Raw genomic sequence first — 72,089 nt, 5'->3', positions numbered from 1 at the left:
AGTGTTAACAGAATGGAGACGCTGATCTATAGAAAATCTCTGAAATAGCGAGGGAAGAGACATCTTACAGGGGGAACTGGAGCCTCGCTGGAAAAAGTGAGACTGGAGAGGGAGAGTAATGAGGCTCCACAACAATAACTACAACAACAGCAAAAGTAGCAGTGGAGGAGAGGTGAGGTGAAGGCTGGAAAGACGTCATTTAGGACCCTTCACGCTTAACATACCTGCAGATGGGACATGAGAAGGAAGAACAGGTCAGTGCCACAAAACATGCAGCAATGTTAATCTTTAAAGCTTTCTGATTGGACAAGGTTATCTTTATTTTGGTGAGATGTATTCAAATCCACATAAGAAAAAGTAAACCCAATTAGAAAAAAAATGTAATAAAAAAAACCTGCATCTTAAGATGTGACTGCAAACATACATTTTCTTCAAAGCAGTTTCTCAGCAACATTTGAATTCTTCAGGTTAGGTTTTATACTATTATTAATGGCAACAACTCTGTGCAGGACACGGTATTCTGATTTTTAATTTCAAGGGTCAAGTCACCAGTTTGCTAATTTGTGCCCTCTGTAACAATTTCATCCCTCCTTTCTTTGATTTGGTACTCGTGAACAAACTACTTTGTACGTTTTTTTTTTTTTTTAAACAACACCATTTCACTGGGCCATCTAACTCAGATGGAATATGACCCCCGATTATAAACAAAAATGAAGTGTACTATTTGAAACATGATCGGGTGGCAGTTTTCATACAAGTAAAAGTCAGATGCTACATAAACCAAAACTGCAAAGGAACAAAATGGCAACAAGACAAAATGAGCAGAAACCCACAATAATAAAAGCCTTGCTTTTAGCCAAATAACACCTGAAAGAATTCTGCAGCATTGTTAGATCATTACTGAAGCATTAACCTGTAAACGGTGAGTGGAACAAAGCTGCACCAGGTCAGGAAGGAGCAGAATTTTAAACAATCTTTGGTCTTGTAAACCTGTTTCATCTGAACCTGTGTGATAGTGGTTGGGGAGATTACTTCTTTGACTGAAAACTGAATATTTTTTGATGAATGCAGAGCTGTAAATGTCTAATTAATTTTCCCCAATCCTTCCTTGTTGTATTTTCAACAGTCTTGCAAAAGTTGTTTTTTTTATTCCTGGCAAATGTAAAAACTTCCTGACGACTAACTTTTTTTCCTGGCATTAACTTCTTGCATTTGTTCCTTTTCTCTTGCTGCATGGCTCTGGAAAATCATCTCAACAAAACTTTTATTTACCTTCTGGTCTGTCAGTACTGAGCTGCTCTGAAGTGGGGCCAGGTGGCTGTTGTGCAAAGCAGCGCCGGGCCTGTCATGTTCGCAGAAGATTGTACCATTGATGTAATGGAAGCGATCCCCGGGAATTAGTCTGTTTCTACAGGTGGCACAACTGAAACACTGCAGGGGAGTATGGTTAAAAAAAAGAATTCGTTATAGTAAAGCATGGCTTCATTGTAAATGAAATAAAAAATATTTAATCTAGAAAGTCACCTGAGGTGAACCATAATAAACTAGATGGCTAAAGGTCACGTATGAGATCACATAAATCAGACATTTGTAAATGATGCTATAAACTATTCATAAAGACTGTCTTAGATTGTGGCTCTCTGGGAAAAAGAAAGACAGCTCCTATGTAGCAGGAAGCACAGATTGGGGATTTACCTTGATGTGGTAAACATTCCCCTGTGCCCTCATCACCATCTCGTTTGCTGGGATGGACTGGCCACAGGCGCTGCATGCCCCGAACAGCCTGAAAACACACAAAAACAAACACTGCTTTGGCGCCTAAACTGCTCTTTAGCCTAAAAGAGGCAGCACCTGTCCTTTGCCTCTTAACTCCACTGCCTTATACTCCTTCTTACTTGATGTAGTCGCTGCGACACAGAATCAAGCCCCCTTTGCTGTAGCAGGTGGTGCCGATGTCCCCCAGCTGGGCCTGGCAGCAGGAACATTTGAGGCAGTGTGTGTGCCAGTAGCGCTCCATGGAGAAGAGCAGGAAACGGTCTGCGATCTTCCCTCCACATCCTGCACAGGACCTGGGAGCTGGTGGTACACCTGAAGCTTGGCTGTTCACCATCCTGACAGGGGCCCTCGGGCTCCTGGAAGGGAAGGGAAGGAAGAGTTTAGATAGGTGTGATGACTCTGTCATGTTTACTTTAAACAGATTTATTTACCATTTTATTACAAGTTATCATAACTTGCATGGATTACTGTAAGGAATTTCTTGAAATGAGTAATAATTTCACCTATAACATGTAATAATAACATTATTCCCAATGTCTATCTCCCCTGTGATAGGTTGATATAAAGTTCACACACCAATATAGCTTTTAATATTCAGCTTGATGTCAATAAGTACATGCAACACCTGGAAAAGCTATAAAACAAAACGTATCCTTATTATTATTATCATTATTTATAAGAAACCAAACCGGGCAGGAGGGTTTTGCTTGCATTTTATAGCAGTTGATTGAGAATTTTCCTTGAATGCTAACTGTAGCTTTGACATTTGCTGAAATATTAAAACTATATAGAGCGCGAGGTCGTAGGAAAAGCTGCACGTTGGACTGCGCGCGAGGACCGAAAACAAGAAAGAGTCGCGTTACCTTATTAGGACAATGCGTTTCCTCCTTCCGGGACAACTTTACAGAAACTAGAAAAGTGTTGAGAGGACCCTCGAGACAGTCACGAGAGAGTCGCTTTAAGATGCCTCGTCCATAGCTGTATCCTTCAGCCTCCCATTAAAAATAAAAGAAAAAGATATACTGGAAAAGCGCGACAGCGTTGAGAACAGGACGGCACGGTGGCGGCTGTACTTCAGCTAATTCTCCTTGGCATCCGGCTCTGCGGGAGGAGAACTAGATGGAACTGCGGCTGCTACGCTCTGTTGTAGCTGTCTGTCTTCAACAAGCGGCTCTTGTTCAGCTGTTCTGACAGCGACGCTATTCTTCAAGTTGCGCAAGTGGCTGTTTAAATGAACCAAAAACAAGGGACAGCCCACAGGACGACAGCCAATCAGAAAGCAGAAGGCGTGTCCCGAGTCAAAATGATTTATAGGTTTATAGTAACCCATTAACACGTACGTTCACATTTCTCCAGCTGGGCTCCCACATGACTCCACTGAGACAGAGTAAATATCTATTAAATCTAATCTGAACGACAGGAAGAGATTCAAAAACATGATGAATCAAAAAAGCTTTAAAGTCACTGAAACATTTTATTCTGATTTTGTTGCAATTGTTTTAACAGTTTTGTGGAATTTAAAAGACCTAGAAATATACATAACTGCTTTATGATTGTGGGGATACAATTTTTACTTTAACACGTTTTGTAAATGCAAGTGATAAAGTATTCAAATCTCCAGGCAGCCAACCAGCCAATCAGCATCCAGAAGAAGAAAAAACCCACACATCTCTGTTCTCAGTTACACTCTCCAGCTTATTCTGGGAGATGTGTTCCCAAGCTGTAAGGGACATAAGCTTTCTCCAGATCCACAAACCACACATGGGCAGGACAACCAAACTCCCATGACCTCCCTAGCAATTAGAGAAGTGTAAAGCTCTGGTCACTGTTCCACGGCCAGCATGAAAGCCCTACTGTCCCAGTCAGTTGGACAGACTGATGCCTTAAGCATCTCAGGGCAAATTTAATCAATTCCTGGCACTCTGATGCCTGGAATCTAACTCCCTTGGTGACCTCTGCCATTGTAAAAATAATTCTTATCTGCATGTTATCCATTCATCCGTCATACTTTTATATGTTATGCTTGTTTAGCTACCTTGTTTAATAATGTCTGTAAAACCAGCCAAAGTCAACAGAAAAATTAGCAAAGAAAACAATATAAAATGTCAGCAGATTGCATAGAGTCAGTGACTCTATGCAAGCCACAGCAGCATTCATTCCTCCTGGATGAGCATGTAGAGACAGTGGACAGTCGCTGGCATTGTGTCATTGACTTTGCAGCAATCCCTCACACTGAGCATGCATGGAGGGACTGTGAAAAGGAAAACTCCCCTTTAACAGGAAGAAACCTCCAGCAGAACCAGGTCCAGTGTGAGCGGCCATCTGCCACAACCGACTGGAGGACTGTAAGAACAGAGCAGAGACACAAAAAGAACATAAAAGCACTGATCCAGGAGTACATTCTATGGGAAAGAAAAGTAAAGTGTTAATAGCATCAGTAGCTCCTTTGGTAGCTTCATCTAGGACAAAAAGACAGCTAAGCAGATAAGCTCTGAGCCAGTTTTCAAGTCCAAAGAATGAAAGAGAGCACATACAGTTAGCTAGGAGAAAGACAGGGCCAAGTGGATCATCTAAAGAAGCAGAACATTGTTGAGTTATTGGCAGCCGCAGCTCAGCTGATGTCCCCCTACAGGAAGGTGTCACAGGTAGATACAGTCAAGTCGAGTCGAGTCGAGTCGAGTTGAGTCGGGTCGGGTCGGTTCAGGTCAGGTCAGGTAAGTTTATTTATATAGCGCTTTTCAGCAACGAGACACTCCAAGCGCTGTACATACAATTACAATACAATCACAAAGCAAATAAACACAGATACAGACACAGAAAAACAAATCAAATGATAAAATCAAACAACAGAGGTAATTTGAAAAAGTAAAATAAAATAAAATAAAGAGAATAGAATAGAATGATGGATAAGAAAATGAAAGGAAAATTGGACTGAAAACGCAACTAATCATGCCTAAATGGCACAGTCAAAGGCCACTCTAAACAAATAAGTTTTTAATCTTGATTTAAAGCAATTTAGGGTTTTGGCGCTTTTACAGTTATTTGGCAGTTTATTCCAGATTAGTGGAGCATAAGAACCAAAAGCTGCTTCTCCATGTTTGGTTCTGGTTCTGGGTATGCAGAGTAGATTTGAGCCAGAAGACCTGAGAGGTCTGGGTGGTTGATACACTAAACAAGTCTGTAATGTATTTTGGTGCTAAGCCTTGCAGTGATTTATAGACTAACAGAAGTATTTTAAACTCTATTCTCTGAGCTACAGGGAGCCAGTGTAGGGACTTTAGAACCGGGGTGATGTTCTCCACTGTCTTAGTTCTAGTGAGGACGCGGGCAGCAGCATTCTGGATCAACTGCTGCTGTCTGATCAACCTTTTAGGTAGACCTGTGAAGACACTGTTGCAGTAATTAATTCTACTAAAGATGAACGCATGAATTAGTTTTTCAAGGTCCTGCTGAGACATTAGTCCTTTAATCCTGGAGATGTTCTTTAGGTGACAGAAGGCTGACCTAGATACTACCTTTATGTTCCTCTGAAGGTTCAGGTATGAGTCCATCACTACACCCAGGTTTCGAGCCTGACTGGTGGTTTCTAGCTGTATTAACTGAAGCTGTGTGCTACCTTTTAAACGCTCTTCCTTTGGTCCAAAGATTATTACTTCAGTTTTGTTTTGATTCAGCTGAAGAAAATGTAGGCCCATCCATGCATTGATTTCTTCTAAGCATTTACCCAGCGCTTGAATGGGTTCATAGTCACCTGGTGACATCGTGACGTATAGCTGTGTGTCGTCTGCATAGTTATGATAACTTACGTTGTTGTTTATTAAAATCTGAGTTAGAGGGAGCATGTAGATATTGAATAGGAGGGGCCCTAAGATGGACCCTTGGGGAACACCACATGTGATTTTTGTGCTCTCTGATGTAAAGTTACCTACTGACACAAAAAACTCCCTGTCCTTCAAGCAGGATTTAAACCAATTGAGTGCTGTACCAGAAAGGCCTCCCCAGTTTTCCAGGTGCTCTAATAAAATGGAGTGATCAACAGTGTCGAATGTTGCACTGAGGTCCAATAATACCAGCACTGTGGTTCTTCCACAGTCTGCATTGAACACCTTGATAAGAGCAGTCTCTGTACTGTGGTGAGCAGGAAGACATCGAAGTGGTTGGTCGTTGTTAGGAAGTTGTTTAACTGTTGAAACCCAGCTTTTTCAATAATCTTACTGATGAAGTGGAGGTTTGATATAGGCCTGTAGTTCTGTAGTAGCAGCTTGTTCAAGTTGCTCTTTTTCAATAGAGGTTTGATAATTGCTGTTTTTAGGGCCTGGGGGAAAACACCTGACAAAAGGGACGTGTTTATTATTTGTGTTAAATCAGATGTTATTACAGGCAAAACTTTCTTAAGGAAAGCTGTGGGTAAAACATTGAGACAGCAGGAAGAAGAGCTTAGTTGCTGTACGATTTCTTCTAAGATTTTGCAGTTTATTTGGTGAAATTGGGAAATTTTGTAAAAATCAGTTCTAGTTGGAGACAACATTGGTACTGGAGTTGATGTGGATGTGCTGACTGCCCCTCTGATCTTTTGGGTTTTTTCATTAGCAAATTCATTGCAGGCCCTGGTAGAGTGGAGTTCAGATGCTACAGTTAGAGGACGGTTTATTAACCTGTCGACCGTGGCAAATAATGCACCAGCATTGTTAATGTTTTTGCTGATGAACTCAGAAAAGAAGGATTCCCTTGCATTTTTCAGTTGTAGGTTATATCTGTATAGTCTCTTTTTCTAGATAATATAGTGAACCTGGAGTCCAGTCTTTCTCCACATGCGTTCAACTTTTCGACACTCCTTTTTTTCACTTCTGACTGGTGGAGCACTTCTCCACCCAGACATTTTCTTCCCAGAAACGACTTTCACTTTAATTGGAGCAATTGAATCAATGATGTCCAAGATTTTAGAATGAAAGTTATCTACCAGCTCATCTACAGTGTTACAGGGCAAAGTGGAGCTAGAAGAGTAAATCTGGTTAAAGGTTTCAGCAGCACCGTCCTTAAAGATGCGTTTTCTTATCATGTCTCTTTGGCAAATTGAGTCACTGCAGATGATGCTTTCAAAAATAACAGGAAAGTGGTCAGATAGGGTAACATCAGTTACAGACACCTTGGAAATGTTTAGACCCTTAGTGATGATCAAGTCCAAAATATGTCCCTGTTTGTGCGTTTGCTGTTTAACATGTTGAGTCAAACCAACATTTCTAAGAGTGTCACATAGATCTATTGTACTTCTGTCTTCAGGATTGTCCATGTGAATGTTGAAGTCTCCCACAATAATTAAACAGTCATAATCAACACATATCACAGATAAAAGCTCATCAAAATCACTGAAAAAGTTTGGTTTGGACTTGGAGGCCTGTAAATATTGAAGAACATGGTTCGGACCGGGCTCTTTACCCGGAGAGCCAAATATTCAAAAGAGTCAAATTTGCCCAGAAATACTTTTTTACACTTTAATGAATCTTTAGACAAAGAGGCCACCCCTCCACCTTTTCTTTGCTGTCTCTCACACATAAAATTGTAGTTCAGAGGTGTCGACTATCAGAATGGGAGTTTCATTAAGTTCATATAACCATGTTTCTGTTAAAAACATAACATCAAGATCGTGGTCAGTAATGAAGTCATTGATTAAAAATGATTTTCCTGACAGAGATCTAATGTTCAATAAAGCCAGTTTATATGACTTAGTGGCTGATATTAACTCTATCTGGTTGTACCTGACAGTTTATGGCTTGTTTGATTGTTTATTACTGTCTCTTATCCTTTTGGCTTTGCTCTTTCTGTCACGTATGAGCACAAAGATTTTACAACTATCTCCTATTAGGGGCCCAAGTCTTTCCTGGACATGATCATTTCTGATAGAGTTACCACTGGGGCCCAGACTGTATCACAGAGAAGTGATTTGAAGGTCCTGATTAGGAGGAGATAGATTAGGAGGTGGTGGAGCTCTGCGGCATTTGGTAGTAGCAGGGCCTCGGCCACGGGGGGTGTTGAATGGAGAAGATGTCAGAGCCATTTGGGTCCCGATCTTAAGAGCTCCTTTCATGTTATCAGAATCCAGTAAAACAAAAAGCGGGCTCAGTGCAGAGATGGTAGTGTTCTGTGCGGTCTGGGTCTGGGGGGATGGGGGTATAATGGGAGGGTCCACTTCTCCTGTGGATTTCGACGGGGAGACCTTTTGTGATGACCTCTCTTTCTCAGCCAACTTGCCGGTTGTCTCTGCTGGAGCTGTTGGAGGCAGCGTTATAATTGTTGTTGATACTCCATGTTCTCTGCTGAAGGTCGAAGCTGCTGGCGGATTATTTACTGAATAGAAGAGATTAGATGTGAGACGTCTGGCTCCCGGCTTGTTCAAACAGAAACCATCTTGCTTGAAGAGTTGTCTTTTTTCCCAAAAAATATTAAAGTTGTCGATGAAGTTCACAGGTGTGGTGACACGTTTTTTTCAACCACTTATTAATCATCAGAAGTCTCGAAAAAACCTCATCTCCACAGAAAATCAGTGCAAATGTCCACTGAGAAACCCCTTGATATTGAGACCTCCAACAATATTCAGAAGACGAGTGAAATCCTCCTTCAGTCCTTCTAATTCTTTCTTAGCCACGTCATCCATGGCTCCACAGTGTATAATAAGGTTTTCTAGAGACGGGCGCTTTTCTGTGATTGCAAGAATATTCTCTGAGATATCAGACACCACATTACTGGTACCAATCATAACTTCTGTGTTTTTCTTGTTGCAGAAGTTTTTAATCCCATCCACAGCTGTGTTGCCCACTATTAGGGTTCTTGGTCTGGTGGGGTGCTTTTTCTCTGGCAGCTTAGGAGAAGACTGTTTAGAATGAAGGTTGTTCTCAAACCTTTTATTGATCTCAGAAGATGGATAGTTTTCCTGGTTTTCATTCTGTAGTGGGGCAAATCTGTTTTGGAGGGGAATTCCCTTTTTTCCAGCTGTCTCACTCCTATCAGTTGTTGTGACAGCAGTTCGCTGTCAAAGTCTCCTTTTCCCAGGGGAAACGGGGACATTTCTCTGTAATTCTGGCCATTCTAATTTATGTAATTGCTGAGATCTTCCAGTGAGTCATCCACCTTGATTTTTTGCGCATGCCCCTAAAACATGCCAGGGGGGTCTGCCGGTAGGTTTATTCTCAGTGTTCTGATTGCCGGCAGAGTTGTTGAGCTGGCTGTCACTGTTTGGGATCACAGGAAGAGTTGAATCATCACTGTACCCCATATTCACCTCCACATTCACTTCTAGTCAATGGATTTTAATCTCCAAAACAGCCAATTTCTGTAAAAGTTTGTCGAAGTCCTCTGTGGTGAAGGGAGGCATTTTGTGCTGATTAGCTGGCGTCAACTTGTCCTTCTTTCGAGTTCGATTATAAAAACATCAAAGTCCTTTAAAAAATAAAAGAATAAAATAATAATAATAATCCTTGGGAGTTGCTGGTAAGAAGTTGTTTTAGTTCAAAATTTCAATATTTTGGCTAAGAGATAAAAAGTTAGGAGTAAAAGAATGCAAGTAAGCAGGGAGCTTAGGTAAAAAGCGTCTGAGCAAGCAGAGAGGTGACAGTGTGTTCAATGGGGTGGCAGCATGTCCATGTCCTTGAATGGCTTTAAGAGTTGTACCAGCATGCCATGCTCTTTCAATGATATCTGAGGCCAGGTTTAGCTTCCAGATAGAGAAAAAACAGAGAAATAGCATATAGTTAAAGGTTGAAACAACAGCAAATAATGTAAAATTGGAGAGTAGTGTGAGAAAGTACCAGACAGAGTGAAAGTGGTCATTATGTCCTCCAGCTAACCCTTTAGCAGCATAACTACAGAGATAGCTCAGGATAACCTAAGCTACTCTAACTATAAGCTTTATCAAAAAGGAAAGTTTTAAGCCTAGCTTTAAAAGTAGACAGGGTGTCTGCCTCACGGACTAAAACTGGGAGCTGGTTCCACAGGAGAGGAGCCTGATAACTAAAGGATCTGCCTCCTATTCTATGTTTAGAGACTCTGTTATGGAACAATCAGATCTCTGATTTATGATGGAGCTAGACCATTAAGGGCTTTATATGTGAGAAGGAGAATTTTAAATTCTATTCTGGGTTTAACAGGAAACCAATGAAGGGAAGCTAAAATAGGAAAAATATGATTTCTCTTTTTAATTTTCATCAGAACTCTTGCTGCAGCATTTTGGATCAGCTGAAGGTTTTTAAATGCATTTTGTGAACATCCTGATAGTAAAGAATTACAATAGTCCAGCCTTGAAGTAACAAATGCACGGACTAGTTTTTCAGCGTCACTCCTGGACAGGATATTTCTAATTTTGGCAATGTTCCGTAGATGAAAGAAGGAAATCCTAGAAACTTGTTTAATATGGGATTTAAATGACATGTCCTGATCAAAAATAACATCAAGGTTTTTACTTTATTACTAGAGGTCAATTTAATGCCATCCACATTAAGTGATTGACTAAACAGTTTCTTTTTCAAAAATTCTGCTCCAACGACAAAAACAAAGACAAAACTACTGTCTTGTCTGAATTTAGAACCAGAAAATTTAAAGTCATCCGTTTTTGTGTCTTCAAGTCATGCCTGTAGTCTATCTAACTGGTTGGGCTCATCAGGATTTATAAATAAATAAAGCTGAGTATCATCAGCATAACAGTGAAAATGTATCCCATGCTGCCTAATAATTGGACCTATTGGAAGCATATATATAGTAAAGAGAATTGGCCCAAGTACTGAACCCTGTGGTACTCCACAATTAACCCTGGAGTTTGAAGATGATTTCTCATTTACATGAACAAACTGGAATCTGTCAGACAAATAAGATTTAAACCAGCCTAGCGCTGTTCCCCTGATCCCTACAGCATATTCCATCCTTTCTAAGAGAATATTGTGATCGACTGGATCAAATGCAGCACTGAGATCTAACAGAACCAGTACAGACACAAGTCCATTATCTGAGGCCATAAGAATATCATTAGTGACGTTCAGCAGAGCTGTTTCAGTGCTATGATAAGCTCTGAAACCTGACTGAAACTCTTCAAACAGGTCATTGCTGTATAAATGCTTAGATACTTGACTAGCTACTATTTTCACAAGAATTTTAGACAAGAACAGAAGACTGGATTAAGGTTTGTAATTTAGTAAATCATCTTCATCAAGCAAAGGTTTCTTAAGTAAAGGTTTAATTAAAACTACCTTATAAGTCTGTGGTTCTGATCCATTTACTAAGGATAAATTAATCATATCTAAAATGGGGCTGGTAATCAGAGGGAACACTTCCTAAATAATTTGGTTGGGATTGGATCTAACATACAAGTTGAAGGTTTAGATGAAGCTATTGTTTCTGATAACTCAGGAAGCTCCACTGGATCAGAACAGTCCAAACACAAGTTCTACACTTACCACCAATGCTGTCTCACTTACTGAGGATGAAGTAATCATCTTTGGGATTTTGCCAGTATTTTTAGAATTAAATCTATGTAAAAATATTCCCATAAAGTCATTATTACTGAGAGCTGGGGGAATGGATGGCTCAACAGAGCTATGACTCTGTGTAAGTTTAGCAACTGTACTAAAAAGAAACCTAGGATTATTCTTATTCTCTTCTATTAATAATGAGAAATAAGCTGTTCTAGCTTGGTGAAGTGTCTTTTCATACAGTAGGCTATTTTTCCAGATTAAGTAGGAATCCTCTAGGTGTGTAGAGCACCATTTTCTCTTCAATTTTCTAACATTGTGCTTTAAAGTACGCAGCTCTGAATTAAACCATGGAGCCAACCTCATATGAATAATTACCTTCTTTTTCAAGGGGGCTGCATTGTCTAATGCACCACGCAATGATGAAGTAACACTATGAACAAGAGAATCAATTTGTGAAGGGGAAAAAACTAAATTATTGACCTCCACTGTGTTTTTCTGTGATAATGAAGAAATTAAAAGTGGAACAGATTCTTTAGAGGTTGTTACAGCATTGTCTGATAATGATCTACTATAATTATATTTTCATTCAGGGGTGGAGTACTCGGTTAAATTAAACTCAAAGGTTATTAAAAAATGGTCAGACAGGACAGGGTTATGAGGAAATATTTTTATGTCTTTACACTCAATGCCATATGTCAGCACAAGGTCTAGAGAATGAAGACAAAGGTGGGTAGGTTTGTTAATGTTTTGATCAAAGCCAATTGAGTCTAAGATAGCATTAAACGCTATATTTAGGCTATCACTTTCAGTGTCAACATGAATGTGAAAATCCCCCACTATAATAACCTTATCTGTATTTAACACTAAATCAGTTAAGAAGCCTGAGAATTTATCTAAAAATTGAGAGTAAGGGCCTGGTGGACGATACAAAACAACAACAGAAGTGGTTTTAGTGCTTTGCAATTTGGATGAGGAAAACTAAGGATTAAAAATTCAAGAGTTGTAGCTATTAATTGATCTGGGACTAATCAATATATCGGACTGAAAGATGGTTGGTACCCCTCTTCCTCAGCCAGTATTTCGAGGTATGTAAAACAGTAGACTATTTTTCCAGATTAAGTAGGAGTTCTCCAGGTGTGTAGAGCGCCAGTTTCTCTTCAATTTTCTAACATTGTTCTTTAAAGTACGCACCTTCTTTTTACATTTAATGCACCATGCAATGAGGAAGTAAAACTATGAACAATTGAAGCGTGATGATGCATATGGTTTCTAGTTTTATCAGCTCTGGAGTCAACTCCCTGAAAACCTGGGATACACAAACTCTTGGTTCCTCCACATCGAAACTAAAAACATTGTTTACTGCAGTTGTCCAGTACATGTTAAAGATTATTTTCGCAGTTCATTCCCATTATATCTTCACTCCTAATTTTAAAGCAAAATAAGGCTGCATGGTGGTGCAGTTGGTAGCACTGTTGCCTTGCAGCAAGTAGGTCCTGGGTTCGATTCCTGGCCGGGGTCTTTCTGCATGGAGTTTGCATGTTCTCCCCGTGCATGCGTGGGTTCTCACCGGGTACTCCGGCTTCCTCCCGCAGTCCAAAGACATGCCTGTTAGGTTAATTGGTCACTCTAAATTGCCCTTAGGTGTATGAGTGTGTGCATGGTTGTTTGTGTGTTGCCTTGCGATGGACTGGCGACCTGTCCAGGGTGTACCCCGCCTTTCGCCCATAGACTGCTGGAGATAGGCACCAGCTCCCCTGCGACCCACTATGGAATAAGCGGTAGAAAATGACTGACAGATAAACTGCCTTAAAAAATATAGTCCTATTCATACACATTAATTGTAATACAATACCAAATTTGGCTGACTTATAATACAACCCTATACATGTATCTTTAATGAGTATGTGGCACAGATTTGTAACAAAATGTAATACAATATAAAATTAGGAAATACACTTTTATCTGCTGATTTCTTTTAGTTCTGGAATGCATGGGAATTTCTTTATGGATTGTTTTAAATGGGGATGGTGAAGAACTCCCCTTTTAATAAATGTCCGGTATTGCAGGAAGCTAAAGCCTGTCCACATGGTTTGGGTGTCAGGAGGGAGGGGTACAACCAAGTAGTCAGTCTATGACAGGGCCAACAAAGAAACAGCCACACTTACTCCAAATATAGAGTAGAATCATTAAACAAGCTAACATCCATGTTTCTACCACGAAGAGAAAAATCCACAGATGCATTCCTGGCTTTGTTACAATTGTGCTCCTCCTTTAAGGTGCAAAGATAAACGGTCTTTGACATATAAAAATTACTCCTAAATTACTAAACAGAAAACAGTTTGAAGGAATTTTATTTCTTCCTTTATGATGCTGAAAATTGGAGAAATGTCATTGTGAAGGGCAAGAATTGTCTTCTAAAGACACTGATGTGTGATCCATCAGACGGGACTACATCAGGAACAAACCGCTCATTGTTAACGGATAAAACCACATGGACAGGGATCTATATGTAAACATTTGTCAAAAACTAAGTATATAACAGTGATACATTTAACTTTATTATTATTGTCCAGAAGCATCTTTAAAACAAGTATCACTCGATGTAGAAAAATACCCAGACATGGTGGAGGAACACGTGTTAACTTGCATTTGTATACAGGTCACTTTAAAACAAATTATTACATTAAAATAACATTTTCACTCATCGTCTTATGTCAGAACATCTGACTGTAGGAAGGAATTCCAAAAATTATAATGTCAGGACTTTTTAAAAATTGTGTAGCAGATCCATAATAAAAAATGCAGATTTTTAACACAGTTGGAGTAGCTGAGGAGACACTTAATTTCAGGTCTCTGGTTCCATTCATCCAGTTTGTTTATTTGTAATATTGACATTGTGGTGAGACACCACAGATAAAACAGGGTTACTTCATCCAACTTAAAAGGTAAAATGAGAATTAAAATTGACAAGGGAAGTTTGTTTAAAATAAAAGTATAAGGTTGGCCTCTATATGGCAGTGAACATTCCTAATACAACAGGGCAGAACAATGATGAGTGACCCTTTAGGTTTAACAGTGTTTATGATGAACTCTTCCACTCGCAGTAAACGCAGTGGTGACGCCAGGGAGCGCTAGGGATACTATAGCTTTCCCCCAGAAAAGTCATAGCACCCCCACGAAAATATTCATCTAGGTTAATATTCTTTAACACATGGTTTTTGTAATAATTTTCTCTTTAAACACACCCAATGTCAATAAACAGTCAATTATCATATACTGAGTAAAAAAACATCATGCAACAGGAATTGAACTTTGCGTATGGCTACATTCACTGCCATGCTCACAGGCAGAATCTTGTGTTAGCAGAATGTGTTTATAATGTTGATGCCGCATCAGATTTCTTGGAGACATTGCAAATGCTTCACAAGTTTTCTTCCGGGTCAGTTGTTCATGATCTTTTTCTGAACAAGCAGGAAGAACTTGTGTCAGTGGGACAGCACCTAGAAGAGACACTCAGAAAAGAAGCAGAAAGACACTATACGACAGCAAAAAAGCCAGACCCAAACAGCTAAAGCATTTTATTGTGGACGCCACCGATAGATAAAAAATGTGCAGACAGCATAGATGAACTAAAAACAAGGTCATTCTACTCTGTTATAGACAGGATGCTAATGGAACTGAAACAGCATTTTTCTTCAGAAACAAATGAAGGACTGACAGGTTTACCAGCTCTAAGCACCAACCACCCATTGTTCCTTGACCAAAAATGAACACTGCCTATGGCCTGTCATCATGGAGTTAATGAGAAGAACGCGTCAGCAGAGCTCCACAAAGATCCATTCCTGGAGTAATAATATGAACATCTTTGACTCTTTGTAGAACTAAGAAACAGCAGTGGGGACAGTCGAACAAGTGACCTGGCACTTCCTGCTATCAATCCTTGAAGAACTAGGACCCTGGGCAGCGACGGCAATGCTTTTGCCCTCAACCACAATAACAGCTGGATTGTCCTGTTATGAAGACCTCTGATTGACCTTTTCTGACTTTATAATGCATTTGGTGTGGATGGAAAATGTCCACATATACAGATACATCTCGGGAAACAGAATACAGTGAATTCCTTGTAATAGTTTACATACTACACTATACTCCATACCTTCATATGTCATGTTTGTATATGCTTTAATTGAATAGCAGAATACCAAATGTTCATTGTCAACTTTATCCACTGTTGCAGATGTCAGAATTCTGGGTGCTCCTCTGTTTGTGCTTGTGTCTGTGTGTGCTGAGAAATGTTGGACTAAATATCCTCCACAAAACCCTCAGTAAAATGCTTAGCCCCCCTTAGCACTTGCAGAAAAAATATCTGGAGCTGCAGCTGAGTAAATGCCTTAGCTGTGAGTGTAATGAGGAAATGGCGCCCCCTCTCTGTATGGACGGTGATACGGGGCTGGCTACAGTAATCACTGCGAGTCTGTAAAAGCTGTCTGAGAGATGAGCCTCAAGCTGGGGACTAAATACACGATTTTTACAGTCCTGAAAGCCTTAGTGTTCATACTAACAGACTGAGGATCACACATTGAACAACTGGACCTGCTGATGATTCAATGACTACAGGATTTATTGTGGGATCAAACTCTCGCGAGAGCGACGGTTTGAAGGCACAAACATACCAGTAGGTGGCGGTAATAGCTGTATCTGTTGTACTCACCCATAAAATAAATGAGATGCAATTTTAAATATTTTAAATATGAAAAATAAATGTATTCCATTCGGATAATATTTCAGTCAGAAATGCCCCATTGCTTTTATGTTCAATATGTAAACTGTTTGGATTATTTTAATAAGGTTTTTTAATAAAAATAGTTTTATTTTTTTCTCAGTGTTGGTGTGATTAGATGATAGTTTGTATTATGCCCAGTGCCGTTTTGCGTTTCTAATGTTGAATAAAGTTTCTTTTACCAGAGGTTTTGTCCTAGCTTTTATTTCCATTGGCTGTCGGCAACCCCCGTTTTCTGTTCAAACTACCAACTGCGTCCACACTTTGCTCCAAATATTCTAGCGTTTGTTGGACTGAGATCGGATCCCTCCTCACAGATCGTTGTGCAGGTTCGTCTTGCCGACTGACCACCACTACAGTATGTGTCCCAAGCTTAATAGTCAAGTTTTATTGGGCTGGAGGTACCCGTAAGGAGCCCATAGAGAAAGACCCCATTCTTGTATTCAAACTTTTCTTGCTGCAAGGCAAAAGTGCTTAACATCTACTCCACTGCCCACCCTTATTCCCACTTAAAATGGCTAAAATCACACATAGGTGAGGAAGGGATATCCTACAAACCCAGTGATACAGACCGTAAAAGTAGTCATTTTGTTTACATCAGACATAGCCTGTAGTGTAAAAGTGAATATCTTGTTTTTCTAATGTCCATCGTTTATCTCCTCAGGAAACTGCTCAACGCAAGACATCTTGACCTGCCTGCCTACTATTATGTTCAGAGTATTCCGGAAATGTAATAAGTCACGCTCTCAAAGGACTACTTCTCTCTGACTTTTTCCTTCCATCTGTGGCTATTTTGCTGAAATATAGACATCTACCAGTAGCATCCAGTGGCAGTGTCAGGGGGAAAAGGATATGTAAGTCACAGCTATCTTGCTACCAAAGCAGAGTTCAGTTGATATGAGGCTTTACTTCCGTAAAACTAATATAGCATTGGCTCAGTTTGGTTTTACTACTTCAGAAATCAGGGCTATATATCCTGCAGAATTGTACCAAATCCCTGGAGAACCAGCCTCAACCAAGTTATTGTTTAATACAGATACTTCTTAACTTATTTAGTCAGGCACAGGCAGATTAGGCAACAACAATTAGGCAAAATCAGCAATTGTTCTTAGCCCCAAAATACCAGAAGCCCCGGCAAATAACTAATAAGTTGATTTCTTTTGTCTTTTTTCCCAACAGAACCTAAATGTCTAAAAAATGTTTAAAAAGGTGAATTTCCTACATGCACAAGTTAACTGGATCAAGAAAATGTAAATTTTATGACTGATTTATAATTGCTGTCAAACAAGAAAAGCTGCTTAACAAAGAGAGTCTGTTTAAATCAACATGTCCCAACCACTGCAGATTTACATGCAAACTCTTCCATGTAAATGGTGAACATGAAAAGAAAAATAACAGGTTCAGGCTCTCCTACAGTCAAACAAGGACTGTGGGGTTCAACTGTGGTTTTCTTAAATATCAAGAAAACAGTCAGCTGATTAAAGATGACATGTCTGCTGAATTCTTAAACAAATCAGGGATACACAACTAAAACTGTCAAAGGAACCTCAAACATTCACATCTACTGACAGATAATTAGGCTAGCGAGATTTTGTAAAGAAAGTTTAAATGTCTTACGTGCTTAGAAGTCTCCATAAGCAACAGGAAGCTCCAAATAGTTTCTAGATGAATAAGGTTTAAGAAAATAAATCAATAAAATGAAAGGAGATGACCCCAAAATATTGTTTTTGCCCTGCAACCCAAAATGACCAAGTCTTCCTTTGTGGTCAGCTGCTTATTCCACAGCACCAAATACACGTTACCTCGTCCGCTCGTCCCTCAGTAACCTGTCAGAAGTGTTATTTTTTTGTGGCCGATGGACAGTTGGTTAACACCAGAGAAAACCCTCTTCTAAAACCAACTAGTTCCATAGATTTAAGGAAGGTTATGTTCATATTTTATGCATAAAGACATTTTTAAACAACTGTATCTTGGGTTTAATGTTTCTTTGTTGTTTGAAGTAAGCTAAGGGGGAAAAGCTTGGTTGTACAGCAGGTCCAGCATCAGCTGGTCCTTGATTGCTGCTAGGTCTGGACTCTGCAGGCCAGTCAACCTCTTCCACATCAAACTTGATCATCCATATCTTTAAGCATTTGTGTAGAGTCATGTTAAAAACTGGAAGATGCCACCCTCTTAACTGTGTCTAATATGTTGCGAGCAGGAAATTGTCCAAAATGTCTTGGAAAGCTGAAGAATTGAAAGTTTTTTTCATTAGAACTAAGGGTCCAAGCCCAGCTGGTGAAGAAACCGCACCACTCAATAACCCCTTCTGAACGAAACTGTACCTGGTGTTATTAGGTAGGTACTACTCTCTTGGCCAGTGCCAATCCCAGACCCATATACCAGCTGGCCAGGGGGAGGACTGTGATCATTCAGTCCAGAGAACATGTCTCGACTGCTCCAGAACCTGGTAGCAGGGAGCTTTACACCACTGCATCTGATGCTTTGCATCGCATTTGGTAATGTAAGGCCTGGATGCAGTTGCCCAGCCATGGAAACCCATTCCATGAAGTTCTCTGCACACTGTTGTTGAGCTAATCGGAAGACCACATGAAGTTTAAAGGTCCGTAGCTACTGACTCTGCAGCATGTTTACGACCAATGCGACATAGCATCCCTAGAGCCCACTATGGGATTTTACCTGCTACCACTTCATAGCTGGGTTGACTGAGGAATATTTAGTAGTGAGGACCTTTCAAGATTGGAGTTGTTACACAATCAGTATCATATCATCAGATCCTGAGGCAGTCCATTCTTTCCTAAATGTTTGTGGAGGGAGTCTGCATGCCTCACTGCTGCATTGTATATGTAACCCTAACCCTGGTCATCATTGTGATTGGAACAGCTGAATTTAATGGTTTGGATGTGTGACCCAATATTTTTGGAAACAGTATATATGTACATCCAAGTTTGAGAGGACAATATTTTAGTCTTCATTTGAATCGTTTACCCCTATAACAAACCTCCAGCTTTTGGAAAAAACAGAACAAGTTGTACTGTAGGAATCATTTAATTACATTTAGGACAGATCTGCCAAATAACCAGAAGGCTGACATCCAGTAGTTAAATTCCTGATTTCTTCATTATCAAACTGCTCACAAGGAAATGTTTAAGATTCAAAAACAATCCAAGGTCAGGCTAATTTTTTTCTAACCTAATTCTGATGTTAGTAAAACTGTAAAAGTTCTATACTTCAAAACTGGGTCATATCGTTTAAAACCCTGAAAAGTTAATTGATGGTGATTAAAAAAAACTGATCTGCTAAGTGCTAAGTAAAAAATAAGATACTCAACAGTTTATTTCAAAATTAAATAAAGGGATTTGATTCTTCAGTGAAGTACAGAACTGTTTTATCTACCACAATCAGAGAGTGAGGTGGCTGGGTTTCTGTCCTGGAAGCTGCGGCGGCAGATGAGTCGCTCATCTGCTCTGTTCAGTCCATCAGCAGGAGCATGTCTGGTCACATTCAGAACTCCAACGAGCAAAAACAACAACCAGGTCTGATTTTGGTAAAGGAAATAAGGACTGGACTGTGAAGTCAGTTCATCCAGTCCAGATCATCATCCTCCTCCTCCTCACCGAACAGAGGGGCCGGCGGTGGACGCCCCTTTAAGCTCTGGACACAAAATAAAATCATCAAAAAGGTTAAATCGGAGAATAGTCTTTTTATTCCCATGAATCTTAGAGACACATTAAACACAAAGGGTGGAGTACATCTGTCCACACATCCTTCCTCACCATCTCCTCCTCCTCTTCCTCCTCACTTGCACCAGCAGGGGGTTTGGCAGGAGGCGTGACCTGGAAAATTGATTCTTCTCCCATTCCTCCAGTCAGACTGAGAAAACAGCAGAGAGAGGATGAGAAGGAACGCTTCCATCTGTTTAAAGGGTTTAATTCCATGGGACAGTCGGACCACAGGAGGAGAAACCCATACAGTCCGAGTCAGAGCCTTCACTCATCACGCCCATGAATATCACACCAAATCTGGGCTTTAATGATTTAAAATCATATCCAATAAATCAGGATATGCATGCTGATGAGGCTCGTTCAAATTTAAAGTGCCTTTTGAAAATAAGCTTTAAGGGCTGCTAAATATACTTTTCATTAATTCCACATTTCTGCTGAAGTGTTTATTTTATTGGTCTGAATCTTTAATGTTGTGTTTTCAGTAGCTATAAGTGGAAAATCATAATTAACAGAAATAAAAAATATATATATATCTCATGTGTTTCACTTAGTGATAAATATGACTGTGCTACTCTTCTTCCATAATAACACTTACTAATATTTGTTTAATGTGGCCACTGGCTAATATTTGACCTCTGCTTGTCAGAACTGGTGGACTTCTTTGAAAATGGCATGGACTGTGCTTATCAGCAAAGTACAGTTTTCCTAAGGCTGAGGTCAGGGAAAGCTATTCAGGAAGTCTAATGCTATCCTACTCTACCCATTATACAAAATCAGTTTGATTGTTTCTGGGATCATCGTTGTGTTTCAAAACCCACATATGTCCAAGTTGTGACCATCTAGCTGTAAAATTAGTGCAGGAAGGTCCAGAAAATCCTGTCTGGACAAATAAATGAAAACAAGCCTTTCTGAACTTTCCAATATAGAAGACTTTTACTAAATAACCCCAACGTACCTTTATGTATTTATACTGCCTGGTTTATATGCACCATATTGCCAAAAGTATTTGGTCACCCATCCAAATAATTGAAATCAGGTGTTCCAATCACTTCCATGGCCTCAGATGTATAACATCCAGCACCACAGATTCAGACTGTTTCTACAAACATTAGCGAAAGAACGGGTCGCCCTCAGGAGCTCAGTGAACTCCAACGTGATACTGTGATAGGATGCCACCTGTGCAACAAGCCCAGTCATGAAATTCCCTCCCTCCTAAATGTTCCACTAACTTTCAGCAGTATTATAAAAAACTTAGCTACAAAGTGGTAGGCTATGTAAACTGATGTAATGGGGGCAGCGGATGCTGACGTTCATAGTGCACAGAGGTCACCGACTTTCTGCAGAGTCAATCGCTACAGACCTCCAAGCTTCATGTGGCCATCAGATTGGCTCAAGAAGAGTGCATAGAGCTTCATAGAATTGGTTTCCATGGCCGAGCAGCTGCATCCAAGCCATACATAACCAAGTGCAAAGCGTCAGATGTAGTGCTGTAAAGCACACTGCCTATGGACTCTAGAGAAGTGGAGGTGTGTTCTCTGGAGTGATGAATCACACTTCTCCATCTGGCAATCTAATGGACCAGTCTGGGTTTAGCAGTTGTCAGGCGAACAGCACTTGTCTGACTGTATTGTGCCAAGTGTAAAGTTTGGTGGAGGGGGGATTATGCTGTGGGGTTGTTTTTCAGGAGCAGGGCATGACCCCTTAGTTGCAGTGAAATGAACTCTGAATGCTTCAGAATAAGAGATTTTGGACAATTCCATGCTCCCAACTTTGTGGGAACAGTTTGGAGATGGCCTCCTCCTCTTCCAACATCACCAGTGGACAAAGAAAGGTCCATGAAGACATGGATGAGAGAGTTTGCTGTGGATGAGCTTGACCAGCCTGCACACAGTTCTGACCTTAACCCGATAGAGCAGCAAATAAGAGGCAGGCATTCTCTTTCAACATCAGCTTATGACCTCATAAATGTGCTTCTGGAAGAATGGTCAACGTTTCACATGAACAAGATCCTAAACCTTGTGGATCGCCTTCACAGAGGAGTTGAAGCCGTTATGGCTGCAAAGGGTGGACCACCATCATATTGAACCATATAGATTAAGAATGGGGTGTCACTATAGTTCATATGAGAGTCAAGACAGGTGAGCGAATACTTCTGGCAATATAGTGTGTGTAGACTAACCATTTTTCTTAATTTATGTTCTTGGCAAACCTGGACGGAACATGTCAATACACCTAAACGTTGTGGCAGCATCGTTTAATTGTGGGGATGGTGTTTCTGGGGTGATGGGATGTGTTGGGTTTGCACCAGAAATAGCATTTCCTTTGGTAGCCGAAAAGCTAAATTTTTGTTTTATCTGACCAGAGGACCTTCCTCCATACATTTGGGGAATCCCTCAAAATATGCTTACTTATTTTTAATACTAAGTAATGGCTTTTTTTTGGCCACTCTTCCTTAAAGCCCAGCTCTATGGAGTGTATGGCTTATTGTGGTCCTATGGACAGATAATCCAGTCCCTGCTGTGGAACCCTGCAACTCCTCCAGGGTGACATTTGGTCTCTGTACTGCCTCTGATTAATGCCCTCCTTGCCCAGTCCGTGAGTTTTGGTGGGTGGCCCTCTCTTGGCAGGTTTGTTGTGGTACCATGTGCTTTCCATTTGAAGACAATTGATCTTATGGAACTCCAGGGGAACATCAAGGTCTGGATATTGTTTTATAACGCCACCCTGACTTGCTTTGTCCCTGACTTGTTTGGAGAGCTTCTTGATTTTCGGGGTGTGATGTCTCTTGCTTAGTGGTGTTGCAGCCTCTGGGGCCTTCAGAAAAGATGTATTTAAACTGACGGATTATGTGAAACTTAGACTATATTTACACTGCAGGTCTTGATGCTCATTTCCGATTTTTTGTTAAAATCCGATTTTTTTGCGTGGTTGTTCAAACTACTGATTAAATGTGAGCCCATCAGACTTTAATCTGAACAGTTCACAACCCCATAGCGACCCACATGTTCAAATGGAGAATGTAGGCATCACACAGCAGCAAACTGTTTAAGGAAGTAATAATGGATGCCGGCGTTTCTGTGTTATTGTTAAGTTGTTGAGCACTGAGAGACGACAGCATTATGATCACATCATAACAAGACGAAGGTAAGAACTAGAGCACAATTATTAACAATGGTCTTCTGCGGAGCAGTGAAGCTGCTGCTGTAGAGAAGTCTGCGTGGATGTCGGAACCAGTACAATGACCATTAAGACTGCAGACGCTTTGAAAACTATCGGCTACGTATCCGATATAGTACCACATAAGAAAGTGGCACAATTCAGATACATATATATATATATATTTTTTTTTAAGTGAAAATAACGGAATTGGACCGTTCTGACTGTCATGAAAAAGTCTGATCCGGGTCACATTTGCCTGCAGTGTGAACATAGCTTTAGATTGCACACAAATGGACTCCATTTTACTAATTATGTGACTTTTGAAGGTAACTGGTGGCACCAGATCTTTATAGGGGCTTCATGACAAAGTGGGTTTATACATATGCACATACCAATTTTCTGTTATGAAATACAATATTATTAAAAACATTTAAATTACAGGTTGGAATGGAACAAAATAGGTAGAAAGTCAAGGGGGTGAATACTTTTGTATGTCAACTGCTGTAAGGAGGCTGTCATCACGGACCAACAGGCTAAAATTAATCTGTTTCCAAATGTAGATGGTCTTTCAGTTGCTTTTTATAATGAAAGTTCCGGGGAGAACGAAAGACACAGTCAGTCATTTTCTACCACTTATTCCATAGTGGGTCACGGGGAGCTGGTGCCTATCTCCAGCAGTCTATGGGCGAGAGGCGGGGTACACCCTGGACAGGTCGCTAATCCATCGCAGGGCAACACACAAACAACCATGCACACACTCATTCACACACCTAAGGGAAATTTAGAGTTACCAATCAACCTAACAGGCATGTCTTTGGACTGTGGGAGGAAGCCGGAGTACCCGGTGAGAACCCACGCATGCACGGAGAGAACATGCAAACTCCATGCAGAAAGACCCCAGGGCAGGAATCGAACCCAGGACCTTGCTGCAAGGCAACAGTGCTACCAACTGCACCACCATGCAGACACGTTCCTTCTAATTTGGTGGAGAGAAATAAATGGGGATTTCCTGACTTCAGTGGGTCAGCATAAAAAGTTCAACCTGGACACAATGGGATGCTGGCATTACTGGATGTCTGAGCTGCAGAGCGTGGGGCTGCTGCCTCAATGAGGCCCAGCTTCCTCCAACTAGTCAGCTGTTTTACATGAGTAGCTTAATGTGGGACTAAGGTAACTGAGCATTCATGGGATTTAATTGAAGTTCCTAAAGTTCCCTAAAGAATCCTACCAGGACTCACCTTGTGTCCTCTGCAGAGCTGCTCTGTTCAACAGTTGGGGGTGGAGGTGGGTTGGCTGGGGGTCCAAATGCTTTCAGAGAAGCAGAGGCAGTTATTTCTCTAATATGATCTGCATGATCTGTATCTTCCACACTTTGTGTCTCTGTCTTTAAATCTACCCCACTGTTCTCTCCAGCAGATTCTTCTTCAGCATCCTCAGGCACTGAGCTCTCATCAGGTCTACAAACAGGAGGCAAACACTTGTTCAAATCTTTTTCTGTAGTACATGTGTCAGAGGCAGAGGGCTGCTCCTGTTCCTGTTGGACCACAGACTCTACAGGTTCTGTTTCTGGATCTTGGGATGCAGGCTCAGCGCTGGAAACTGGATGGACGTCAGAAGCCTCAGAATCCTCTGCCTGGCTTGGTGCCTCTGACTTAGTTACGGTTTCTGGTTTCACGTCCTGAACCATCTGGGCCTCGTTGACTTGATGATAATCTGCATGGGCCACATGTTCCTCCTCTACGATCTTCTTCTCTTTCACTTCTCTTTCCCCGTTAACGTGAACATGACATTTCTGCTCCAGTTTTTTCACATCCTCACTTTCATTGTCTTCATTTTCCTCTTCCCTGTTATCTGGTTTCAGTGGGGATCTGGTTTTAGTGCCACTGAGCAACTGTAGCGTTACATTCTGAAAAAACATCAGTCATTATATGAAGGCAATAGGGTTTCACTTATACAACTACATGTAAAGTTAACCTGGTTGCCTCTGAAAAGGTTCCAGCCAGATAAATGGTTCTTCTGTGATCCTAAACAACATTTATAGGAGTTGATAACAAAATACTTAAATATATTTTACACATACATGCAAACTCTAAAGAACTGATGATACACAGACATTTGTTTCTGACAAGAAACGAGACGGACATTTTTCAAAAGGTAACAATGTCAAAGGAACAACAATTGTAAAACTTAAGGCAGTTTGCTCTGAAATATTTGTGTGTGTTAACGTTAAGGGGTGAGAGATATTGGCAAGGGTCTAGAGAAGAAACCTCACTGCCCTTTTTGCTACAGTTAAGAGGCCTAACTTCATTGGCTCCCTGTTAAATCCAGAATAGAATTTAAAATTCTCCTCCTCACATATAAAGCCCTTAATGATCTAGCTCCATCATACATCAGAGATCTGATTGGTCCATATGTTCCTAAAAGAGCACTTCGTTCTCAGACTGCAGGTTTACTGGTGGTTCCTAGAGTCTCTAGAAGTAGAATGGGAGGCAGATCCTTTAGTTATCAGGCTCCGTTAGAGTTGACCATCTACTCTTACGTAATATTTTTATATCCTGTATGCTCCTTTATGTTTTATTCAGTCAAATGTCAGGCTGTCTGTACCAAGGCTGCCTAAAAGTCTTGTCATCAAAGTATCAGGATCTACAAACTAGCAGGAAAACTACAACAGAAAGGCTGAAGAACAACAATGAGTTGGGTGAGCCCAGTCTCAGTCCAGACCTTTTAAAAAAAATGAAACATTAAGAAGTAAACAATCACATTACTGACCTATATTCAATTAAGATATGCTAGGTTTTTTGCCAATAACACTGTGTTAGAGAAGACGTTTTACTACTAAATCCCATAATTTTTATGTTGCTTTGATGTGACATGGACATCCTTCCCCAGCTTTGTCTATACCAGAGAAATTTCCCTGGATTCAGTTTGAGCTCAATTCACATGTGTCCGTTTCATCCCAGTTTGGACAGACAGAAAGACGCTCTTGGTGGATTTGTTTGAAGACTTACCTTAATAGTAGTGACAATCACCCCCAGCACAGCCTGGCCACTGTAGGTTTCACTGAGCTCAAACTCTGCCCGCAGAGAATGAAACACTCCATTCATCACACGTTTCACCTGCAACAACACAGTCTGGCCTCATGTTCACTTCCATAAGGTGACAGTTCAGGCTACTTTAACTCACCAGCCTTCATCTAAAAAGACACGCTATATATGTCAGTGGTGGTCTGCAGTTTGGAGCGGTAAGAAGCAGCAAAAGTCATCTAAAACATGCAACTAAGCTGGACATCACAGCTGTCATTCATTACTCAGGTTCCTGCAGTAGTATTTTGACTTGTGGACGGTCCTTTAGAGAAACACCCAAGTCATCCTGCACGACCATCTTATCAGGTAAGAAACCACAGCAGCCAGAAAACTGCAGGAAACACTCGTGTTGCTCATTAATATGGACATTTTATTTGTAAAGTCATTTTAAGACTCCTTACCTCTGCTGCTGTCTCCTTTGCACTCTCCTGCACTTCCGCTTCCCTCTCCAGTTCAGCCACTCGTCTTTCCAGCTTTTCCTTCACAGCGCCTCCCTGCTGCTCCAAGGCCAAGTACTTCATAGGAATAGCGTACAGTGATGACATAAATGATCGGGAAACTGCTATATTTTAATCTGGTAAAACTGTGGAGATATTTGCTGTATCATAGATATAATGTCTACCTTTTCTTGCAGTCCAGTTAGCTTTTCCTGAAGTGTATCCCTGTTCTCCATTATTTTAGACAGCTCTCTGTGGTGCTGTTCTTTAGCTACAACCAAGATCTGCTCAGTCTTCCTCCTCCATTCTTCCTCAAGGTCTGCCTGCAGCTGAGAGAGCTACAACACAAATTATGGAACTTCGTAAAAAGAGGCATTTTAGTCACTTGAAAACATCAGTGAACTATCTTTCTAATAATGCCTACAATGCTCATTATTCAGCATCCGTACAGGGTCCAGATCATTCTTGGACATACCTGCTCAGATGCAGCACTGTCGTTGCAGGTCCTGGCCTTACGGAGCTGAGCTCGGAGGTTGTCTAGCTCCTGCAGGCTGCTCTTCCGGAGCTCTTCCACTTCCTCATCCCGATGCTGACGTTCTGCCAGCCATTTCTTCTTCCTTTCAGACACAGTCTGAACAGGAAAGGAACAAAGCATTTACAAGCATGTGTTCATGTCCGAAACTTCAGGCCGAAATAAATGTGTATAGTTTTTCACCTTCTCCTACTTGTTAACATAGTAAATGTGCACTAGGATCATTACTGGAGACTTATTAAAAAATAAATAAATAATCCAATAAAAACCATACAGCATGGTCCCGACATACTCGTTCTAGGTTTTCTTTATCAGATTTTAGGTCCTGCAGTTCCTCCTCCATGGCCGTGAGTCTCAGCTCCATCTCTTTGCGTCTTTGCTTCTCTGAGCGGTACTGAGTCTGAGTCCTCTCCGCTGCCTCCTTCAGCTCTGAAATTAAATGACACAAAACTCCATTAGAGCTGACACACTTTATCTGCAGCCACCATCAACAGAACATACTCAGTCCAAGCCTGATGGAAAGGGGGACCTAAAATGCTCCTGATTTATGCACAGCTCTGCATGATGACTTCCACTAAATGTAAATCAAACAGTAAATACCATATCTTCCATGCTCATGAACTCATTTCATACTTTTTTCCAGATTTTTCCTGCTAAACATCCTCACAGAAAACCTCAAGTGTTTTTATTCAAGCTTGGCAGGAAAAAAAAATGTAAAAGAAAAAAATAAAACTGGTTATAATTTTTGGTTCCAGTGGAAATCGTAGCGCGTCAACTTCTGACCTCGGTAGCCTCGATCAGTTTGTAAAATCTTGTGTTGATTCCAACCTCAACCTTGAGAAACAGATCAGCTCTGTTGTAAACAATCCTTTTTAAAATTAGGCTTTTATCTAAAGTAAAAACTATTTTTATCTTTTAATGATTTTGAACAAGTGATTCACGCTTTTATTAGCTGCCAACTTGACTACTGTAATTCTTTGTATGTTGGTGTTAGCCAGGCCAGCCTCTCACGCCTGCAGCTGGTTCAGAACGCTGCAGGAACATATCTCCCCAGTTCTCGCTTCCCTTCACTGGCTTCCTGTTCATTTTAGAATCGATTTTTAAGTTTTATTGCTGACCTATAAGGCCCTGAATGGCCAGGCTCCTGTATATTTGTCTGATCTCCTGCAGTCTAATGTGCCTTCTAGATCCTTTAGATCTAATGTTCATCTGACCTTAGTTGTCCCAAGGTCCAGGTTATTTTATAGAGGTGATTGGGCCTTTTCAGTTCTAGCTCCTAAATTGTGGAACCAGCTCCCCCTTCATATTACACAGGCTTTAACTCTAGGTGGTTTTAAGTCACTTATTAAAACACATTTGTACTCACTGGTTTTAATACAGTGTGAGAGACTCATCTGCACTTCGGCCAGGAGCAGTTGTTCTTAAATGTCCTATACAAATAAATCGGATTTGATTTGATAAAACACAATCTTGTTTTAAGTTCTGCATAAAAATGACAAGGTCCACACAATTCAAATCTGTGGTGTTTTAGTGCATCCCTGAGACATCCAGTCGAAGCGCCTGTTCTCAGCGGCTCGGCCCGCGCTGATCACATGATGCAGCTTCTTTTAGGCTGGCTTAATTCAATTTTATAGGAATTCTTGAGGCTGCAGTTTGGATTAGTTTTTCTGTCGAACACATGTGAATGTGCAAAAATATCCAGCAGAATTTAGGCAGCCATGTTCTGATTAAATCATCATGCATTCACAAAGATTATAAGATCATTGTAACTTGAAGCTTGTACAATTGTCAGTAAAGGTTTTTCTTTCCCTTATGCAGAACGGAACTGATTGCCTTATGTGTTTAGTTTTTTATTTTCCTGTGTGAACAAATGAGGCCAAACAATGTAACTATTTGATTCTCTTGCAGGTAGGAACAACTTGGTTGCTCCAGTTTATTTAAAATGATTTGTTTTTTCCTGGCACAGTGATTGTTAGCGTGTTTTAGTGTGCTTTCGGTTCCATCTGATGCTGTAGCTGATCCCTGCAGGATTTACAACAGGACAGCCACAATATAACAGTACTGCTGTTGAATAAAAACTAAACAGCCAGCAACTTAGTAAAGCAATAATATATGTAAGAAGCATTAAAAATGAGACTTGAAATCTTATTACTCCCAGATTTCCAAACCTTCTAGCTGTGCTTCCAGAGAGGCAATGTGTTTGCAGTGGCTCTCGTTGTCCTGCAATGCTGAGCTGAGTTCACACTGCAGCTTTGCAGCCTTCTGTTGGTGAGTTGATGCTTCAAGCTGCAGCTGAGATACCCGTGCGGTGGACGTAGCCAGCTCCTCTGTCAGACAGACCTAGTTCAGATAAAGGAGGAGGAGGAGGTGCAAGGAAAGTTGTCAGGATTTAGTTAACAGTCCAGGCAAGACAGAGACAACCACTGAGTGATAAGCCTGGATGAGTGGCTACTGGTGCTCTTGGTGTGAACGACACGTTCCTGTGGGAAGGAAATGGCCAATGACAACTGATGGAACATAATAAACAAGCAGAGAAAAAGAAAGACTTGTTAAAATGACAATGAGGATGCTGTGAGGAGGATGGTCCAGTGGCAGCAAAGAGACTGGGGTCAAATAGTCTGTCCTGGTGATTTATCAGTGCAAATTAAGAGTTCTTTACAGCTGGATCCAATAAATGGATAAATAAAAAAAGAAATTGAAATGACTTCCACCAAAGCCATGGATGTCTCAGGGATTTTTTACGTTGCTCTCCAAGTACATCTTTGTGAAATTATTTTAGGCAGAAAGTGTTTTACTTACAGAACATATCTGTTCAAAAGCAACTCAGATTCAAACTGTTAAACTGTAACTCGTCCCTTTCAGGGTCTCTTTTGTAAAAGCTAGTTGACTCCAGTCTGGTGGCAGAACACTGAGAAAACGGGCTCACCTGGGCAGAGCCACAGTCCAGTGGCCGTGCACGCTGCTGGGAAGAGAGAGCAGTGAATGCTAGATTTTCTTCAGATATTTTATCATATTATATGTCTTTTAATATTTTTTAATGATTCTTTGTGACAGACTAAGACAAAGCTGTCACAATTGTAAATTGGAAGTCTTTCTGCATCTACTGAGTGAAGCTTTACCTGTTGTTCTTTGTAAAGTTTCTCAAGCAGACTCAGATTAGATGGAGAACATCTACTAACATTAGTTCTGAAGTCTTTACCCATATCTTAAAACGGTCAGGAATGTGTGTTTAGGGCAGTGAAGTGTGGGGTGCACCCCATGACAGTAGGAGGTGTGAGAGCCTTCTAGTATATTGTCTTGTAGCAGCTCTGACTTATTATCGGATGCAACTGTCCGGTTAAATTGTCAAATAGTTTCCATGGTGACATGACAAGCCACGACCCAGGAACCATGCCTGGCTGAATTTAACTCTATGTTTGATATTTCTCCCAGAGACCTCAGTGAACTATTCTGTGAGGGACTATGTTGATGGTTTTTAAAATTTACAACATAGCATTTTACTTCTCTACTAAGAGGCTGATGGAAGGTCTGTGATGACTCCAAAGTCAAAGTCGGCCTCATCATTGGTGAAGACGGAACCATCTCTTGATCAACGTGGGGAAAACCAAGGAGCTGGTGGTGGATTCCGCCAGACACCAGTGAACATCCAGGGAAGTGACATTGATCACATGAACAAAAAACTGGACTGGAGTCACAAAACTGATGCACTTTATAGGAAGCGAACTGACTCTACCTGCTAAGGAGACTGAGCTCTTTTAGGGTACAGGGGGTGCTCCTGAAGACCTTTTTTGATTCTGTGGTGGCATCAGCCATCTTCTATGGAATAGTTTATAGGAGCAGTAGCTCATCTATAGCTGAGAAGAAGTGGTTAGATAAGCTCATCAGGAATTAGGATGCTCTGATCGACATAGTGCAGGTGGTGGGAGACAGAAGGACCCTAACCAAAATAACATCACTGTTGGACAATATCTCCCAACCTAATGCATGAATCTGTTTGGAGACCTGGAGAGCTCCTTCAGAGACAGACTGCTGCATCCTAGGTGCACAAAGGAGTTTTATCACACATCCTTCCACTGTTAGACATAATAACCATCACTGCTCCCAACAAACTCTGTAATTGTTTACATCCCTGCTGGGTTTTTTTCTATTTCTTGTAAATATTCTTGAAATTATTACAAGAATAAAATATTAAATATCATTAAATATTATTAATACATTTTTTAAATCATCCTACTCAGTTGCACATCTTTTAATCTGAGTATGCTGTTTTAATAACTGTACAGTATTTTTCCTTATGTTATAAGTTCTTCCCTTTCTTTACTGTCTAAACTTAGTTGTTTTTACCTTAGTGTGTATCTGCATGCTTCCTCTTGCTTGTCACTCCTGATAAACCTGAATTCCCCACTGCGAAACAATAAAGGATTCTGTTCTGTTCTATTCTTTACTGCTCCTCAATGGGGAAATTCAGGAAACAAAACAGCCAAATAAGAACCAAAGTGTCTAAAAAACAGTGTGTGCAAGCAAGGTGGGAGAAACAGGAACACAGTGTGTCAAAAATAAACTTTAAAAAAAAGAACAACTCAGGACTGAGTAGGAGATTCTGAAACTGGCTGCCTGCTAACGTGGTGTCGAGCATTTATATTTTATCCTTATTTATTTATAACTATTAATGGTTCATCACATTATGACAATACAGGTATGATCTCTTTATGTTAAAAAGACACAAGGGCAAAACAGTGAAATGTAGTTAATTTCTACCATTTCACAATTGAAATAAAAGATGTGTTTATTAGGATTGATTCTGCTTCCTTTTTACTTTAATTTTAATTGAAGCAACTTGTTGAGATGGGGGGGTTAAGAATATTGAACCCAATTCATTCAATTACAATGGCAACTTTAGTTAGTGTCATTTGTTTCTGAATTTCTGAACAATTCCTATTATTCTCAAATTAAGCAAATAGAAATATTTCACTTATTGTAACTGAACTAAAACAGATCAGTTTAGTTTGATTTAATTTAATTCAAAAATACTTTATTAATCCCAAAGGGAAATTAAATGATGTTGTAGTTCATCATGAAGGTTTCCTCAAAGAGTCGTTGTAGATGCTGATGGTTGTGGGCAGGAAGGATCTCCTGTAGCGCTCCGTCTTACAGCAGATCTGAAGAAGCCACTGACTGAAGACACTCTGTTGTTGTAGGACAGTCTCATGAAGAGGATGCTCAGGGTTCTCCATAATGTTCTTCATTTTATGAAGAATCCATCTTTCCACAATGATCTCCAGAGGTTCCAGAGGAGTCCCCAGAACAAAGCCAGCATTTTTATCAGCTTGTTGAGCTTTTTTAAGTCCCTGGTTCTGATGCTGCTTCCCCAGCAGATGATGGTAGAAGAGATCAGACTCTCCACAACAGACTTATAGAAGATATGCAGCATCTTGCTGCAAACACTGAAGGACCTAAGCTTCCTCAAGAAGTACAGTCTGCTCTGTCCCTTCTTGTAGATGGCTTCACAGTTGCATCTCCACTCTAGTCTGTTGTCCAGGTGAACACCGAGATATTTATACTCCTCCACCACCTCCACTTCTTCTCCCATGATAGAAATAGTTTTTGACTTATTCCTGTTTCTCTTAAAATCTACAATCATCTCCTTTGTTTTAGTCACGATCAAGATGAGATGATTGCTTCCATACCATGCCACAAAGCGGTCCACCACCTTCCTGTACTCAGCTTCTTGTCCATCTCTGATCCACCAACAACTGCAGAATCATCCGAGTATTTCTGCAGATGACAGGAGTCTGTCTTGTACTGGAAGTCTGAGGTGTACAGAGTGAAAAGGAATGGTGAGAGTACAGTCCCCTGTGGTGCTCCTGTGCTGCTGACTACCTGGTTAGACTCACAACCCTTCAGTCTCACAAACTGTTGTCTGTTTGTCAGGTAGTCTTTAATCCAGGAGATTGTTGAGGCCTCCACCTGAGTCTTCTGGAGTTTCTGACAAAGCAAATCAGGTTGGATTGTGTTAAATGTTCTGGAGAAATCAAAGAACATGATCCTCACAGTGCTACTGGCTTTGTCCAGATGACAGTGGGTTTGTTAAAGCAGGTGTATGATCTTCAACTCCAAAGCGATAAGCAAACTGAAGGGGGTCCTGATAGTTTATTGTTTGCTTACTCAGGTGGGCCAACAGGAGTCTCTCTAGGACCTTCATGATGTGGGATGTCAGGGCAACAGGTCTATAGTCATTGAGGACTGATGGGTGAGTTTTCTTAATGTTAGATAATAAGGAACAAATACCTGCTTTTACCTGTATATTTAACTAGAAACAGGTGGACTCTTTTTAATAATTAGGGACTTCAGAAATACATTTTATTTGGAGGTAATAATGCACACTTTTAAGACTTTCCTATTTTCCTTCCACTTCACAGCTCTCCAGTAGTTGGTGTTGATCAATTACATAAAATCCAAATTGAAAAAAGACTGAAGTTTGTTGATAAAACATGACAAAATGTGATAAAAAGTTAATAGTATGAATATGTTTACAAGGCACTGTAAACTCTATAGAAGTTAAAAGACTAAAATATGTCAGCACAATCCTCACTGACAGTAGCAAACTAAATATGCAGAGTATTTGAAGAGATATTTTTAGAACTGTAAACAGAGGAAGATTAAGGTGCTGTGAAATGTCAACTTCTTAAGAGCAAAGCCATTATTTCACCTTTTTTAGATAATGGGGTTGTTACAGTTTGACTGATCTACTCTGAAGTATTTGAGCTTATTTAGATCCAGTGTTCCAAACTGAAGGGTATCCTGGTTATCACAAGACGACGCAACAGTGCCCAGCTTCAGATCTTCAGCAGGTCTCTGGAGCTGGGTGATGTCCCATCATGTTTCAAGCGTCCCACCATCCTCTGGGCCCCAAAGAAAAGCACCATCATGGTGCAGCCACCCTGACGTCTGTGGTCATGACATCCTTAAAATGACTGGTGTTGAAGCACCTGAAGGACGTCACAAACCACCTGCTGGACCCATCAGCACAGACGCCCCCCAGGTCATGTTCCCTCCACACTCCTCTTCTCTCTGTACACAACTGACTGCACCACTGTCATTGGTCTGATCCAGGACGCTGACAAGTCTGCATACATGCAGGAGGTCGATCCGCTGGTCAACTGGTGCGATCAGAACCACCTGGAGCTTAACCTGCTCAAGACTGTGGAGATGATGTTGGACTTCCGGAGAATTCCCCCAACACTGCCTCCCCTCACCGTCCACAAAAACACTGTCTACTGTGGATCACTTCTAGTTCCTAGAAACCACACTCTCTTGGGACCTCAGATGGTCCTCACACATAGACACGGTTTGGAAGAAGGTCCAGCAGAGACTGTACTGTACAACCATCCATAGCTGCTGGTCATCTTCTACACTGCCATAACTCAGTCTGTCCCGTTTACGTCCATCTCAGTGTAGTTTGGCTCATCCACAAAACAGGACATCCAAACTTGCAAATCGAGCTCTTTATTTTTATATATTTATATACAAATGTGGCCAAAAAAGCTGATTCTAATGTCCTCTAAAGGATGAGACCCAAGAGACACTTACCTTGTCTTGCTCAGCCTGCAGTAATCGGGCCTGGTTATGTTCACTGGAGGACTTGAGGGAGTCGTTCCTCTGCTCCAGCAGCTGGTGACTCTGCTCCATGTACCTGGCAAACCAAACATCAGGCACCACATTATATTAATCACAGGGACCAGGAGACCACAAACCTTTACTCTCAATTCCTCAGGCAACATGATTACACTCCAGAGGTTTTTGTTTCAGTATTAAGGACATAACTAAACATTGATATTTCTCAATTGTTTTTGACTTTCTGTAAAAAATAATTAATTTCCCACACTCTGATGTGGTACCTTGCTGCTTTTTCTCAGTATCACAGGTGACACTGTTGGAGCCTACAGGCGTGTCAAACACAAATAATTTGAGAAACTGTTGATGCGTAAAACTAAAAACATTAGTTTTCAAAATGATAGAGCCTACAGGACCATGTGCCTCCTTACAGATTTCTTTTTCCTGTTTTCTCATCAAATATCAAATTTATGAAATGCTGATTTCATTTTTAAATACAAAGAAATATTCAAACCAATGTGGCCACATGTGAAAAGGAAATGACACCTCTGAACATAATAAAAGTTGCTGCCATCCTTGGCATCAACAGCTGCCATTAAGCCTAGGCGATAGCAGCTAATTAGTTGCTTACATGCTGTGGAGGACTGTTTACCCAGTGTCCTTTGCAGAATTGTTTTAATTTAGCCACAGTGGATGGGTTTAGAGCATGGCCAGCCTATTTAAGATCATGGGATAGCAACTCAATCAAATAAGTCCAGACTTTAACTGGGCCACTCCAAAACATTTGGTTTGTTTTAGCCACCCAGAGGTGGGATTGCTGGCGTGCTTCAGATCGTTTTGCTGCTGAAGAAAATCTACAAATTCATGGTCCCACGTTCTCCTTTGGCATTTTCTATTAGACAGCAGAATACATGGTTTTGTCATCCAGATAATGAAGAAGCTCAAGAACCCCACACTACCACCATATGATGTTCTTCCTCTTTATAATAAAACAACATTCGGATGTAATGAGATAAACAGTGCCTACTGATCAGTCCAGAGAATATTTTTTTTAGGAATCTCTGGAATAATTTAGGTGTTTTTCAGGAAATGTGAGATGAGTCTTTGTGTTCTTTCTGGTCAGTGGTGGTTTTGGCCTTGGAACTCTCCATGGAGGCCATTTCTGCCTAGTCTCATTGTTATCACTGAATAATGAACCCAGACTTTAACTGTGACCTCCTGGAAGAGTGGATAAAGTAAAAAAATCATTTGAAAACTGCTTTTTGAATTTGCTCAGGTTATCTTCTGAGATGCTCAAGTGTGACAAAAACATTTTCTGGTTGAACTTGAATAAATGACTAAAACATTGTTCATTTACACAGCAGGTAGGCAGACTGGACAATCTGCAAAGCCTTTGACATTTTGGAAATACTGTAGTCCAGATGTTCCGACTTCTGGAATTTGTCACTAACTTAGAAGATTTGTTTTGAGTAGTTCTTCTGTAGAGCCAGGATCTGTGGAGCATTTAAAGAGCTAAAGACCTAGACCCAACCAACCAAATATATTCATTCCTGTTATCACTTTGTCGGAAAATACTACAGTATGAGTCTGTCTTTGCCTCAAGTTCATATAGGGAGACTTTACTGGTTCAATGCCAATGTAACCAAAGTCCAGTTTATGAGCTTAGACTATCCCCCCATCAAATGTGGGGGCTATTCCCTCCCCGGCAGTGGTAGGTGTCTTTATCCACTGCTGTACTTGTTATCGCTATCCGTGTCTGGGTGCTTTGGTGTGTGCTGGCTCACTCCCGGTGGCTGCTTGCCCCGGCCTGGACCCCTGGGTTGTGTCAGGCCTCTGCTTGAGGAGTGATATGTCCTTGGGTCTCGGGTCTCTGGGTCCATGGTTGGATCTGCTCAGGCGTAGGCGGCTGCCAGCGGGACCTGTGGGCTCGTCGCTGCAGCTCCCTGGGGCTTTCCCGTCAGTGGTTCTCCTTGGGTTCCTGTGCTCTGGGGGGCCTTTGGATGTCTGTGGCTCGGATCTCTTCCATATCTGTCCAGGGTCCAGGGGGGCAGGTCTGTGGCTCCTCACACTCACTATTGGATATTTATATGCAGAAACCTTGTATACACACGGCGCTCACACTCAGATCCACAGGTGTTTAGATTCAGGTGTTAACAGATACACAAATGTTTTATATTGAGCTGCATTTACCACTAAATACATCTCGCATTTATAAGTACCGTGTACTTTTTGGTAAAAAAGCTGGTAATATTAACATTTCTGCTGGTGTAGAAGCAAGCAGGGTGTTATCTTGTATTCTCTTCATCTTTCTTTCTTTCCTCCATTCTATTCTCCTTCTCTCCCATTTTCCTTTTTGTCCTACCTTTCTCTCTATCGTGCTTCTTATTTTTTTCCTTTTCATTTCTGTCTCTGTGTCCATAACAATTGAAATAATACCAAAGCAGTTTCTAATAAGGTTTCTTTTATTAATATCAAGCAGAGCTTTAAAGCGTTACCTGTAATGCTCCACTTTTGAAAGTAAATCTGTTGGTCTTTTTCTTGGCACTCAGACAACAATACTGAGCGCTACTCTGAGGACAGGAAACAGTTAAAAAAAAGAAAAATAACATCTTCTTTTTAATGTTCAATATTTTTACTGCTTCATTTTTTTGATTTTGGTTGGGTTTTTTATATCAACGCTGTTGGAGTGTGTGTTTTAAAGAAAATTGAATGTGTCAATATCCACAGACATCAAACCCAAGTCTACTTTGCACTCTGGAACTCACTTCTGGTTCTGGTTGATGAGATCCCCAATCTTACGGTTCTGCTCCTCAATACGAGAGCTTTTCTCAAACATTTCCTTTTTCAAAGATTCGTTTTCCTAAAAACAAATGTGAATTCTCAGAACAAGTCAAGACAATCAAAAAATGGTCCAATAAATTCAAAAAATGTGTGTACCTGAACAATTCGGTTAATATTGTGCACCATCATAGATGTTTCCATCGTCATACCAGCTACACCAACAGAATGAGCTCCCTGCCTTTCAAGATCACTAATCTGTTAGAGAAAAAAAATAATCAAATGTTAATAATTTGATTTAAAAAATAGAATCAAATGGCATATCCTTGTTAGATCGGGTTTATACCTTGGAGGCTAGATGATCCACCTTATCTGCTACTTTTCCCATGGCTAACCTGATCTCTGTGTTGTGCTGCCGAGCCTCCGTCATTAAGAAGGAAGTCAAATCCCCAGAACCTGGAATCACACTAATCAGTTATGTCAAAGTGTTTTGGTTGACTTTAGCACTAAAATGGTCCCTTTAATAAGATACATTACTGAGATCTCCCTTTGCCTTCATGACACACAAACCTGGACACTAAATGTTAAGATCTTTCATTGCTAGAGAGTTAGTTACAAGCAACACTCGGCACGTTGTACCAGTCTGGAAATTGTACAGGTAAACACGGTGAGCTCCCTTACCCACGTATGGGACAGTCTGAGGAGGGTAGACTTGGCCGACGGCCTGCATATGAGAAGGAACTGCAGAAGTCTGTGGAACAACATAATGGGCCAACATTAGCTGATACTACTAGACTTCCTCATGTTTAGTCATGTGTTTGCTTGTAGGATTTTACTGATAAATGTGAGCAAGCATCACCTGAAAAGCATGGCTGCTTCCAGGGAGCCCAGGATAAGGGCCAACAGAAGGAATGATGGGAAGTAAGGCGGACGACGGAGCGCTGTAAGGATGAGGATGGACTGCAGAGGAAATACTGCTGTTAAACACGTGATTGTGACATGCAGGGAAAAGAAAACTGTGCAGAGGACTTCAGCCATCAGGAAGGAGAAGTACAATGAAGCTCACTCTGTGTAGAAGCTGGGGTGGCAGCTGTGATCGGCACTGGAGATGGAGCTGTAGGACAATCCTTCACTCTGTTGATGCTGGTGTCCTGGAGATGAAGCTATAACAGGGAAGAATAAAACATCACCAGAAATTTCAAAGAGTTCATAGATTTGTTCATAGGAATGCAGTGCCAAAGAATCTGAGCTTATGAGCTTTTACAGATGCACCAGGTTGTCTGATTTTGCCAAGTAAAATCAGAAATGTTCTTTAAACAAAAGCTTTCTATGAGTATTTCACTGCTGACTGAGTCACACTGACTCTAAAAGGCATTGAACAAGTCTGGAACCTGCCTCACTACAGCATCTATCAAACAAACGAATCGCTTAACTCACTAAATAATGTTACAGTCACACATTCTGAACCCAGTCCTTTTCAGATAACAGTTCACTGACGAATTATCATACAAGATGATCCAGTGAGTCCACAGGTATATGTGCTTTCAGAGCACGCAGTCACCGAAACAAAGCGGCATGGTTTAAGAGAAGGTGCGTTAATGTCTCTTATGTAGGGCTGAGCTCTGTGTCGTGGAAGTCCAGCAGGCTGTCTACAAGTATTTCCTGCTTTAAATGGTGCGTCATCCTGTGTGTTACTATCTGCATCAGATTCTCACATTAGAATCTAGAAGATCATTAAATCATAATGCTCTCCTGGCACACAGAACCTGTGATGCAGCTCCTGCCGCTGTCCTACATCCCGTTTGTTCTGCACTCCAATCTTACTCTTACAACTCACAGTCGAGCCGGCTCTGTGACCAACTCCCAAAGAGGACCAAAGACGATACAGGGTGGGTCAACTTTGACCCCAAGTCCATGTCACGACAGTTCATCTGTTTTGGAGGTGTAAAGAATATGTGTATATAGTGGAATGAAAGACTGATCCTAAAGGACCTATCGAGACAGAAAAGTGGATCAGTTAGGGTGAACAAGCCCCGGAACAGCTCTATGATCTCTTCTACACCAGGCCCCTGCATGTACAGTTCAGCCCAAACATGTTTACAGCCCGGCTAGATCTAGATTAAGTTGTTGTTTTCCATTCAGGTACGAAGTATGACCGACATCTCTCAAAAAATACCAAAGTAATGTTAAGGATTATCGATTTTAGAATATAAATTATTTATTTGTTCTATTTATATCTTTTATTAGCATTACAGAAATCTCTTAGAAGTGCTGAGCAGCTTTTTGAATGTTTCCACTAGGATTTTAATGATTAATATAATCTTTTCCTCCAAGCTCTCAAGTCCCGACTCTGACTGGACCGCTCCAAAATAGAAAAATTACTTTCAAATAGAAATAAAACATGTTAGTTAATTTAAAAGATGACGTTAAACTTAAATATGCCAGGGGTATGAATGTTTGGACTTAGGTCCAGGTTGGCTTCCTGACATTGTGTCTTTTTCGTACTCCTATTTCTGACCCGGTTAATACCATCATAACCTCCTTTCATGTCATGACCATAAAACCATTTTGGGCCCATGAACCTTTATGTTTTAGTTTACTTTCCTGGTAGTTGAGTAATCTGAGAATTCTGGATGTAAATGAGTAAGATTTGAATATTTTCTGTATATTCAGAAGCTTTTATTATTACGTCCAGATGCACTGATCATAGTTCCGATCTTTGTTTGAGCCTGTTGACTTTTACCTATGACCCCTGATCAAACCAAAACAACTCTGCTGGTAGATAATATTCCTAACAACCCAAAATCCCATTTCCCTACAGTAGATTCTCATTATCCATCAGCCATCAAGGCAAATACAAACTGAACTGAAGGAAAAGAACCATGGTGTGAATGGAAGGTCATGTTTTTCAAACCTGGAAAATTAGATACAAAAAGACCAGAACCCATACGAGTCCTACTGGCTGCAGAACCACACGGCTAAATCAGACCATCAGTCTACCTGCATTGTCAGCTTCGTTATCAAGTCCAATGCTTGTAAATACTGACCTCCAGCTCAGAGTCACTAGACTCAGGCTGGCTGGCAGCTCCGGTCATAAAGGGCAGCATGGGCTGCCCCATCTTCGCCATGCGAGAAATCAGCTTGGCTTTAGTGGCATCTGGATGCTGCTGTTTAAAACGAAAGATTTTCATTCAGCAAAGTTGAACGGAAAATTAATATTGTAAACATATACAATGAATGCAGGGTGAGTTGTTACCCCCAGCTGTTCACTCAGAGAGTTCGACTTGGCTCGAAGTGGCGGCTCCCTTGAAAAGAAAATGGTTCAAGATAAAATCAGTTAAAACAAAGTGATAGAGAATTTAATGATGATGTCCCTAACCTTCTGGGTAAATCTTACCCTGGTTTGCCAGAAGCTGAAGAAGATGACAGCATTGGAGGGTCTGAGATCAAATTTTCCACACTGGGGGATGGAGATGGTGCCAGGGAGGGAGCAGCAGATTCTCTGGAGCTGGAACTTGCCTGATCAGAACCACTGTCTTTGGAAAACTTCACCTGCAAGACAGGTTTCATAAGGATCTTCACAGTTCATCAAAACATGAGTAAGGAGGCAGAGAAAGGCAGTGTAGCTCCTGAAACAGAGTCCCTGAAATGACAACATACTGTGTACAAACAATGCTGATCAAGAGTGATGTAGGAAATACCCGTCGTAGCTCCACTTCAAAGATCAGAGTGCTGTTAGGCGGTATACTGTTCGGAACCCCCTTGGATCCATAAGCTAGAGTGGGCGGGATGATAATGAGACGACGGCCAGCTTTCTTCATTCCCAGCATTCCTTCCTCCCATCCCTGTCCACACATTAACCAAAGAAAAAGGAAAAATCAGCTGAAAAACATGACATGTTGATGAACATTTAGGCTGGCTAATCTCATCCTGTTAGGTTGGCTGGTACCGTTCTATCAAGTAATATTCCAATACACAACCTACACATACTATATCACCAGGGTACAATTTCTTTATATTGTGCAGCCCCATTAGTCAGGACGCCATAGTGCCATAGCTGGTCTGTGCAGAGTAACTGTGTGTGAAAATGAGTCAGCTGAGTGAAACTAAATCAGACATTAGTCCAAAGGAAACTAGTCATTAATGTAACTCTGTGATTGCGGCCCAGTTAAATCATATTAAAGCAATAACCTGTGTTTAAAGGAACAGTACAGAAATAATCAACTGATTTCTGACATCAACATCACTTTAAAGACAATCACCAAGGATGGTGTGTTAGCCAGCAGATAAATTCGTTCAGCTTCAGTGCCATAGATGGCAACCGGCAGGTCAGGCATCCATGTACCTAAGGTCTAACTCAGTTTGGTACAAAGTCTTTAGTGTGGACGTTTTTAATGTTGGAAATGTGTGTCAGAGTCTGCAGCTCAATAATACACACATACATGACTCCTTTCATACACCAGATGGTGTTTAATAAGGGGACCAGTCATCCAGAGAAAATAAAAAAGATTCAGATGTTATGGTTCTTATGATATTCATTCATTTCTGTTCAGTTCATTTTTATTTACACAAATGCTTTTTTTCAGTAAACTGGTTCTCGTTAATTTTAGATTTCTGGTGATAGAAAGAGGGGACCCAACAAAAAAGGAAAAAGAAACCCTGCCTTTAGATTTAGAAGAGAGGGTTGAACCTGGATCTGTGGCTCAGAACATTTCAATGACTGGATATTTTACAGCAGACTGTAATTATTGGATATCTAATGCTTATATGGTGTATTACAGCTGAAACAAAAAATGATTATTCTACTTGGTTTGCGTCGACTCACTTTGATTACTTTCCCAGCTCCGATTTTAAGTCGTAGCAGCTTGTCTTTGTTCTGGTTGCAATCAAACATCTGAAACCAGACACAAAGAGTAATTAGCTGCGTGCTGTCAGGTCAACACATCACAGGCGTACTGAAGAGCCTCAACTACAGCGAGACCTGTCCGATGGCGTGGTTCTGCAGGAGCCAGCCCGTGTACACCACCTCCACAGAGTCTCCACTCTCCACCACTTGGCCCTCACCAAGACTAAGATCCTGAGTCACCACAGAGTCTAAAGAGGAGGAACAGTTTGCTTTGGCCAGACATACCTGACAATCAAAAACAAACAGGGAATCATTTCACAGTTTAAAGACAGACCATACAACCAGGAAAAGGGTGACATTTCAATTCTGCTTGAGAAAAACCTTGGATTTAATGTTTGCCACAGTGCTGAGGTTTAAAGCCAGTATATCAGCACAGGGTCATAATACCTGTTGTGTTCTGTCGGACCATGATCTGTCAGCATAAACAGCTTCTTTCCTCGCTGTGTTGATTAAAGCAGTGACTTAATATCTGACACACACTGTCTTATAATCTATATCATATTAAAATTAGGTGAATGCAGCTTTAGACAAAAAAAAAAAAAAACAAGACGTATAGTTGTTAAATGCAGTGCTGAGACCATTTATTGGCACCCTTGGTAAAGGTGTGAAAAAGCCCAAAAATATTTTCTAACGAAGTAACTGGTGGCACAGTTTCATGTAGCTGGAACAATCCATTAAAATAAATGTAACCGAAGCAATTAATTGAGTCTTTACTAATTTAAGCTGATCAGAGTTTCCAGAACTTCAACAGTAAATAAATCTCAAATTCCAATGAAGTGGGGATAAAACAGGAATAAAAACAGAATACAATGATCTGCCAATCCTGTTCAACCTTTATGCAACTGAATCCACTACAAAGACAAGATATGTCATTTTCAAACTGATAAACTTTATTGTTTTTTGCACATATTCACTCATTTTGAATTTGACGCTTGCAACACAATCCAAAAAAGCTGGGACAGAGGCAACGAAAGACTGGAAAAGTTTGCTCAAAAACCACCTGTTTGGAACATTCCATGGGTGAACTGGTTAAATGGGAACAGGTTAGTTGTTCACAAGCAAGGATGGGGTGAGGTTCAACACTTTGTGAACAACTGTGTGAGTAAATAGTCCAACAGTTTGAGAACGTTTCTCTACGTACAATTGCAAAGAATTTTGGGATTTCATCATCAACAGTCTATAACATTAAAAGGTTCAGAGAATCTGGAGAGCTCTCTGCATGTAAGTGACAAGGCTTAAAACCAACATTGAATGCCCGTGACCTTCAACCCCTCAGGGGGCTCTTCATTAAGAACCAACATCATTCTGTCATGAACATCACCACGTGGGCTCAAGAACACTTCAGAAAACCACCGTCAACACAGTTCGTCGCTACAAGTTAAAACTCTAACATGCAAAGCCATATATCAACAACATCCAGAAACACCGCTGGCTTCTCTGGGTCCGAGCTCATCTGAGATGGACATACACAAAGTGGAAAAGTGTGCCGTGGTCTGATGAGTCCACATTTCAGACTGTTTTTCCAGGCCAAAGAGAAAAAAGGACTATCTGGATTGTTACCGGCACAAAGTTCATAAGCCAGCCTCTTTGATGGTATGGAGGTGTGTTAGTGTCTATGGCATGAGTAACTGGTACATCTGTGAAGGTACCATTAATGCTGAAAGGTACATCCGGGTTTTGGAGCAACATCTGCTGATTCCAAGCCTTCTTCTTCAGGAATATTCCTGCTTATTTCAGCAAGATAATACCAAGCCACATTCTGCACGTGTTCCACCACGTGCAGTAAAAGAGTTCTGGCCCGCCTGCAGTCCTGACCCGTCTACCACTGAAAATGTGTGGAGCATTTTGAAGCACAAAATACGTCAACGGAGACTCCGGACTGTTGAGCAACTGAAGTTGTTCATCAAGCAAGAATGGGAAAGCATTCTACCTACAAAGCTTCAACAATCTTCAGCAGTCCTCAGTTCCCAAACACTTATTGAGTGTTACAAGGAAAGGTGATGTAACACAGTGGTAAACATGACCCTGACCCAGCTTCTTTGGAACATGTTGCAAGCATCAAACTCAAAATGAGTATATATGCAATAAAACAAACATTTTATCAGTTTGAACATTAAATATCTTGTCTTTGTAGTGGATTCCGTTGCATATAGATTGAACAGGATTTGCAAATCATCGTATTCTGTTTTCATTTACCTTCTACGTACCAACCTCTAGTAATCCACCACTTTCTGCTTCTCTGATATAAATATGATGTGACACAGACACCCATTTCTATTAGCCACTGGTCAAAAGGCTGGACCAGGACTCAGATTCATCTAGCCAGAGTGAGAAGGAAAGGAAAAAGGAGGTAAAAGAAATCTCTGAACCTCACTGTTAGTAATCGGCAGCAAATGATGGCTTTTTAGGGTCACCAAGTCTCCATATCCTCCACTTCTGTCCTACCAAATGTAGACAAGGAGTTTTCTAAACTCTGCTGGGACTTTAACTGGTTATTATGCGCTTCAGTCAAATAAGAAAGGTTAACCTGAAAAAAAGCGGGCTGGAAAAATGAACTGAAAATGGATCATCACTGTTTTTTTAACAGGATAAAAGGTCCACAATATCTGCTCTGATTTACATAGAAATGGTTCACCAGACACAAGTCAACGTTTAACTATGACTGAGTCTGAACCCCAAGACGTAGACCCTATAAAAAGATCTCTGGGTTGTAGAGAAGAGAGCATCAGAGAGAACCAAGGACTCAGGAGGATCTAGAGCAGAGGTGCCCATGTCCAGTCCTCAGAAGCTAAAATCCTGCAACCTTTGGATGCATCCCTTCTCCAAGACACCTAAATCCAATGGCTGAATTCCTTCATCAGCATATCATTCAGCTCTGTGGAAGCCTGTTAATGAACCATTCATTTGATTTAGGTGTGTTGGAGAAGGGATGCACCCAAACGTTGCAGGATAGTAGCTCTTGAGGACTGGAGTTGGGCATCCCTGCTCTAGAGACATTGGTTAGAGAAGAATGATGACAGGTTCCTCACTCTGTCTGCTTCAGCCTTGTGGTATGTTACTGATGAAGACCGGGGATCGAATGTGTGCCAATAAAAGCTGAATTTATCCCTCATCTTTACCAGGAGTCAATAATTGCAGCTGGCACTGTGTATACTAATTAAAATATACACAGATGCTTCAACTATTAGAACTGAAAAAGAAGCTCATTTGGTTTTTTTTAAGACTGTTTAACAGCATTTTCACTAATCCACTTCTGTACTACTCACCTCTTTGCAAAAGTCTGATGCATTTTTCTCTGATTCAAACATCAGGGACCAGTTCTGCCTCTGGTCATCATAAAACGTGCAGTAATTGTTTAGCTGTACCTGCAAGGCAAGAGCAACATTTGGACCCACGTTCAGTCCTTTTTAAAATGACACCAAACATTATTTTAGTGCAAAGGGTGAAGCCAATTATGTGTTTGTGCATCTTTCATGATGCTTCTGACCGTAAAAAAAAAGCCCACATGAATCCTGGCAGCAGTCACTGGTTTCTGTTGGCTCAAATACAGCAGAAGCTTGTACTACAGAAAAAAAGAAAATGCAGTCATTAAAACAAGAAGTCCCACCAATAATCTCAAACAAGTGACTGAGCTCAAGGCCAACCTCTTTTGTTGTGTGGTTGCCCAGCACAGCTGCTCCCAGCTTTCCTTGCTTCATGTATTGTCCGTTAGTACTGCATGACACAGGAGCAGCACACAAGAACTTTGATTAAAGACTTACATATTTATACTATTTCAAACAGGGATCGGTACTAACTTGTAATTTTGTTCAAAGGAACGGAGAATAAAAAAGTGAAAAACTTAAAAGACAGTTAAACTCACTATTTAAAGGCCTGAACTGCAGAGGCGAGTAACACTGCAGGAGCTCCAGGCTGTTTCTGACTCTCTGGTGCTGGATGTGTTAAAGGACAGCATCAGTGCAGCCTCCACATCATGGTTAGTGATGTCTTTGTTCTTCTGGTCTTACCTTGACTGGAGGTCTTCCTGGGCTGTTTGGGGGCTGTATACTGAAAGGAATCATTTCCTTGACTGGTTACCTGGTCTAGTCCAAAAAGGGAAGCCAACTTGGCTCTGTTTAAACAAACAATAGAGACATCTGAACATGGATATTTCTACAATAAAATGTATGAACCACTGTAGGCTGTTTAATGTATGTACTTTAATTGTCAATGATTAAACACCCAACCTTTGACACAAGCAGAAATGATTTATACTGATCAGGGCATCAAAAAACAAATCAACTTCTTAATACAGACTGGATCTAGGAGCAGGTACCACTAACTGCAACAAGGGTGGCTTCAGGTGAACAGCGGAGAACCTGCTTAGCTGTCAACCCATGGTTAACTCATGGTGTTCAGATGACCAATCACAGTCATGGACCAGAGCAGACAGCCCCCAGGAAACAGAAGTCAGCAAATATTAAGCTGTCCTTTCTTCTCAAGCTAAGCATCTTCAGATATCTCCATAACAAGCCTTCTTATACACGACTCTTCTAGTTTCTCCCATTGTTGTGGTGGAATTCTGAGAAATGTTTCCAGCGTTGCTTCATTTCTTACTGTTTTTGGGTATTTACTTCTACAAAGCTCTTCAATCAGGTTTAGGTCAGGACTTTGACTGGGCCATGACAACATTTGGATTTTTTTTTATTCAGTTAGATTTGCCGCTCCGTTTGGGATCACCGTCCTGTGCTAAACAAGCCCATACCATCAGCGCTCCACCACCATGCTAAACAGTTGGTATTAGGTGTTTGTGCAATGCTGTCATGTTGCTCTGAGAGAGAAGAGACTCTCTCAGCCCTTCCAACCAAGCCACGCTTGTTCAGTCTTTCATGGTACATCATAAAGTTTAACATGCTAACTGAGGCCTGACGTGCGGTCTGACCATAGGATGAATTGGCCGGGACGTCCGCTCTTGTTTTAAAAGTTTGCTGTAGAATGATGGAGTTTAAATTGTTTGGAAATCACCTAATAGGTCTTTCATGTCGTTGCTGTCCATCTCCAGAAACGTCTATACATAAAATCCCCAAAACTGACAAAGAGAACCATCTATACAGTGTTCCAGAAACACATTTACACAAATAATGAAAACACTTATTCTCTAAAGATCATCTCTCAGCCTACATTTATCACGTGTTAATTGCAGGCGCATTTTCATTTTAAAACCTACTGAGTTCACTCAGGTCTTTAAACACTCTTGACCTGAAATAACTGGGGGGGGGGGGGGGGGGTTAACTTCATTGTGGTTATGATTTAGAACAATCAGCAGTCTGCAGCTGTCCAGATGCACATCCTGATGCTGCAGAACCAGACAGCGTCAGTGACTAAGCCTGCAGTTATGCTGCTGAAACATTTCACTTCATTAGAAAACGCAGCTGAAGCACCGTTACTATACAATAATCTTTAACAGTAACAACTGCCAACATGGCTTTGCAGAAATGCTGCAAACATACTTTTCCTAATCAGCTGATTACACATAGCTTTCATCTATTTAGTCCATCTCCTGACTGATTAACCAGAGAATCTTGTCAGCCTCATACTGACCCCTGGAACTCCTTCCACTGGTAGTCACTGGTGTCTCCCAGAACAGACATGTTGAAGGTCCTGAGGGCTTCATCTCTGGTGGTAAAGAAGATCCGAGACGACGAGGGACAGCCCGTTTGTGACTCAGAATCCTTGGGCTGTTCTGTTCCAGTAGTTTGCTCCAGGGCAGCCCCCAAAACTCTGACCCCCAGTGCTGTCACACCAGAGTGGGAGATTCAACAGCATCACAGGAAAGGAGTGAGGCACTGCAGCTTTAGAGCTGGATGTAAGCTGAGCAGACATGGGCTACAGCAGAGGCTTTCTCCTTACTCCACTAACAAGTCGCATGTGAGAGGAATTAGTTTGGAAAAAACACTCCCATCTTTCAGAGCAGGAAACCCACTGGCTGCTGTCGTCACACAGTGGTCCTGCTTAAAGCACAGCAACTTGCATGTCTGAGAATGGAGCAAAGCAGCAACCGGGTGTCTCATGGTTGGGAGGAGAAGTATATTTTAAGGAAGTCTTACAACAAAAGGTCTGTTGTAGTTTTATGTGTGACCTGAAAAAGCCATGGAGGCTGAAAGCACTCAGTCATTATTACTACATAAGATGACAGACGCTGAGGCCATGTTGGCACTCATCTATCAGAGATTTGGCTGAAGTTAGCATCTGGTCTCATTTGGCATTTAAGGAAAAGGTATTTCACAGTTTTTAGGAAACCTGGACCACCTCAGATCAGTTCTACAGTAACTTGGAAAAGTCAAATATGAATTGGAATATTTGTAATCTTGGAAACGTTTGCTCCATTTGAAAAAACACAGAAACAAAAGGTCGATTTCAATGCTTTTGACAAGTCAAATCTTCACTGATTTATTCTGCACCGTTTTCACATTCTGTTAAAAATAAAATAAAAATAACTATTTGTGCTGAAAACCAAAGATTGTTGAACTATTATCTGACTATGATTATACTGATTAAAAATTGTTTATGACTTATCAGACCTTTGTTTCACTAGTGGAAAAGAAAACAAGTTCAAGGCTTGTTTTACCATCTCCACAAACTTAGATCAGGTCAATCTTTCGGAGCTGAAAACTTTAGGCAGACGCTGTTAAAGGTCTCACAACTTTGAATCAGGGTTATAAAAATTAGCGAGTTTCGGGAAGGAAGTGAAGGTTTAACCTCTCTAAGAACTGCAGTTTAAATTAGCTTTATTCTCCAAAGAACAACAGGTCATCAGGTGCTGCTAAGCTAGTTAGCTCGCAAGCTAAAGAACGATAGTTGGGTTAATAAAACAAACTCACCCTCCTGAGGGGGACAGAAAGTCTCCGTCTTCATCTTCCCCACCAAACATCTTTTCACTTTGAACTTTTCTCTTATCAAGTAAAACAAACAAACAAACCACTTAGCTATATCATCTTGACTGGTTGGTCGCTTCCTCTTCCTGTTTGGGGTGAAGTCAGCTGACTTTCCACCTGATCCTCCATCAGTTGGCCCCTGACAGGGACTGTCGCAAGAGGGCGCCAGAGACCTTGAAGCTCCTGATGTTGGTCACTGCGGGTCACCCTTACTGCTGAGCCTGATATGGACCTTACCAGTCGATTGCTAGATGTTGCTGTTGCTTCTATGATTTACGAAGCAGTGTGGGGACAGCTACGCAAACCCTTGTTGTTTCCATAGCATTTAAAGTTGAAAATAGCAGTCAGTAGCTGTTTTATAAAGCAGTTTATCAGATCATCTTTCAGTGGCAGCTTCAGAAATGTTTTCTGCGGGTGCTAAGGGGGGCTAAGCCTTCTACTGAGTGTACTAGGAAGGATAATTTGTGTGTTGATAATTCTCAGCACACACAGACACAAGCACAAAGGTGCACCCAGAACTCTGACATCTGCAACAGTCACCAATAAAGTTGATAATGAATATGTGGTATTCAGTTAAAGCATATACAAACATAACATATGAAGGTATGGAGTATAGTGTACTATGAAACTGTTTCAAGGAATTCACTGTATTCTGTTTCCCGAGTTGTATCTGTATATGTGGACATTTTCCATCCACACCAAATGCATTATAAAGTCAGAAAAGGTCAATCAGAGGTCTTCATAACAGGACAATCCAGCTGTTATTGTGGTTGAGGGCAAAAGCATTGCTGTCGCTGCCCAGGGTCCTAGTTCTTCAAGGATTGATAGCAGGAAGTGCCAGGTCACTTGTTCGACTGTCCCCACTGCTGTTTCTTAGTTCTACAAAGAGTCAAAGATGTTCATATTATTACTCCAGGAATGGATCTTTGTGGAGCTCTGCTGACGCGTTCTTCTCATTAACTCCATGATGACAGGCCATAGGCAGTGTTCATTTTTGGTCAAGGAACAATGGGTGGTTGGTGCTTAGAGCTGGTAAACCTGTCAGTCCTTCATTTGTTTCTGAAGAAAAATGCTGTTTCAGTTCCATTAGCATCCTGTCTATAACAGAGTAGAATGACCTTGTTTTTAGTTCATCTATGCTGTCTGCACATTTTTTATCTATCGGTGGCGTCCACAATAAAATGCTTTAGCTGTTTGGGTCTGGCTTTTTTGCTGTCGTATAGTGTCTTTCTGCTTCTTTTCTGAGTGTCTCCCATTTTTCATCTGTGCATTTTTCTGCTATAGCAGTGATTACAGCACGGGCCAGGTCATTTGCTGCTGCTAGATCTAAATTAGGAGACTGTAGCTGATCAGACATGTAGTAAGTTCTTCCAAAAATATTATCATAAATTAAGATAAAGAACAAACTTCTCATCCATACGTGCACTAAAAAGTATTAACCCCCTTACCGATTTCTTAAATGTTTCAGCTAATCATTTTTCAACATCAAAGGTAATCTGAATGAATGTGAAATGCCGTTTTTAAATTATGATTTTAGTTGAGAAAAAGGTCCAAACAAACTTGGCCCTACGTTCACTGTTATCCGGATGACACTCAGATATACATTCACCGGCCACTTTATTAGGTACACTTTTCTAGTACCGGGTTGGACCCCCTTCAGAACTGCCTTAATCCTTGGTGGCATAGATTCAACAAGGTACTGGAAACATTCCTCAGAGAGTTTGGTCCATATTGACATGATAGCATCACACAGATGCTGCAGATTTATCAGCTACACATCCATGATGCAAATCTACCATTCCACCACATCCCAAAGGTGCTCTATTGGATTGAGATCTGGTGACTGTGGAGGTCATTTGAGTCCAGTGAACTCATTGTCATGTTCAAGAAACCAGTCTGAGATGATTCGGGCTTTATGACATGGCACGTTATCCTGCTGGAAGTAACCATCAGAAGATGGGTACACTGTGGTCATAAAGGGATGGACATGGTCAGCAACAAGGCTGTGGTGTTGGCACGATGCTCAATTGGTACTAAGGGGCCCAAATTGTGTCAAGAAAATATCCTCCACACCATTACACCACCGCCTGAACCATTGATACAAGCCAGGATGGATCCATGCTTTCATGTTGTTGACGCCAAATTCTGAATCTCTCAGCAGAAATCGAGACTCATCAGACCAGGCAACGTTTTTCCAATCTTCTATTGTCCAATTTTGGTGAGCCTGTGTGAATTGTAGCCTCAGTTTCCTGTTCTTAGCTGACAGGAGTGGCACCCGGTGTGGTCTTCTGCTGCTGTAGCCCATCCGCCTCAAGGTTCGACATGTTGTGCGTTCAGAGATGCTCTTCTGCATGCCTTGGTTGTAACGAGTGGTCATTTGAGTTACTGTTGTCTTTCTATCAGCTTGAACCAGTCTGGCCATTCTCTTCTGACCTCTGGCATCAACAAGGCATTTGCGCCCACAGAACTGCCGCTCACTGGATATTTTCTCTTTTTTGGACCATTCTCTGTAAATCCTAAAGATGGTAGTGCGTGAAAATCCCAGTAGATCAGCAGTTTCTGAAATACTCAGACCAGCCCGTCTGGCACCAACAACCATACCACGTTCAAAGTCACTTAAATCACCTTTCTTCACCATTCTGATGCTCGTTGTGAACTGCAGTAGATCGTCTTGACCATGTCTATATGCCTAAATGCATTGAGTTGCTGCCATGTGATTGGCTGATTAGAAATTTGCGTTAACGAGCAGTTGGACAGGTGTACCTAAAAAAGTGACTGGTGAGTGTATATGCCGATAAGAAAAGAAGCCCTCTCCATTAAACTGCTTCTGTTGTGTCTTGAAGACATCAAAGCCTGGATGGCCATAAATTTCTTAAATTTTGATGATATGAACAACCGAAGTGAGGGTCTTTGGTCCAAGAGGCTCTTGTAAATGTCCCTTTATTGATTTGGGCTCCGTAGCTCCATATTTAAAGCAAACGGTTTCTAATCTTGATCACAAGCGATATTAAATTTGATTGCCAGGTTGGAACTGTGGTTACGTTCATACTATCTTAGGCAGCTGGCAAAGGTAAAGCCAATTCTCTCAAAGCAAAACTTTGAAACAGTAATTCCTGCTTTCATTACATCACGGCTCGATTAATGTAGTGCTCTTTACCTCGGACTCAGCCAGTTTTTCCTAAAAGGTCTCCAGTTGGTCCAAAATGGTACTGCAAGGCTTTTAACCGGGGTTGTTAAAAGGGAGAACATCATCCCCATCCTGGCTTCCCTCCACTGGCTGCCTGTGCACTTTAGAGTCCATTTAAGACCCTTTTATTTGTTTTAAATGTTTACATGGTCTTGCCCCGTCTTACCTTTCTGAGCTGCTTCACCTATATCCTCCTCCTTGATGCCTCAGGTCAGCTGATCAGCTGCTCCTGGAGGAGTTCTAAACGAAAACTCAGAGGGGACAGAGCCTTTAGTGTTGCAGCTCCCACCCTATGGAATGATCTTATATTGCACATTAGACATGCTCCCTCACTGTCAGTTTTCAAAACTCACTTTTATTCCCTGGCTTTTTGTTGAGTCTGAGACTTCGTGTTTTTATTACTTTAACCTCTGCTTCTATTGCTTTCATCTTATTGTTGTTGTTTTTATCCTGGAAGAAATCAATAAAGGGTAAAACCCTTTTCATATCACTGTAGGTTATTCTGTTGTTAAATACATTTTTATTTTTTGGGGATGTCGAATAAACATCAAAAATAAACAGGAAATTTCAACGTGTATGTTGAGGATTTAGATAATCTCTAGATTTGACATTGAAATAATTTGACTCGTACCCGTTGAATGAATCATAACAATGCTGGCCAGATTTACTCATATCTTATTGTTTCAGCTATCTATTTTTTACTATTAAACAAGATTTGCCCAACTAAAGCAGGCAAACTGATTAGAGTGAATTTGAAGCCATATTATTTCAGATTATATCAGCCAATTTTTTCAAACTGAATTGAACCACATTTTGCTAATTCATATCTCTTAACTGATTAATTGCTGACTCAGCATTTGTATATACAACTTTGCCAAAGAAAGCATAGCCTGATCTGAGTCTGACATGAAAGAAGTAAAAAAACAATCCCTCGACCCTCACAGTGGCCAACACATACATGAATATAATTCATTTGTTTTATTCTCTCTCAGTATTTACACGATCATTTTTGAGCATTGTTATTTTAGATTTATAACATTTAAGTCACAACTCAGCTATAAAAACATACAAAAATAAAACTGCATTTGTCACAACTTTAACCAGTCCAAGGCTTTGGCTCATTCTTGGACAGAGGTATGTGATTTCCGGTTCCGCTTTGCTCGACGTGTGGTAGGAAAACGGATAAATTCAAATTTGCTTTGGTCCGTGTTGGGGAAGTGAGGCGGGCCTGTGTGGAGCCTCTTGATGAAATGGACCTCTCTCTGGTTCTCCCTTGTCCTGCAGGCTTTGATGGGCCGCCCTTTCCTGGTGAAAGCCACATACCAGCCTTGATACTTTGCATTCTGCAAGGCTGTGTAATTGTTCTCCAGAACTATCTCAGTAAAGATGCAGTCCCTGCTGCGGCCGTTGGGCTGTGCGAGCAAGAAGAGAATATTTTAGGGTATTAATGTTTGAAAGATCTCTTAAGAACATGCTCAGATTCATTTAAAAAAACACACCAAAGATACCTGAGAGGATTTCACAGAACAAGTACTTGTATCAATCAACATATGAATACCATTCCATTATAGTGCAGGATGTATGTTAAAGGTTGTTGTGCTGCTGAAAGGCAAACTTCTGCCTTATATTTAGCTCCATCCATTATCCCATCAACTCTGACCAACTTCTCCGTTCTTGGTAAAGATAAGCACCCCCACAGTATCATGCTGCCACTTCCATGTGTTACATTGAGGATGGTGTGTCCACAGGTGATATTCAGTTCATATGTCACTAATAGTGTTTTGCATTTAGGCCAGATGATTTACCTTTGGTCTCATTTGACTAGATCACTTCTTCTATATGTGTGCAGTGTCTGCTACATCGCTTGCTGAAAACTGAAATTGGGGTTCGTATAGCTTTCTTTCAACAGTTTTTTTATTCTTGCCATCTTTTGATAGTGACCAGACTTATAGAGTGTCTGGTCACTATGGAAAGATCTCTGCAGCCTCTTCAGTTACCATAGGCCTCTTGTCATTGTAGGTGGACCACTGTGGGCCTTGGTACATACACAGTTTTCAAATACTCTTTCCATGTTCAGATTGTTGGGACCCACAGCCATGGATTGCAACATTAAACTCCACTACGAACTCTTCTGGAACTTTTCAAAATAAAGTTTTGCTGGCAAAAAGACATAAACTCTTCAAACTGGATCCAAGAGTGTCATAAGATCACGCAATCATATGCACAAGTTAAGTATGAGTGAAGCACTGTTTGTGTACCTGGATATTAAGGTATAAGCATTGCTTACTTTCTCTCCGAGGCCTGCCGAAACTGTGTCGCAGAGAAATCCCCAGTAGAGAAGCTGTTTCTACAAGCCGAGTCTGAAGGAAGGACAACGGCCTGCATCACCGTTTTACGGTAATGAACAGCTGGTTGACGGACAGAACGAGCCGTCTTTCAAGCCTCAGGTCCGGAGGTCAGGTTAGCTGAAAGCTAACCGCTTGTTGACTGTGGACGTTTCTTCAAACTTTGCCCTTGGACAACGATTCCTCACCACGGTTCATGAGGTTAGGTGTTTTGTGCAGAGACAGATTTAGAATGAAATGATCTAAACGTTTTTCATTTTATGAAGTTTTGTTTGTGTGAAACTCGGCTATCTTAGTGCTAGCAGGCTATCTGCAGCACACGTGCCCTGTTTGTGTTCTTTGTATGTTTTTAAAGTTAAGACAAACTTTATTTAAAGGGTGATTTTAAACAGAACATTGATCATAACGCGCCGTCCGCGCTTATGCATTTTAACCCTTTTATTAATCCTGGTATTTTAAAGGTATGTGTTTGATTCTGGTGCTAAGCTATTAGCTTATTTTGTTAGCTCAACACGTGCTTGCTACTAAAGATTATTTAACAGAAAGGGTGTTAGTTTTCAAGCTAGTGAATAATAGTCCCTAAACATTATTTACTAGATTTGACAACTAAGTAAACACCATTAAGACCCATTTCTCCAGAAAGATTTGGCTCTTTTCCAAAATACTCCCTTAATAATATTTCTTCAAATATTATTTCAATAAATAAAGGCAGCTAATTAGACACCGTTGAGAATTAGTCATCCAGAAGGTTGGTTTTATTCAGCGGATCATTATTTAAAACATTATTTTATGAAAAATAATATTTTATCTGACCTTGCATTGTGAAGGGTTGTCTAAAGGTATGCTGATTATTGCCTATGTTAGTTCCAAGACTAACTTAACTTCATTTCCAGATTCTTCAAAATAATCCTTGGTTCTCAAACATAAACATTGCATGGTAATGTTGCATCACTCTTTTGGTCATAATTTCTAATCATCTTTAATCAACTAGTTTATATTGTACATAGCCCATTAGTCTTCCCTATTCTTTAATTCTGCTTGGTAGTTTAGTCGGATTGTTTTAGCATAGTAAAGAGTTTGTTGATTGAAATATGTTTGACTTTGAGTTGACTTATTTTTGTTAATAAATTCTTGTACTTTAAGAAATTGTGTGAATTCATTCCATCTATGTGCAGAGTTTATGCTGTTCAATAATGTCAGAGCTCGTCTCACTCCTTTCTATTTTGTCCTAATACCATCGCCTTACTGGGCTGGTATTCACAGGACAACCCTTAACGGACTGAAATATTATTTGATAAAATATTAAAATATTAATATTAAATAATATTCTCAGATTAATAATCACAACAAGATGATGGATTGAAAAGAGCTCTATAAGATGTCTGCTGTGTTCCTCAGAATTGTTGTCTGAGTGCCAAGAAAAAGCACAACAGATTTACTTTCACAAGTGGAGCATTACAGCTAACGCTTTAAAACTCTGATTGATATTCATAAAAAGAACCTTTATTATAAACTGCTTTGGGATTATTTCAATTGTTACAGACACAGAGACAGATATGGAAAGGGAAAAAAAAGAAGCACGAAAGAGAGGGGGGCAAAAAAGAAAAGGGGCGAGAAGGAGAATAGAATGGAGGAAAGAAAGATGAAGAGAATACAAGATAACACCATGCTTGCTTCTACACCTGCAGAAACGTTCGTATTACCTGCTTTTTTATCGAAAGGTGCACAGTACTTATGAATGCAAGATGTATTTAGTGGTACATGTGGCTCAATTTAGGACATTTGTGTTTCTATTAACACCTGAATCTAAACACTTGTGGATCTGAGTGTGAGCGCACATGTGCGTACAAGGTTTCTCCATAAAAATATGCAATAGTGATTGTGAGAAGCCACAGACCCGCCCCCCTGGACCCGAGACAGATACGGAGGAGATCCAAGCCACAGACATCCAAAGGCCCCCCAAAGCACGACAACCACTGCCAGGACCACTGCAACCCCCCTAGAGAAGAGCAGGGCGGAGTCCCAGGGGAACCACCCAGCAGCCACAGTGCAGAAGCCCCAGGGAGCTGCAGCGACGAGCCCACAGGACTCCGCCAGCAGCCGTCTACACCCAGGCAGATCCAGTCATGGATCCAGAGACCCGAGACCCAGGGACATATCATTCCCCAAGCAGAGGCCCGACCGAGCCCAGGGGTCGAGGCCCCAGCAACCTGCCAACGGGAGTGAGCCAGCACACACCAAAGCACCCAGCCCTGGATACTGAAAACCACAAGTACACCAGCGAGCAGAGATACCAACCATCGGCAGGTAGTGTGGCGTGGAGGGAATAGGCCCCACATTCAATGGGGGCCTAAACTGATCCAGGAGAGGGAGCAGCCCAAGACCCAACCTGACACAAAAAACAGGCACACACAATCACAATCACACATTTCCACCCTCATGCGAACACATAAAAACACACACCCACGCACCCAACGTAAAGACAAACAACAATGGACGTCGTACACTCACTCACAGTCCCCATACATACTCTATACTCCCAAGTCCAGGTGCCAATACCCCATAGGGACAACCAGCCCCCTGACCCAAGACCCCGATCCCCCGCCCCGACCCCAGTCCTCAACCACCCTATCCTCCTCCGGGGAGGGAGCCATGTACAAAAGAGGGGTCTTCATGGTCCAAACAAGCCCGCCAACCAGAGCTACCACAGAATAAAATAGTCCCAACCCCCAATGAATTCCGATCCCAACCCCGAACCCAAACGCCATGAATCCCCCCCCCCCCCCCCCCCCCCCACCCCCCCCCCCCCTCCCCCCCCCCCCACAGCACATGGGCACACTCGCACAGGAGAGCCTCATCCCCGAACACCCACACAGTGCAAGCTCCACACACAGTCCCGCTCCAAGCACCCCTGCCGCATCCCGCCTCCACCACACAGTGCGCCGTGACAGCAAGGCAAGAAAAGGCAAACCAAAAGGCACCTTACCATTAGCAGCTCCATTTGGAGCAACTCTACTGGATAAGAGGACCAAAGTATGAAATGTATAATTGAAGATTCATTCAGATGGTCAGTAAGTTGTTCTAAATGTTTACTTTCTATACTGTGGAAATAAAATGATTAAAGTGCATTCCACTATGTTGTAATGATTAGATAGGAATTGTTTTTAACAAAGATCTGGTGTTGACACAGATTTATCTCCAAACAAAAACTAAGATAAGCGGAAGACGACGACGACAAAAACTAACATGTCTTCTTCTGGCTTACAACATCAGGTTGCCTGGCCTTAAAGCTAATTTACCACTTAACATGACTGCAGTCTCTTAAAGAAATCTAATTGATTCGCCGCATGGGCCAAATTAGTATCTTTCTCTGCTAGGAAGGCCCACAGCAACAGGCTGAATTCAGCTAGTCTAGAGATTCAATAATCAATCAGAATTGGTCCATCTTGATTCTAATGGATTGATTCTAGTCTGTGATTGGCAGATCTGATATGGAAAAATTTGATAATTTCCCACCTGTGAAATTCAGTAAAGGTAAGAACTCACTTTTTTCAACATATAAACAAAAGAAACAGTATGTTTTGGATGTTTTTTTCATTTTATTTCATAAAGTGTTACAAATGTCAGAGAAATGTTCTGAAGCATAGCTAGACATAATAATCTTTTATCTTTCAGACTACAGCTATCTTTATCAAAAAACCTGCAACTTGTTTTTTTTCTCATTGTCCTTAAAAGAAACACATGGAATCAGCAGGTCAGGTCTCAAAGAGAACTAGAACTCAGCCAAAAAAAACTGCAAAGAAAAATTAAATATGTGACCAACAATAAACTACCTTTATAAATATATATAAGCAATAAATACAATCGTAATCAGGTGATAAAAAATGTCATAGGTTGAAAAAAAATTCCTAAAAAACTATTTAAAATTAATCTAAAATATCTACAAAAATAAATTGTTTATTGGCTTTTATTCCTATCGGAGTAATCCTGGACAAAGAGAACAGTCATTTATAAATCCTACTGGTTGGTGAAAAACTGCACGTATCAAATAAACGCCATGCGGCTTTGTAGTGTTTTAAGTAAAGCTTTGGATGAAGACATCTTCCTTCTTTTTATTCAAGCTGTTACATTTTTCTGTGTTTAGTCTGGTAATTACAAACTGAAGCTGCAGTCCTTAGAATTAGTACACCAATTGACCTTTGACCTCAGGAAATAAAACCTCAGATGATCATGTTTGGCTGAAACCTTTACATTCATTTTCTTTCTAACTTCTTAGCATGCAGTGACTTTTCATAAAAGCAACTCCAATTTCTCATACACTTTGGTACCTAAGAGGAGCCTACTTTCCCCTGCACAACACAAGGCCTCAAAGCACAGCAATCGCAGAGCAGCTGCCCCAAAACAGAAACAGAAAGGGAGGTTGCTTTCAAAATAAAAGCTCATTTCAAAGATCAAAACAGCAAATTAGCATTAGCATGCAGAAATAACACCAAATAAAGGAGGTTAGATGATACTGATATTTTCATATCTTAGGGGTTCATCTGGACCTGTTATTAAAAAACGTATTTGGTAAAACCTAGGCTTGAGACAAGGATACCTCATGAAAGAGAAATGATAATCCCTTTATTTTTCAGGGGATAAAATCTAGAAATGTTGAAAGGCAAAAAAATAGCATTGAATGATTCTGATTGTGATTCTAGGCAGATGGATTCTATTTATCCAATTAGTTTAATTAGTTGACATTTGAAGGCAGTTGGTTGCACTAGATTTTATTTAGGAGCATCAGAGTAATGGAAAAACATTTGGTCTATCACAAAAGGTCCCAATAAAAAGAGGTATTGTCTTTTTTTTAAATCACTCAAAGTAAATACTAAAAATGTCTACATTAAAAGAAAGGATTTGACTTCGAAGTACAAATAAACTACAAAGAATACAAGTTAGAGAGTAGTTACTTTTATCTGTCTGTTAAATAAAAGGTTATTGCAAATGGCACATCAATTCTGTCTGTTAGTTTTTCTGTAGCAATGTTTGACTAATATATCAGTTTCACTTTTAAATCCTGAGTCACAATATCTGACTGTTTCTGGTCCTGATGAGAAAAGGACAGCCCATAGGTGAACAGGCTTGATGCATTCCCTTTAACACTTTAGAACTGGGAATCACATCCCAGAATCAGAACCATTCACAACTTCCATATGCTTTCAGACTTGCAACTTAAGCTGTGTGTGATGGGATACCAAAATCAGAGTTTCACTGTCTGAGGAAAACGGATTGCAGCATGAGAAATTACATACTGCCCCTGCCCTTTTTAGTTATACAGTCTGATATACCTCTGGTTGATCTTTCTATGTATGAGCTCATTTTTTTATCCACAAACAGGCACCAAACACAGACCTAACATTTCACCACCATGATGAAAAACAGATTTATGACCTGTCATGTCAGAAAATATGAATCCATCTTTTCACCGATTCTTCTGAAAGAAGTGGAGAGCTAACTCATGTCCACAAAGAAACAATGCATGTTTAATAGTATATAGGCTGTAAATTAGGTATTTTTTTACACTGTAAACCCAGATTTTGATTCAACTAAAAGAGAAGGAGTTCAAATTACTTAATTGTGTATAATTTATTGACATTACTTGCTAATTCAGATTAAACTGAACTTTTTCAAGTCCTTTTTATTGTAATTGTATTTTTAAGTCCAATCAATAGTTTCTACTCAAACAATCTAAGTTCGTATAACTTAAAGGTGTCATTTATTTACATTAATTGTGATTTCTGAGTAAACTGTACTTTTTAATGGCCTATCTTATTGCAATTATATGTTTATGCTCAAACAATTCAATATCATCAAGATTTGCCAGTTAGCAATGCATTGACCCCACCCATCTGCCAAAAAACTAGTTTTAACCAGTTTTAACAGTGTCACTGATGAGATCTGAACTTTTTGAGACAGAGCTGAGACAAAGAATGCAAGTGTATTTAAAGTTTCAACAAGTAAAGTTCTAGTAGGCAAGTTATTTGACCCAAGTTTGAAGGCTTTGGTGAATGATGTGACTTCAGCCCCAAAACGGGAAGTTGGAACTCTTCAGTGATTAGTTACTTAACTAATGTTAGCTTGTTGGCTATTTTGTTCATTTGGAAAACCACACCTCAAAGGTACATGGGTGACAGTGTTGACGGTGGTAGGTGTCTTGTAACCAGTGGGTTGCCAGTTCAAACCTTGGGCAAGACACTTCATAAAAGACGTATTCTAAATTTTAGGAACTGAAAAAGTTAAGTTCAGTCAATTCGAATAAACAATTTAACTTAATTGTTTAGACTAAGTATCTTCAGTTACTGTAACTTGGCTATTAGTACATTCAGCTCAAATGTTCTATTCCATTTTATTAGGGGCTCAAGTACATTGAGCGTAGTCCACCTCACTAATTCAACTAATGCTTCATTAATTAAACATTTTAAGGCAACAAGTTACCTTGAATTTTTTTAATAGATTCTACTTATCTGGGTTTACAGTGTAAATCTATTTGTTGTTTCCATCAAAATCAGCTTTGTGTTGGTTTGTTTGTTATGTTCAAGCAGTCATTGTGTGTTTCAAAAAAAAAAAGGCGAAGACATGAGAAGGTTGTCCTATACCTTTCCAACAAGTTTGCCCTTTCGGTTCATGCACAGGTAAAGCCCACTTTCTGCGCCTCGTATCCTCACTCGACTCCCGAAGGTGTCAGTCTCAACAAAGAGTCGAGCTGCAATAAAAAGGAGGTGAGAGCAGAAGAAGGAACATTCAGGGACAACACAGAAAAAATTCTAATGAGACTCAAGCAAAGAATACACTAAGTGTGTTTTTGGAGCTAAATCAGGTTAATCTGTTCCGTCCCACAGAAGACATTGTAAAGCAGTTTTCATTTCAAACATGATAGGTGACTGAAACTTTAAAGAGATAAAGTAATGTTATAATTGGTCATTTTTGTGATATTTGAGTCATAACATTGATTCTGGAGCAAAGGTGCACATGATGCATGCTAGTTGTGGTGCAGCCACACCACAGCCTGTGGCAGCCTGACTTGTTTGGTGATCAAATTATTCATGCAGCAGTGTCAAATTTGTAATTTAAGATTTTATTTTAATAATGCTGATGTATCACCTCAGCATTATCTAAATGAAACATTTAGATGTTCTGTATAATAAAGTAATTTAATTTCCTTTTAGGATGCATGAAGTATTTTTAAATTGAATTTTAATTGAATTAAACAAACTGTTCCAATTTTGGACCAGAAACCATTATGGTTTCACCACTGTACAATATTGCAAAAGCATGACATCTTAGGTTGGGAGAACATCATAAAATATTCAAATATATTAGTTGTACATAAGTATTCATAATATTTCATCTTCTCCACTAAACCAGTTTGTAAATATTAGAACCAATTCAAAATGACTAACAGGAGGTCAAGCAGCAAGGGAAGGCATTGTTCCTCTCAGGAAGAGTCAGCCTTCATTTTCAGTTACAGCGGCCCAGGAGTGGAGCTCCGTTTCAGTGAACATCAGAGAACAAACCCCAGAAAGCCTGTTCAAAATACATCTAAAAAACTGGTATATGGATAGTCAGACATGCTGACATCAACATCAGTTTGGGTGCCTTTCATGACCCCCTTCTCATGCCCTACTGCTTTCATTTCTGCCATCCTTTCATCTCAAAATATGTTTGAATATTTTAACTATATGCTGGTAATTTCCACATTTGTTTCCTCTTTGGTAGTATCTTTTTATTAGTTTTTGGTGTATATTTATATTTTATTGTCATTGTTGAAGTCAGTATCTAGTTATGTAGTCACTGTATTAAATGGGAATGTGCATATAAATCGTTCCCTGTCATGACCAGCTTCTGACCATCCCTGTAAAAGAAACTGAGCAGAAAAACACTAAAAAGTCAGGCCACCGGTCAATTAAACAAATGTTATCTCCAGCCATTACTGTTCTGGAAGTTGAATATACACTCTCAATTGACTTTAATTATGGCAATTGGTCATTGAAACCGCCTTGTGTATTAGGACTATGGGGACAAAGGACTTTTCCTAATCAGCTGCTAATTTGCCAGACGATAGCCTCATAGATACAGCAGGGAGGCTAAATTAACATACAGTGCTAAAAAACAGTTTCTAAAGGGAGGGACAGCAGGCTGTGGGTGAAACTGCTGGTTTGGCCCGAGCATATTAGTTCCCAGCAGAGGCCTTGTCCCACAAAAACTTAAGCTTATCACTTAAGTCCTCAGAGGGCACTCCTTGATATTATTAAGGTTTAGTGTCAGCTACCACACCACTTTCCAACAAGCTATACAACAGGAAACTTGACTGAATTATTGAAACAATCCAGTCTCATTTTAGAGTTAGTTTGTTTTATGGCCATCCTAAACTAAATAACAGGTTTCTGCATAAATCAGTGGTTCCCAAACGTTTTAGATTTTAACCCAGAAAAAGTTAGAAAAGACACTTGTGGCCCAATCAGTTAAGTATACTGTAGAACCCCCAAGTAAATAAACAGGAGTAGAATGATGAGACAAACAGCATCAACACCCAATAAATAGCCTTTCTCTATTTGTAAGTACTGTTTGCTACCCATTCTCACATTTATAGCATGAATATGCCAATGTATTCAATTTTTCAATGTAATATTTTTTTATTTTATTAATATCACCGCTTGACCATACTTGGTGATTTGATTTCTCTCAGTGGCACCTTTACGAACTAATTGAAAAAAATTCTGGACACTAGTGCCTCTGATTTGGACAACTCAAAACAATTCACATGATTTCATGGTGATGTTTCACATCAATATTTTCCAGTTTTAAGAAACACTTTAATCTTCACACAAAGAGGGAAACATTTCTAACTCCCTGGGAAAACAGTGAAAGTTGAGGATCAGTGCCTTTGAAATATGAGAACGTCAGCAGGTCTGGGGTCAGTTCTTACCGTACAGATTCCCATCCTCGGCGGTGGCGCTGACTCTCTTCCCCTGGATCTGAACGTGTTTCCCGCTGGTGCGGCTGTAGAGCTGGTAGACCCGGACCTGCCTGCGGCTGAGCTGGTCCGTCATTGCGCCCTGCGTCCTCACATACTGGTTAAAATTAGGAGACGAGTGATTCTCCCCCTTTTTTATGCAAAGGGAAAAATAAAATACATAATTGTGCGTGTCTCTAATTTGGGATCCATCAGTGCGCTATTAATTTTAAAACCAATTTATGGCCCTCAGCTTTTTGAATTAAACATCAAACTATTGATATCTGCCCAATTGTTATTATTCTAACAATCTTTCAATTATCTTCAAACCTTTTTAACGTTCTCACCTGAGCGTGACACCACAGAACAAAAAAATTAAAGGATCTGCAAAACACAATAAAAAAGAAATTATAGTAACAGAGACGCTTTACATCATCAAATCACATAGACTCGCATGTCGACTTACATGTAAAAATAGCGCTGGTTTATTCCATACATCCTCCTTCCTTATTTCATCCGATCAATGAGAGATTCCTGAGGCCGATAAACGCCACAAGGATGAAGTGAACCCAATACCTTCCCAAAAGTGGCATATGCACTTTTGATGTCCATCCACAGCAGAAAAGTATTCCCAAGGAAAAGAAAAAAATGCGGATTAACCGCAAAAATTACTTAGAGAACTCATCCAGAACAAATGCATCGATAAATCCACAAAACGCATTAAAAGCAAAGAATTCCATGGTAAAAAACCGGATGATGTCTGTATCTGGGGAAGGATGTTCAACTGGAAGCAGCGGTGGGTCTGCTTGGACTGAATCCAACTTCTGGAAAGCGCTCTGCTTTACTGGGATCCAGTTGCCCACTGGTGGAACGGTGCAAGGCAGAAGTCCCTCCCTGAAATATCTGCTGAGGGTGGGCACACCACAGGGACCCGAGTGATCATTTATTAGGGGGGCAAAAGCAAAGTTTTGGCACACTTTATAGCATTCCAGCCATTAGGGTTGGAATCTATCCATCTATCCAGTCCACCCACTCTTGGTCTGATCTGAGATCATTACTGCTGAATTTTATTTAAAAGAGAGGAGAATGATGGGTGTGGCAGCTGGGTGCAAGGCAAACACAAATTTTCTTTTCTCCCAACTCATTCATTTAAACAAATCATCAGACAAAATGACAGTTTGTTCTTCCTAGCAATGAACATCCAGTAATGAGTAGGACACTGTCCTTCCCATGCCTCTGACAGGGGTCATTTTCCACCAGAGAAGAGAGGAGGGTTGGTTTACCTATGAAAACAGGCCTAGGTGAGATAGAGTTTGTAACAGCAGTATGACATAAAGCTTTAAGTGCCTTCACATCACGCCTTTCTCATGTTCTCACTGTCAGCCAAGCCCAGAAAGATCAATAATACATCAGAATGCAGCATCTGCACTTTAAAAACTGCTGGGTTATAAACAGCTTCATTTGGATTATTTTGTTAACCCAGTCCTGTGTCAAATAGGGGTCGATTTAGAGCTGGGTTGGTTCAGCATAACAGGGTTTGGTTGTGTGTTTAACCCAAGGCACTGGGTCAAGTTTGCTACTAAAAAAGGGTTAAAGAGATCAATGTCTTGATCCCTATCTCCATTGCCAATTAACCTAAAATACCATATGCATATGGAGAACATGCAGACTCCATATGGAAGACCTAAAACTGTAACACTGCTCACCCCTGATTTTATTTAAATTGGAAATTAAAAAGAATCAAATTGGCAAATAATGACTGTCTCATAATGTCTAGTAGGACTTTTATAGACAATTATGTCTGAATAAAAACATTCATAGTTAGTTTATAACACTTTGTTAAATATTGCCTGTCTGTGCTGACTTCTGCAATACTGTACCCAGATACGAGGTTCAGAACCAACAGCAGGCAGGTTACATTAAGTTTAGGAAGGAATCTTAGAGAAACTATAACTTAAAGTAATCAAAGTTGCCTATGGTTATTTATAGGTGCTGCCAGAGACGATGGTGAGAGTTATTTCAGGTGGAACATTTCTCCTGAGACAAAATGTTGGTCAACCTGACAAGTTTTTAAACAAGAATGGACTGAATTCAAGTTAGCAATTCTTTGATCAATCAAAAGTTGAACATAGCGGGTAGCTTTTGCTAACAACTTAGCAAAAAGGCTATGTGCACAAACACAAGTGAACAAACACAATCACTGACATTAGCAATGTTAAAGAGCATCATTTTACCATCTTGGCATTTCTAATTTTCTCCTGTGGAGGAGGTCTAATTAAATTGTCATATAGTTCAGTATGGCGACCTGTGAACATCGAGGCTCCATCTATTATCTTCTCTAAGCCAACAAACTGAGTCACAACTTTTGAACCAACTTTTGAATCAACGTCTATCCCAGAACCATAAACCCAACATGCACTGGCTCTTTGTGATTTTTGATTTGCTTTTTCTTTTTTGTGGTTTGGTTTATGCAAAATGGCATAGACTTTGGTCAGCCTGTGTGTTTCTGGGCAAATTTTATTTTTCACAATTTTTGTAATTCTTTCTTTTAAACTAAACGAATCAATCTGTTTCCCTATGGTATTCATTTGGACCCTGTTCTGGTCATCAAAAAAAATCCCTAAAAAAACTTGCTGATTAGTCTGGCATTTAGTAAATATAAATATTTTCCTTAATTCTGACCCTAAAAAAGAAAAAGAGGGTCCATATTTAATGTCAGATAATAAAAGAAATGGTCCCTCCCATTAGTTTTGTTGTTTATGAATGCCTGTATTTCATTTGTCTGAGAAGTAAACAGTCTGATCTGGGAAACATGGTGGTAATCAACGAGTTCAAGTTGTTAAAACAATTGAGATTTACAAGTGATAATTTCCAACAGAAAAGCTCTGTCAGGCTGTGGTAGTGTGATGTAGGGTAGGGCCATGGTGTGTAGAAGAACCAGGATCTGAGCATGATACTTGTCAACCTGTGGAGCACTGAGGTACCAAAGCATTATGTGGTGCAGTGGTCAGTCTGGAGTTGAAGATGAGGCATGGAGCTGGGTCAAAGCTGCAGCTTGAAGCATGGTGTGGGGGTGATCAGGCTATAGCTGTGACTGCAGTGACAGGTTCCGAGCCATGGCAGTGGTGGTTGCTGTAAAGAAAAGATTTAATAACTGCTTTAAAATTTACCTTTTTAAAAGGTCTGCTGCATATCTATTCCCCAAAGATTGAAAACTTAAATCAGGATGAGGCCCTAAATACAGGTTCATGGTTACCTTAGAAAGCTCAGGTTTTAATGTTTTAATAAAATGTTAATGGTGGAAACAATGACAAAACAGATTGTTTGAGGAAAGGAAGTCAGTTGGACCAAAGTACATAGCATAGAAAATGATCCATAATTCCATAGTTTGGATTTTTTATGCCATTGCTCCACCTTCTCTCAAAGGTTCACATAATTCCAGTCTGTATTTTTTAATGACGTTCTTGACATAAAAAAATCCAGCTCTGGCTCTAGCTCCTTGTCTAGTTTTAATAAGTTTACAGTCTGGGAGCAAAATGCTTTAAAATGAAGCAAACAACTTATTTCCATGTTTATTCCTTAATGGGACTACAAACAGCTGTTCTGTGTTTAAAGGGATTAGTAAGTCTGACATAATCAGAATGACTTTCATAATTCCGTTAGCAAAGCTTGCTAGTTCAGTGATGAAAAGGAAAATTAACTTGTCATATTATCTAAAGAATGCATGTTTGAAAAATATGTGAAATTATTCAGTTTGCAGAATACATTCTGGACCTGATACTCTGCATTACCTCTTAGTGTTTAACCTTGTATCTCTCCTAAATATAGCTACTGGGTGAACTTTTACTTTGACTATGTGGTCTTTTTTTGTGGCACTAGAGGCCTTTGTTTTTCAAAAGCAGATAGACAGGAAAGAGAGTAAAGAGAGGGGGAGACATTCGCAAAGGTCACCGAATGTCCAAAATTCAAATAATTAACCTAATCAGTTTCCTAAAAATGAACTATTCAGTCTCTGGCTGCAGGAGCCAATGGGGCTCATTCCTTTAACCTGACGGTGTGGTTTACTGTGAAAGAACTTTTGCATAACCTGCTGTCATCACTGTGTGACCCTCTGAGCTGCTGTTATGCAGTGTTGTCAGCAAGATGTTTAGGTAACATGATATAGAGGGAGGAAAGGACAGCATGGGAGTTCATGAAATGCTGCCTACTTAACTCCACTATGTCACCAGCTTCTCAAATATCTTACACAACAGCAGTATCAGACAGCTAGACAGGAGCAATGCACTGAACAGTTGACACTTTATGCCAAACAACCAAACATCTTCCAGTTTTAATGAGGTAATAACACATGCACAAACACACGCAATGTGCAGTTTGAAAGCATGAAAATGACGTTTTTGTATAAAACAGCAACTTTTCAGGTTTGTTTTTCTTCTTAGACAAGATAATCAGTTTGCCAGGAACACCTTTGTAAAGCTTCAGCTGCTTCATTTTCTATCCATCTATCCATCCATCCATCCATCCATCCATCCATCCGCGCTTATCCTTCCGGTATTGAGGTATACCAAGGTTTTAAAAAGTTACAGTTTCAAAATTTCTGTCATACTGTTCTTACGGCTCAAAGTCTTTTTTTAATGAGAAGCCAGAGAAGTGACCGGAAGGCATTACCCCATCTCCAACCTTTTGCTGTGCACTGCTTGTCAGCTGACTGTATGAAGGCTACAACATGTTTCTCTCATTTGCTATAAAGACAAATACGACTGCTGGGAAATACTTTTATTAATCAGTTTTATTAAGGCAAGACTATTTTATAATTTTAGCTGGAAAGCTACTAGTGTTATGTACCTTGGCAGACAGCCTTAGTAATTAACCTTAGTAATTTAATATCAGCTTGTTATATTCTTATTGCTCCTTAAAGAGAAGAACTGCAAACAGGTCCAATAACCCCAGCAATATGCACATTCACTTAAGAACTAGTACTATATCTAACAGGTGTTTAGAATTATGTTTAAGTCTATATATTATCATGTTTTTGTGTTTGGACCACAAGTACACAGCTTTGTATGCTGATCTCCACTTCTTATGACTGCAGCTGTCGTTTGGGTTCATCATGGCAACTCGCAGATTCCCCTTGATTCGATGAAACCACTGTTTCATGGGTAATGCTGGTAGCTGGGGTCCATCATGGCTGGGACCCAAGGCTTTTTTGGCCACTGATTGTTCATCGTTGCCCAAGATGCAACCATAGCACAATAGGTGGGGCTCAGTTGTCTGGGCCAGACCAACTTTAGTCTCAAGATAGACAGGCATCTTACAGTTCTACATCACTTTAGTAACCAGTCTCAGATTAAACCATGCCGTGTTTAAAAGGGCACATACATCAGAGAGGGCACCGCTGTGGGCACAGATCACGCAGCCAAGTCTGTGTATCAAAACCAAGATAATAAATAAATGGTTTTGTCATTGCTTTAGGCTTTGTTGAAATATGAAGCAGTAATTTGTATAATGGGTGTAAAATGGAGTAGCTGCTATGCTGCTGTATAGTGTGTCTGCTCAAAACTGTACAGTCCAGTTTATGTCAGAGCAACTTTTGTCATGTTATGGGTCCACTGAAAAGCTTTGTACATGAAGTTCTTGAGTCAGATAAATCATATTGTGGATTTCAAAATGGATGATACTGTCAGGTTTGGTATGGCGGAGGACCCCAGAATGCAGACGGACAGGCAGCATGACGGTAGGTGAGTAAACTGATTTAATAAATGAAACTTACTTCAGCAGGTGGTGGCAAAAACAAATATGGACAGGCAGGCAAGACAGGCTTGGCATAAACTTGACATGAGTCGAAACAACAACAGAGTGAAGTGATCCATAATGTTTCAGAGAAAAAGCTGACCACCATCACAGAAGAAAAGGAAACAATGACTGATGATGTCAATGACACTGTTAAAAAGGGAGCAGAGTCAGAAGGACTTCAAAGAGATATGGATATTATATGACTAGTTTGCAGATCGGTGACTGTTAATCATTGTGCTACTGTGTGCTATGCCACAGTACCAAGCACACTGAAAGAAGCATTAGAGAGTCCAAATGCAAAAGAATGGTAAGGAGTGGCTGATAAAAAATATTTGCTGTTTTAACACATTCCAGAATCAGAAGATAATGGTTTGGGTCCTCACAGTCGTCCCCACAATGAGGGTGTGGTGTTGCCTCCCAGCAAGAACGTGAAAATTGCATGCAAAAAACCCTCAGCAACTTTTCATGTGCAGTTTCCATGATCAGCTAGTGCATGGGCTTTCTCCATGTACGTTAGTGAAGATGTGAACAACCACCACAACACATGCACATGCTGTACATGAAAAGGAATAAGTGGGTTTGGAGGATAAATTGGTATAGTTATTTACTGTAAAATGTTTGTGGGCTTTAAGTCAATGGAAATTCTATAAGAAATTCTGACATTTATTTCTAAAAATTGTTTTTAATTGACCAAAGTTTATTTATATCTAATAAATGTATTCAGTCTTCAGATGAGATCTTTGCTTTTGGCCAAAATCTAAGTAAAGGTAAAGGAATTTTAAAATTGTCATCAACACAAACTAACACATAATTTGTTAATAATAGAAGGATAATTGCATTTTATGTACTTATGGGCAGACTTCAAAGCAGTAGTTGACATCTAATGTCCCCAGGACTACAGTAGCTGTGACAAGTGAAAGGAGAACTGGTGGTCTCCAAACAGCTTTGACCACATCGTAAAAATCTCTGCTATAAAAGACAACTGGCCCCTCACCATGACCCTCCAAAAATAAAGGCAAAGGTTCAGAAGCTGGGTGGTCCCCTTTATGGACAATGAAAAGAAAAGAATAGTTTTTATATAACGAAATAAAAAGAATAGTCTATTAAAAACCATACTGTTCTTCAGCTGCTGGGCTATTCATGTGCCTCCAGCTAGACAACTATTCAGCAACTTTCAACTTTTCTGCTCTCAGTTTGCTGATAGAGCAGTTTGGAATGTTAAACTCAAAGTGAATATACGCACTTATTTCTGTATGTTTCTGTATTATTACTGTATGTTGGACTATAAATTATTATTATTAGTCCCATAAACTTTCATTTTTGGACAATGATAGGTAACAATATACAACTCTTTGTTACAAAGGCTGCTGACCCTGAGGTATTGCCCTACCATTTGCAAGCTGACCATTTGAGCTTGCCAAATTTGACACAGCTGACTCACACAATAAATTTGAACTAGTTTCCCACCCCCTTTATCCAGAATAAGACCTGCCCTGCCAGGCTTCTGAACACACACACATTTATGTAAACAAACCAGCAATCTCGGCATAAGAATCATATGATTAGAAATCAGCCAATCATAAATCTACAAATATGTTAAACTGTGTTATTAAATGCAACACCTACAGGTTAAATGTATGTAAAACAAGTGCTAATGGATGACGTCCAACATTACAAGGGTAACCAAACAAATTAGTATCTGACAGGTGAAACTTAATCTGCTAATTCATGAACAAGAACTGCAGATGACTGTTTTATTTCAGGGAAAAGAAGCAGCAACATTTGTGATAACTGATTTAGTATCTTCCAAAAATGTGATTCTTACAATAGCAAACACTGGTTGTGTTTGGGTGGTGGTGCTGGTGGAGAGGGGTAGACAGTCAGACACAGACCTAGTATTTTTGTTATGTTTTAGAAGCAAAATGTCAATGAGCAATGAACATACTCAAGGCACATACAGGGGTTAGACAATGAAACTGAAACAGCCGTCATTTTAGTGTGGGAGGTTTCATGGCTAAATTGGACCAGCCTGGTAGCCAGCCTTCATTGATTGCACATTGCACCAGTAAGAGCAGAGTGTGAAGGTTCAATTAGCAGGGTAAGAGCACAGTTTTGCTCAAAATATTGAAATGCACACAACATTATGGGTGACATACCAGAGTTCAAAAGAGGACAAATTGTTGGTGCACGTCTTGGCGCATCTGTGACCAAGACAGCAAGTCTTTGTGATGTATCAAGAGCCACGGTATCCAGGGTAATGTCAGCATACCACCAAGAAGGACGAACCACATCCAACAAGATTAACTGTGGACGCAAGAGGAAGCTGTCTGAAAGGGATGTTCGGGTGCTAACCTGGATTGTATCCAAAAAACATAAAACCACGGCTGCCCAAATCACGGCAGAATTAAATGTGCACCTCAACTCTCCTGTTTCCACCAGAACTGTCCGTCAGGAGCTCCACAGGGTCAATATACACGGCCGGGCTGCTATAGCCAAACCTTTGGTCACTCATGCCAATGCCAAACGTCGGTTTCAATGGTGCAAGGAGCGCAAATCTTGGGCTGTGGACAATGTGAAACATGTATTGCTCTCTGATGAGTCCACCTT

General features: G+C 40.4%; 3 protein-coding genes across 3 annotated transcripts in view; all 3 read right to left on the bottom strand.

Annotated features, from left to right (window-relative positions):
• si:dkey-90l8.3 (LIM domain transcription factor LMO4-B) overlaps nt 1-2,987 on the bottom strand; it is a 3,496-nt gene extending 509 nt beyond the window's left edge. The window contains exons 1-5 of the mRNA XM_047380321.1: nt 2,640-2,987; nt 1,896-2,132; nt 1,696-1,783; nt 1,273-1,431; nt 1-224 (exon numbers count right to left, since the gene is read on the bottom strand). The exon at nt 1-224 is cut by the window's left edge and continues 509 nt beyond it. Coding sequence (XP_047236277.1) covers nt 216-224; nt 1,273-1,431; nt 1,696-1,783; nt 1,896-2,110 — 471 coding nt within the window. The 5' untranslated portion in view covers nt 2,111-2,132; nt 2,640-2,987 and the 3' untranslated portion in view covers nt 1-215. The remainder of the gene's footprint in view (nt 225-1,272; nt 1,432-1,695; nt 1,784-1,895; nt 2,133-2,639) is intronic.
• A 16,059-nt stretch (nt 2,988-19,046) lies between these two features.
• Nucleotides 19,047-49,268, bottom strand: fkbp15b (FKBP prolyl isomerase family member 15b). The gene is made up of 28 exons (XM_047382252.1): nt 49,109-49,268; nt 46,256-46,359; nt 46,111-46,180; nt 45,893-45,962; nt 45,736-45,810; nt 45,515-45,613; nt 42,324-42,473; nt 42,168-42,236; nt 41,044-41,187; nt 40,740-40,894; nt 40,599-40,647; nt 40,390-40,509; nt 38,409-38,505; nt 38,202-38,302; nt 38,024-38,093; nt 37,689-37,798; nt 37,502-37,600; nt 37,330-37,424; nt 34,541-34,643; nt 29,119-29,290; nt 27,243-27,379; nt 26,894-27,049; nt 26,604-26,756; nt 26,383-26,496; nt 25,907-26,014; nt 24,137-24,804; nt 19,791-19,887; nt 19,047-19,668 (listed from the first exon to the last, which is right to left on the bottom strand). The coding sequence occupies exons 1-28, from the start codon at nt 49,156-49,158 to the stop codon at nt 19,591-19,593; spliced, it is 3,513 nt and encodes a 1,170-aa protein (XP_047238208.1). The 5' UTR covers nt 49,159-49,268; the 3' UTR covers nt 19,047-19,590.
• A 4,074-nt stretch (nt 49,269-53,342) lies between these two features.
• On the bottom strand, nt 53,343-64,525 carry fgf17 (fibroblast growth factor 17). The gene is made up of 5 exons (XM_047382287.1): nt 64,156-64,525; nt 64,037-64,073; nt 63,663-63,840; nt 61,333-61,439; nt 53,343-53,761 (listed from the first exon to the last, which is right to left on the bottom strand). The coding sequence occupies exons 1-5, from the start codon at nt 64,185-64,187 to the stop codon at nt 53,468-53,470; spliced, it is 648 nt and encodes a 215-aa protein (XP_047238243.1). The 5' UTR covers nt 64,188-64,525; the 3' UTR covers nt 53,343-53,467.
• Between the last annotated feature and the right edge of the window lie 7,564 nt (nt 64,526-72,089).

This window comes from Girardinichthys multiradiatus, chromosome 12 (genome assembly GCF_021462225.1).
Source record: "Girardinichthys multiradiatus isolate DD_20200921_A chromosome 12, DD_fGirMul_XY1, whole genome shotgun sequence".
NCBI lineage: Eukaryota > Metazoa > Chordata > Actinopteri > Cyprinodontiformes > Goodeidae > Girardinichthys > Girardinichthys multiradiatus.
This window is presented reverse-complemented; position numbering and strand designations above follow the sequence as displayed.

Excerpts from the sequence above, each read along its gene's own strand:
- fkbp15b (XM_047382252.1), bottom strand. The coding sequence starts at position 49,158 with ATGTTTGGTGGGGAAGATGAAGACGGAGACTTTCTGTCCCCCTCAGGA. Across the intron at positions 41,188-42,167 it reads GAGCTGGGAAAGTAATCAAA|GGATGGGAGGAAGGAATGCT; the intron begins GTGAGTCGACGC and ends ATGTGTGGACAG. Across the intron at positions 37,799-38,023 it reads TCAGACTGTCCCATACGTGG|GTTCTGGGGATTTGACTTCC; the intron begins GTAAGGGAGCTC and ends GTGTGATTCCAG.
- fgf17 (XM_047382287.1), bottom strand. The coding sequence starts at position 64,187 with ATGTATGGAATAAACCAGCGCTATTTTTACAT. Across the intron at positions 64,074-64,155 it reads AACCAGCGCTATTTTTACAT|ATCCTTTAATTTTTTTGTTC; the intron begins GTAAGTCGACAT and ends TGTGTTTTGCAG. Across the intron at positions 53,762-61,332 it reads AGGGCAAACTTGTTGGAAAG|CCCAACGGCCGCAGCAGGGA; the intron begins GTATAGGACAAC and ends TTGCTCGCACAG.